Source organism: Triticum urartu, chromosome 5A, assembly GCF_056163025.1.
Source record: "Triticum urartu cultivar PI428250 chromosome 5A, HENAU_Tu73, whole genome shotgun sequence".
NCBI lineage: Eukaryota > Viridiplantae > Streptophyta > Magnoliopsida > Poales > Poaceae > Triticum > Triticum urartu.
This window is the reverse complement of record NC_141877.1, coordinates 528546811-528618671: the sequence shown is the minus strand read 5'-3', so window position 1 is coordinate 528618671 and position 71861 is coordinate 528546811. Positions and strand designations below refer to the sequence as shown.

At 47.6% G+C, this 71861-nt stretch overlaps 3 protein-coding genes and 1 pseudogene across 6 annotated transcripts; 3 read left to right on the top strand and 1 right to left on the bottom strand.

Annotated features, from left to right (window-relative positions):
- The first annotated feature begins 32620 nt into the window (after positions 1-32620).
- Positions 32621-44396, top strand: LOC125507265 (UPF0496 protein 3-like; annotated as a pseudogene).
- LOC125507264 (uncharacterized) lies at positions 39526-43882 on the top strand. 4 transcript variants are annotated; one of them, XM_087521481.1, is made up of 7 exons: positions 39526-39871; positions 39958-40168; positions 40810-41068; positions 41171-41638; positions 41960-42419; positions 42495-42779; positions 42854-43882. In XM_087521481.1, the coding sequence occupies exons 2-4, from the start codon at positions 39960-39962 to the stop codon at positions 41195-41197; spliced, it is 495 nt and encodes a 164-aa protein (XP_087377607.1). In that variant the 5' UTR covers positions 39526-39871; positions 39958-39959; the 3' UTR covers positions 41198-41638; positions 41960-42419; positions 42495-42779; positions 42854-43882. The 4 variants fall into 4 exon arrangements, with proteins under 4 accessions (XP_087377607.1, XP_087377606.1, XP_087377604.1 ...); XM_087521480.1 differs by having other exon boundaries at positions 41171-41800; XM_087521478.1 differs by having other exon boundaries at positions 41171-41834.
- A 3882-nt stretch (positions 44397-48278) lies between the features above and the next one.
- LOC147972494 (putrescine hydroxycinnamoyltransferase 3-like) lies at positions 48279-50069 on the bottom strand. The gene has a single exon (XM_087521476.1). The coding sequence runs from the start codon at positions 49860-49862 to the stop codon at positions 48558-48560; it is 1305 nt and encodes a 434-aa protein (XP_087377602.1). The 5' UTR covers positions 49863-50069; the 3' UTR covers positions 48279-48557.
- A 9835-nt stretch (positions 50070-59904) lies between these two features.
- On the top strand, positions 59905-60255 carry LOC147972493 (ethylene-responsive transcription factor 3-like). Its single transcript, XM_087524358.1, has one exon. It carries the CDS (start codon positions 59905-59907, stop codon positions 60253-60255), a length of 351 nt encoding a protein of 116 aa, XP_087380484.1.
- The last annotated feature ends 11606 nt before the right edge of the window (positions 60256-71861 follow it).

The window sequence follows — 71861 nt, the reverse complement described above, 5'->3', positions numbered from 1 at the left end:
TGAAGATGATTCGCACTCAAAACTCTTGATAGATCTACTCGTCACACTCCGATCAATCTATTGTAAGCAAGCAATAGTAACCACACATAAGCAATCACTCAAAAGATCAGAAAGAATGAAGAAGACGATTCGGAAAACATCAAAACCAAGCAAATAACTCTTATGAAAATCATTGAGCTGCATGAAGTTTATGAATTGAAATATCTCCAAATGAAATTCAAATATTTTCAACAACCCTTCTTATTTAATTTAAATGGAAGAAGTCATGTCATCTTCTCTCTAGGGTTTTGTGTTGAAAAGAATTTGAATTCATGGAGATCACGAATGAAAAAATGAAAGTTTGGGAAAGTCCTTTTATTCCCTCTCATTTAACTTTCAAAACGTTTCGAATTCACTCACTTTCATACAATCAATCAAACAATCAATCAAATCTATCTATTTATTATAAAATTCCAAAATTTAGAATTTTGGGATGTTACATCAAATGGGATTTATTGGAAAGAATTAAACGCAACTCTGAAGATTGGGACCTCGACAAAGGTAAGGAGTCAGGTATGACACCTAGTTTTTATCGTGTTAAATGTTTTATGGATACCGATGTTTTTCGTAAATTTAGCACTAAATATGGACTTGACTCTGAGATAGTAGCTTCTTTCTGTGAATCTTTTGTTACTTATGTTGATCTCCCCAAGGAGAAGTGGTTTAAATATCATCCTCCCATAGAAGTAAAAATAGCTGCACCTATTAGAGTTGAAGAAAAGATTGTCACTTATAATGATCCTATTGTTCCTATTTCTTATGTTGAGAACCCACCTTTTCCTGTTAGGATAAAGGATCATGCTAAAGCTTCAACTGTGGTTCGTAAAAGCAATATTAAAACTTATACACCTCATGAGCAAATTAAAGTTGAACCTAATATTGCTATTGTTAAAGATCTCTTGTCTGATAATATTGATGGGCATGTTATTTTTTTCTGTGATGAAACTGCTAGAATTGTTAAACCTTGTGCTAAAGATAAACCTAGACCTGTGGTAGGCATGCTTGTTATTTCTGTTAAAATAGGAGATCATTGTTATCATGGTTTATGTGATATGAGTGCTAGTGCTAGTGCTAGTGCAATACCTATTAGCCCATATAGAGAAATTATGCATGATATTGCACCTGTTGAGTTAGAAGATATTGATGTCACAATTAAACTTGCCAATAGAGATACTATTTCACCAATGAGAATTGTTAGAGATGTTGAAGTCTTGTGTGGGAAAACTAAATATCCTGCTGATTTTCTTATTCTTGGTTCCCCACAAGATAGCCTTTGTCCCATTATATTTGGTAGACCCTTCTTAAACACTGTTAATGCTACCATAGATTGCAAAAGGGATGTTGTTACTATCAGTTTAGATGATATGACTCATGAATTTAATTTCTCTAAATTTAGTAGACAACACCGTGAAGAAGAATTACCTAGTAAGGATGAAATTATTGGTCTTGCTTCAATTGTCGTACCTCCTAGTGATCCTTTAGAACAATATTTGCTAGACCATGAAAATGATATGTTTATGAATGAAAGAATGGAAATAGACGAAGTATTCTTTAAACAGGAACCTATTCTGAAAAACAATTTGCCTGTTGAAATCCTAGGGGATCCTCCTCCACCCAAGGGTGATCCCGTGTTTGAGCTTAAACTGTTACCTGATACTCTTAAATATGATTATCTTGATGAGAAAAAGATATATCCTGTTATTATTAGTGCTAACCTTTCAGAGCATGAGGAGGAGAGATTATTGAAAACTCTGAATAAGCACCGTGCTGCTATTGGGTATACTCTTGATGATCTTAAGGGCATTAGTCCCACTCTATGTCAACATAAAATTAATTTGGAAGAAGATGCTAAACCAGTTCGTGATCATCAACGACGGCTGAATCCTAAAATGAAAGAATTGGTATGAAAGGAAATACTAATGCTCCTTGAGGCAGGTATAATCTATCCCGTTGCTAATAGTCAGTGGGTAAGTCCTGTCCATTGTGTCCCTAAGAAGGGAGGTATCACTGTCGTTCCTAATGATAAAGATGAATTGATTCCTCAAAGAATTATTACAGGTTATAGGTGTTGGGGAACGTAGTAATTTCAAAAAAATTCCTACGCACACGCAAGATCATGGTGATGCAAAGCAACGAGAGGGGGGAGTGTTTTCCACGTACCCTCGTAGACCGAAAGCGGATGCATTAGCACAACGCGGTTGATGTAGTCGTACGTCTTCACGATCCGACCGATCAAGTACCGAACGTATGGCACCTCCGAGTTCAGCACACGTTCAGCCTGATGACGTCCCTCGAACTCCGATCCAGCCGAGTGTTGAGGGAGAGTTTCGTCAGCACGACAGCGTGGTGACGGTGTTGATGTTCTACCGACCCAGGGCTTCGCCTAAGCACCGCTACAGTAATATCGAGGTGGACTATGGTGGAGGGGGGCACCCCACACGGCTAAAAGATCAAACGATCAATTGTTGTGTCTATGGGGTGCCCCCCTGCCCCCGTATATAAAGGAGCAAGCGGGGGTGCGGCCGGCTAGAGGGGAGGCGCGCCAGGAGAAGTCCTACTCCCACCGGGAGTAGGACTCCCCCCTTTCCTAGTTGGATTAGGACTTGGGAGGGGGAAAGAGTGGAGGAGAAGAAGGAAGGGGGGCACCGCTCCCTCTCCTTGTCCTATTCGGACTGGGGGAGGAGGGGCGCGCGGCCCAGCCCTGGCCGCCTCTCCTCTCTTCCACCTAGGCCCACTAAGGCCCATTAAGTCCCTGTGGGGTTCCGGTAACCTCCCGGTACTCCGGTAAAATCCCGATTTCACCCGGAACACTTCCGATATCCAAACATAGGCTTCCAATATATCAATATTCATGTCTCGGCCATTTCGAGACTCCTCGTCATGTCCGAGATCACATCCGGGACTCCGAACAACCTTCGGTACATCAAAACATATAAACTCATAATATAACTGTCATCGAAACTATAAGCGTGCGGACCCTACGGGTTCGAGAACTATGTAGACATGACCGAGACATGTCTCCGGTCAATAACCAATAGCGGAACCTCAATGTTCATATTGGCTCCCACATATTCTACGAAGATCTTTATCGCTCAGACCGCATAACAACTTACGTTGTTCCCTTTGTCATCGGTATGTTACTTGCCCAAGATTCGATCGTCGGTATCTCAATACCTAGTTCAATCTCATTACCAGCAAGTCTCTTTACTCGTTTTGTAATACATCATCCCGCAACTAACTCATTAGTTGCAATGCTTGCAAGGCTTATAGTGATGTGCATTATCGAGTGAGCCCAGAGATACCTCTCCGACAATCGGAGTGACAAATCCTAATCTCGAAATACGCCAACCCAACAAGTACCTTTGGAGACACCTGTAGAGCACCTTTATAATCACCTAGTTACGTTGTGACGTTTGGTGGCACACAAAGTGTTCCTTCGGTAATCGAGAGTTGCATAATCTCATAGTCATAGGAACATGTATAAGTCATGAAGAAAGCAATAGCAACAAACTAAACGATAAAGTGCTAAGCTAACGAAATGGGTCAAGTCAATCACATCATTCTCCTAATGATGTGATCCCATTAATCAAATGACAACTCATGTCTATGGTTAGGAAACATAACCATCTTTGATCAAGGAGCTAGTCAAGTAGAGGCATACTAGTGACACTCTGTTTGTCTATGTATTCACACATGTATTATGTTTCCGGTTAATACAATTCTAGCATGAATAATAAACATTTATCATGATATAAGGAAATAAATAATAACTTTATTATTGCCTCTAGGGCATATTTCCTTCAGTCTCCCACTTGCACTAGAGTCAATAATCTAGTTCACATCGCCATGTGATTTAATATCAATAGTTCACATCACCATGTGATTAACACCCATAGTTCACATCGACATGTGACCAACACCCAAAGGGTTTACTACAGTCAATAATCTAGTTCACATCGCTATGTGATTAACACCCAAAGAGTACTAAGGTGTGATCATGTTTTGCTTGTGAGAGAAGTTTAGTCTACGGGTCTGCGACATTCAGATCCTTATGTATTTTGCAAATATCTATGTCAACAATGCTCTGCACGGAGCTACTCTAGCTAATTGCTCCCACTTTCAAAATGTATCCAGATTGAGACTTAGAGTCATCTGGATCAGTGTCAAAATGTGCATCGACATAACCCTTTACGGTGAACCTTTTGTCACCTCCATAATTGAGAAACATATCCTTATTCCACTAACGATAGTTTTGACCGCTCTCCAGTGATCTACTCCTAGATCACCATTGTACACCCTTGCCAAAAAACAGTGTAGGGTATACAATAGATCTAGTACACAGCATCGCATACTTTATAGAACCTATGGCTGAGGCATAGGGAATGACTTTCATTCTATTTCTATCTTCTGTCGTGGTCGGGCTTTGAGTCTTACTCAATTTCACACCTTGTAACACAGGCAAGAACTCTTTCTTTGACTGTTCCATTTTGAACTACTTCAAAAACTTGTCAAGGTATGTACTCATTGAAAAACTTATCAAGTGTCTTGATCTATCTCTATAGATCTTGATGCTCAATATGTAAGCAGCTTCACCGAGGTCTTTCTTTGAAAAACTCCTTTCAAACACTCCTTTATGCTTTGTAGAATAATTCTACATTATTTCGGATCAACAATATGTCATTCACATATACTTATCAGAAATGTTGTAGTACTCCCACTCACTTTCTTGTAAATACAGGCTTCACCGCAAGTCTGTATAAAACCATATGCTTTGATCAACTTATCAAAGTGTATATTCCAACTACGAGATGCTTGCACCAGTCCATAGATGGATCGCTGGAGCTTGCATATTTTGTTAGCACCATTAGGATTGACAAAACCTTATGGTTGCATCATATACAACTCTTCTTTAATAAATCCATTAAGGAATGCAGTTTTGTTTATCCATTTGCCAGATTTCATAAAATGCGGCAATTGCTAACATGATCCAGACAGACTTAAGCATAGATACGAGTGAGAAACTCTCATCGTAGTCAACACCTTGAACTTGTCGAAAACCTTTTGCGACAATTCTAGCTTTGTAGATAGTAACACTACTATCAGCATCCGTCTTCCTCTTGAAGATCCATTTATTTTCTATGGCTTGCTGATCATCGGGCAAGTCAACCAAAGTCCACACTTTGTTCTCATACATGGATCCCATCTCAGATGTCATGGCCTCAAGCCATTTCACAGAATCTGGGCTCATCACCGCTTCCTCATAGTTCGTAGGTTCGTCATGGTCATGACCTCCAGAACAGGATTACCATACCACTCTGGTGCGGATCTCACACTGGTTGACCTATGAGATTCGGTAGTAACTTGATCTAAAGTTACATGATCATCATCAATAGCTTCCTCACTAATTGGTGTAGGAGTCACAGAAACAGATTTATGCGATGAACTACTTTCCAATAAGGGAGCAGGTACAGTTACCTCATCAAGTTCTACTTTCCTCCCACTCACTTCTTTCGAGAGAAACTCCTTCTCTAGAAAGGATCCATTCTCAGCAACAAATACCTTGCCTTCGGATCTGTGATAGAAGGTGTACCCAACAATTACTTTTGGGTATCCTATGAAGATGCACTTCTCCGACTTGGGTTTGAGCTTATCAAGATGAAACTTTTTCACATAAGCATTGCAGCCCCAAACTTTCAAAAACGACAACTTTGGTTTCTTGCCAAACCAAAGTTCATAAGGCGTCGTCTCAACCGATTTCGATGGTGCCCTATTTAATGTGAATGCGGTCGTCTCTAATGCATAACCCCAAAACGATAGTGGTAAATCTGATCGCACCATATCTAGTAAAGTATGATTACGACGTTCGGATACACCATTACACTATGGTGTTCCAGGTGGCATGAGTTTGTGAAACTATTTCACATTGTTTTAATTGAAGACCAAACTCGTAACTCAAATATTCGCCTCTGCGATCAGATCGTAGAAACTTTATTTTCTTGTTACGATGATTTTCCACTTCACTCCAAAATTCTTTGAACTTTTCAAATGTTTCAGACTTATGTTTCATCAAGTAGATATACCCATATCTGCTCAAATCATCTGTGAAGGTCGGAAAATAACGATACCCTCCGCGAGCCTCAACACTCATTGGACTGCATACATTGGTATGTATTATTTCCAACCAGTTTGTTGCTTGCTCCATTGTTCCGGAGAACGGAGTCTTAGTCATCTTGCCCATGAGGCATGGTTCGCAAGCATCAACTGATTCATAATCAAGTGATTCCAAAAGCCCATCAGGATGGAGTTTTTTCATGCTCTTCATACCAACATGACCCAAACGGCAATGCCACAAATAAGTTGCACTATCATTATTAACTTTGCATCTTTTGGCTTCAATATTATGAATATGTGTATCACTACGATCGAGATCCAACAAACCAATTTCATTGGGTGTATAACCATAAAAGGTTTTATTCATGTAAACAGAACAACAATTATTCTCTAACTTACATGAATAACCGTATTGCAATAAACATGATCCAATCATATTCATGCTCAACGCAAACACTAAATAACATTTATTTTAGATTTAACACTAATCCCGAAAGTATAGGGAGTGTGCGATGATGATCATATCAATCTTGGAACCATTTCCAATACACATCGTCACTTCACCCCTAACTAGTCTCTGTTCATTCTGCAACTCCCGTTTCGAGTTACTATTCTTAGCAACTGAACTAGTATCAAATGCTGAGGGGTTGCTATAAACACTAGTAAAGTACACATCAATAACATGTATATCAAATATACCTATGTTCACTTTGCCATCCTTCTTATCCGCCAATTACTTGGGGTAGTTCCGCTTCCAGTGATCAGTCCCTTTGCAGTAGAAGCACTCAGTTTCAGGCTTAGGTCCAGACTTGGGTTTTTTCACTTGAGCAGCAACTTGCTTGCCGTTCTTCTTGAAGTTCCCCTTTCTTCCCTTTGTCCCTTTACTTGAAACTAGTGGTTTTGTTTACCATCAACACTTGATGCTTTTCTTGATTTCTACCTTCGTCGATTTCAGCATCACGAAGAGCTTGGGAATCGTTTCCGTTATCCCTTGCATATGATAGTTCATCACGAAGTTTTACTAACTTGGTGATGGTGACTAGAGAATTCTGTCAATCACTATTTTATCTGGAAGATTAACTCCCACTTGATTCAAGCGATTGTAGTACCCAGACTATCTGAGCACATGCTCACTGCTTGAGCTATTCTCCTCCATCTTTTATCTATAGAACTTGTTGGAGACTTCATATCTCTCAACTTGGGTATTTGCTTGAAATATTTAACTTCAACTCCTAGAACATCTCATATGGTCCATGACGTTCAAAACGTCTTTGAAGTCCCTATTCTAAGCCGCTTAAGCATGGTGCACTAAACTATCAAGTAGTCATCATATTGAGCTAGCCAAATGTTCATAACATGTGCATCTGCTCCTGCAATAGGTTTGTCACCTATCGGTGCATCAAGGACATAATTCTTCTGTGCAGCAATGAGGATAAACCTCATAGCACGGATCCTATCCGCATCATTGCTACTAACATCTTTCAACTTAGTTTTCTCTAGGAACATATCAAAAATAAAATAGGGGAGCTAAACGCGAGCTATTGATCTACAACATAGATATGCTAATACTAACAGGACTAAGTTCATGATAAATTAAAGTTCAATTAATCATATTACTTAAGAACTCCCACTTAGATAGACATCCCTCTAATCATCTAAGTGATCACGTGATCCATATCAACTAAACTATAACCGATCATCATGTAAAATGGAGTAGTTTCCAATGGTGAACATCATTATGTTGATCATATCTACTACATGATTCACGCTCGACCTTTCGGTCTCCAGTGTTCCGAGGCCATATCTGCATATGCTAGGCTCGTCAAGTTTAACCTGAGTATTCTGCATGTGCAAAACTGACTTGCACCCGTTGTAGATGGACGTAGAGCTTATCACACCCGATCATCACGTGGTGTCTGGGCACGACGAACTTTGGCAACAGTGCATACTCAGGGAGAACACTTTTTATCTTGAAATTTAGTGAGAGATCATCTTATAATGCTACCATCAATCAAAGCAAGATAAGATGCATAAAAGATAAACACCACATGCAATCAATATAAGTGATATGATATGGCCATCATCATCTTGTGCTTGTGATCTCCATCTCTGAAGCACCGTCATGATCACCATCGTCACTGGCACAACACCTTGATCTCCATCGTAGCATCGTTGTCGTCTCGCCAATCTTATGCTTCTATGACTATCGCTACCACTTAGTGATAAAGTAAAGCATTACAGGGCGATTGCATTGCATACAATAAAGCGACAACCATATGGCTCCTGCCAGTTGCCGATAACTCGGTTACAAAACATGATCATCTCATACAATAAAATTTAGCATCATGTCTTAACCATATCACATCACAACATGCCCTGCAAAAACAAGTTAGACGTCCTCTACTTTGTTGTTGCTAGTTTTACGTGGCTGCTACGGGCTTAGCAAGAACCGTTCTTACCTATGCATCAAAACCACAATGATAGTTTGTCAAGTTGGTGTTGTTTTAACCTTTGCAAGGACCAGGCGTAGCCACACTCGGTTCAATTAAAGTTGGAGAAACTGACACCCGCCAGCCACCTGTGTGTAAAGGACGTCGGTAGAACCAGTCTCGCGTAAGCGTACGCGTAATGTCGGTCTGGGCCGCTTCATCCAACAATACCGCCGAACCAAAGTATGACATGCTGGTAAGCGGTATGACTTATATCACCCACAACTCACTTGTGTTCTACTCGTGCATATGACATCTACGCATAAAACCTGGCTCGGATGCCACTGTTGGGGAACGTAGTAATTTCAAAAAAATTCCTACGCACACGCAAGATCATGGTGATGCAAAGCAACGAGAGGGGAGAGTGTTGTCCACGTACCCTCGTAGACCGAAAGCGGAAGCGTTAGCACAACGCGGTAGATGTAGTCGTACGTCTTCACGATCCGACCGATCAAGTACCGAACATACGGCACCTCCGAGTTCAGCACATGTTCAGCCCGATGACGTCCCTCGAACTCCGATCCAGCCGAGTGTTGAGGGAGAGTTACGTCAGCACGACGGCGTGGTGATGATGTTGATGTTCTACCAACGCAGGGCTTCGCCTAAGCACCGCTACAGTAATATCGAGGTGGACTATGGTTGAGGGGGCACCGCACACGGCTAAAAGATCAAACGATCAATTGTTGTGTCTATGGGGTGCCCCCTGCCCCCGTATATAAAGGAGCAACGGGGGTGCGGCCGGCCAGGGAGGAGGCGCGCTAGGAGGAGTCCTACTCCCACCGGGAGTAGGACTCCCCCCCCCCTTCCTAGTTGGATTAGGACTTGGGAGGGGAAAGAGTGGACGAGAAGAAGGAAGGGGGCACGGCCCCCTCTCCTTGTCCTATTCGGACTAGGGGAGGAGGGGCGCGCGGCCCAGCCCTAGCCGCCTCTCCTCTCTTCCACCTAGGCCCACTAAGGCCCATTAAGTCCCTGGGGGGTTCCGGTAACCTCCCGGTACTACGGTAAAATCCCGATTTCACGTGGAACACTTCCGATATCCAAACGTAGGCTTCCAATATATCAATCTTCATGTCTTGACCATTTCGAGACTCCTCGTCATGTCCGGGATCACATCCGAGACTCCGAACAACCTTCGGTACATCAAAACATATAAACTCATAATATAACCGTCATCGAAACTTTAAGCATGCGGATCCTACGGGTTCGAGAACTATGTAGACATGACCGAGACATGTCTCCGGTCAATAACCAATAGCGGAACCTGGATGTTCATATTGGCTCCCACATATTCTACGAAGATCTTTATCGGTCAGACCACATAACAACATACGTTGTTCCCTTTGTCATCGGTATGTTACTTGCCCAAGATTCGATCGTCGGTATCTCAATACCTAGTTCAATCTCATTACCGGCAAGTCTCTTTACTCCTTCCGTAATACATCATCCCGCAACTAACTCATTAGTTGCAATGCTTGCAAGGCTTATAGTGATGTGCATTACCGAGTGGGCCCAGAGATACCTCTCCGACAATCGGAGTGACAAATCCTAATCTCGAAATACGCCAACCCAACAAGTACCTTCAGAGACACTTGTAGAGCACCTTTATAATCACCCAGTTACGTTGTGACGTTTGGTGGCACACAAAGTGTTCCTCCGGTAAACAGGAGTTGCATAATCTCATAGTCATAGGAACATGTATAAGTCATGAAGAAAGCAATAGCAACAAACTAAACGATCAAGTGCTAAGCTAACGGAATGGGTCAAGTCAATCACATCATTCTCCTAATGATGTGATCCCTTTAATCAAATGACAACTCATGTCTATGGTTAGGAAACATAACCATCTTTGATCAAGGAGCTAGTCAAGTAGAGGCATACTAGTGACACTCTGTTTTTCTATGTATTCACACATGTATTATGTTTCCGGTTAATACAATTCTAGCATGAATAATAAACATTTATCATGATATAAGGAAATAAATAATAACTTTATTATTGCCTCTAGGGCATATTTCCTTCAATAGGATGGTAATTGATTTCCGCAAATTAAATAAGGCAACTAAAAAGGATCATTACCCCTTACCTTTTATCGATCAAATGCTAGAAAGACTATCCAAACATACACATTTTTTCTTTCTGGATGGTTATTCTGGTTTCTCTCAAATACCCGTGTCAGCCAAAGATCAATCAAAGACTACTTTTACTTGCCCTTTTGGTACTTTTGCTTATAGACGCATGCCTCTTGGTCTATGTAATGCACCTGCTACCTTTCAAAGATGCAGGATGGCTATATTCTCTGACTTTTGTGAAAATATTTGTGAGGTTTTCATGGACAATTTCTCCGTCTATGGATCTTCTTTTGATGATTGCTTGAGCAACCTTAATCAAGTTTTGCAGAGATGTGAAGAAACTAATCTAGTCTTGAATTGGGAAAAGTGCCACTTTATGGTTAATGAAGGTATTGTCTTGGGGCACAAAGTTTCTGAAAGAGGTACTAAGGTTGATAAAGCCAAGATTGATGCTATTGAGAAGATGCCATGTCCCAAGGACATCAAAGGTATAAGAAGTTTCCTTGGTCATGCCGGATTTTATAGGAGGTTCATTAAGGACTTCTCAAAAAATTCTCGGCCTCTGACTAATTTATTACAAAAAGATATACCATTTATTTTTGATGATGATTGTGTAGAAGCATTTGAAATACTTAAGAAATCATTGATCTCTGCACCTATTATTCAGCCACCTGGTAGGAATTTACCCTTTGAAATTATGTGTGATGCTAGTGATTATGATGTAGGTGCCGTTCTAGGGCAAAGAGTTGATAAGAAATTAAATGTTATTCAATATGCTAGTAAAACCCTAGACAATGCTCAAAGAAATTATGCTACTACTGAAAAAGAATTTTTAGCAGTTGTATTTGCTTGTGATAAGTTCAGACCTTATATTGTTGATTCTAAAGTAACTATTCACATTGATCATGCTACTATTAAATATCTTATGGAAAATAAAGATGCTAAACCTAGACTTATTAGATGGGTTCTCTTGCTACAAGAATTTGACTTGCATATTGTTGATAGAAAGGGAGCTGAGAACCCCGTTGCAGACAACTTGTCTAGGTCAGAAAATGTGCTTGATGACCCACTTCCTATTGATGATAGCTTTCCTGATGAGCAATTAAATGTCATAAATGCTTCTAATACTGCTCCATGGTATGCTGATTATGCTAATTACATTGTTGCTAAGTTTATACCACCTAGTTTCACATACCAGCAAAAGAAAAAGTTCTTCTATGATTTGAGGCATTACTTTTGGGATGACCCACATCTTTATAAAGAAGGAGTAGATGGTGTTATTAGACGTTGTGTACCTGAGAATGAACAGGAACAGATCCTACACAAGTGTCACTCCGAAGCTTATGGAGGACACAATGCTGGAGATAGAACTGCACATAAGGTATTGCAATCTGGTTTTTATTGGCCTACTCTCTTCAAGGATGCCCGTAACTTTGTCTTATCTTGTGATGAATGTCAAAGAATTGGTAATATTAGTAGACGTCAAGAAATGCCTATGAATTATTCACTTGTTATTGAACCATTTGATGTTTGGGGCTTTGACTATATGGGACCTTTTCCTTCCTCTAATGGATATACACATATTTTAGTTGTTGTTGATTACGTTACTAAGTGGGTAGAAGCTATTCCAACTAGTAGTGCTGATCATAACACTTCTATTAAAATGCTTAAAGAAGTTATTTTTCCAAGATTTGGAGTCCCTAGATATTTAATGACTGATGGTGGTTCATATTTTATTCATGGTGCTTTCTGTAAAATGCTTGCTAAATATGATGTTAATCATAGAATTGCGTCTCCTTTTCACCCACAGTCTAGTGGTCAAGTAGAATTGAGTAATAGAGAGCTCAAATTAATTTTGCAAAAGACTGTTAATAGATCTAGAAAGAATTGGTCCAGGAAACTTGATGATGCATTATGGGCCTATAGAACTGCATATAAAAATCCTATGGGTATGTCTCCGTATAAAATGGTTTATGGAAAAGCATGTCACTTACCTCTCGAATTAGAACACAAGGCATATTGGGCTATTAAAGAACTCAATTATGATTTTTAAACTTGCCGGTGAGAAGAGGTTATTTGATATTAGCTCACTCGATGAATGGAGAACCCAAGCCTATGAAAATGCCAAGTTGTTTAAAGAAAAGTTTAAAAGATGGCATGAAAAAAGGATACAAAAGCGTGAGTTTAATGTAGGTGATTATGTATTGCTATACAACTCTCGTTTAAGATTTTTTGCAGGAAAACTTCTCTCTAAATGGGAAGGTCCTTACGTTATCGAGGAGGTCTATCGTTCCGGTGCCATAAAAATCAACAACTTCGAAGGCACAAATCCAAAGGTGGTGAACGATCAAAGAATCAAACATTATGTCTCAGGTAATCCCATAAATGTTGAAACCAATGTTATTGAAATCGTAACCCTGGAGGAATACATAAGGGACACTTTCTGGAACGCTCTAGACTCTGAAAAGGAATAGGTATGTGGTACGGTAAGTAAACCGACTCCAAAACAGTTTTTAAGAAAATATTTCTCCGTTTTGGAATATTTAGAAAAATAGAAAAATAAGAAGCAGTCCGGGAAGGACACGAGGGATCCACGAGGGTGGAGGGCGCGCCCCCCTACCTCGTGGGCACCTCGTGCGCTTTCCGGACTCCGTTTTCTTACACAACACGTATTTTGGTCGGTAAAAATTCATTATATAATCTCCCGAAGGTTTTGACTCCCGTATCACGCAATTACCCTCTGTTTGTGTTTTGAACTGTTGCTGCTGCAGATTAGAGCAAGATCGCTTCGCAAGAGTCAGTCGGGGAGAGTCGGGTGTCTCATCCGGCACCGAGATCAATGACAAACAATAATGTTGACCTGCTTGGGCCAGCAACGGAGGAAGAGATGGAGGCTGACTTGAAGAGGATAGATGCCATGGAAGAGGACCAAGAAGTCACTTCCTGCTTCTGAGCTGGATTCACAATGGGAGAACTATAGAACTCGGCTATTCCAAACTCGGTTATCCCTTCCAATGTTAGATTTCTTTCTTATGAGAATATGAAAAAGAGCGTCACTGGTTCTCTCGCAGCTATGCAGCACCCACGGGTACAGGGAGCTTTGGCTGTTACAGGAAAACTCCAAAAGGAAATAATGGACCTCAAGCAGCAAGTCAATAAGCTCGAGGAGGAGAATCGCATCCTGAGGGGCATCATCGCCAAGAATATCACATCACCATCCCCGAAAAGAGAGACATAATCACATGGGTATGGGCACTCCCCTTGGCAACTGCCAAGCTTGGGGGAGTGCCACGGTATCGTATCACCATCACTTTTATCTTTACCGTTTTTCTTAGTTCGATCCTTTTGGTAATATCTTGATCTAGTAGAATAAAAATTCTTAGTATGATCTAGTTGTGAGTTTTGCTTTATGATTCCTCTATGTAATCGAGTCCGTGAGCTATATAATAAAGATTAGTGTTGAGTCAAGGGCTTGATTATTTTGCCATGATCCTAAGTGAATAAAAGAAAAGAGAAAGAAATAAAAAGAAACAAAGAGATCATGTGAGTCTTATGGAGAGTAATGAGCTCACATAGATAAAGTATGATGAATAAAAGTTGTTGAGAGTTGACAAACATAGTTTTGGTCATCATTGCAATTAATAGGAAGTAATAAAGAAAGAGAGGTCTTCACATATAGATATACTATCTTGGACATTTTTATGATTGTGAGCACTCATTAAAATATGACATGCTAAAGAGTTGATGTTGGACAAGGAAAACAACGTAATGGGTTATGTTTTCTTACATCTGAGATAAATTATATTGTCATGGATCATCCAACATGGTTGAGCTTGCCTTTCTCCCTCATGCTAGCCAAATTCATCGCACCAAGTAGAGATACTACCTGTGCTTCCAAATACTCTTAAAACCAGTCTTTCCATGAGAGTCCACTATACCTACCTATGGATTGAGTAAGATCCTCTAAGTAAGTTGTCATCGGTGCAAGCAATAAAAGTTGCTCTCTAAATATGTATGACTTATTAGTGTGGGAGAAAATAAACTTTATACAATCGTGTGATATGGTAAAAATAAAAGCGGCGGACTGCATAATAAAGGTCCATATCCCAAGTGGCAATATAAAGTGATGTTATTTCGCAATAAGATTTTGTGCATCAAACCATAAAAGAGCATGACAACCTCTGCTTCCCTCTGCGAAGGGCCTATCTTTTACTTTTATCTCCTACCTTGCATAAGAGTCATGGTGATCTTTACCCTCCCTTTTTACATTTTATCCTTTGGCAAGAACAGTATGTTGGAAAGATCCTGGTATATATGGCTAATTGGATGTGAGTTTTCATGAACTATTATTGTTGACATTACCCTAGAGGTAAAACGTTGGGAGGCAAAACTATAAGCCCCTATCTTTATCTATGTCCGATTAAAACTCCATACCCGTAAGTATTGCGTGAGTGTCAGCAATTGTGAAAGACTATATGATAGTTGAGTATGTGGACTTGCTGAAAAGCTCTTATATGTTGACTATTTCCTATGTTATGATAAATTGCAATTGCTCCAATGACTGAGATTATAGTTTGTTAGTTTTCAATGAAGTTTACGATTCATACTTGAAATTGTGATTGAATTATTACTCTAGCCTAAGAAATCATATGACAAGAATTATATAAGTTGTTGTTCTAAGAATGATCATGATGCCCTCATGTCCGTATTTTATTTTTTATCGACACCTCTATCTCTAAACATGTGGACATATTTTTCGATTTCGGCTTTCTCTTGAGGACGACCGAGGTCTAAGCTTGGGGGAGTTGATACGTCCATTTTGCATCATGCTTTTATATCGATATTTATTGCATTATGGGTTGTTATTACACATTATGTTACAATACTTATGACTATTCTCTCTTATTTTACAAGGTTTACATAAAGAGGGAGAATGCCGACAGCTGGGATTCTGGGCCGGAAAAGGAGCAAATATTAGAGACCTATTCTGCACAGCTACAAAAGTCCTAAAACTTCACGGAAGACGTTTTCAGAATATATAAAAAATACTCAGTGGAAGAAATTCACCAGGGGGGCCACACCCTGCCCACGAGGGTGGGGGCGCGCCCCCCTACCTCGTGGGCCCCCTGGTGGCCCTCCGGTGGCCATCTTCTCCTATATGAAGTCTTTCGATGGGAAAAAAATAAGAAGCCATCTTCTCGGACGAAACTCCGCCGCCACGAGGCGGAACCTTGGCGGAATCAACCTAGGGCTCCGGCAGAGCTGTTCTGCCGAGGAAACTTCCCTCCCGGAGGGGGAAATCATCACCATCGTCATCACCAACGCTCCTCTCATCGGGAGAGGGCAATCTCCATCAACATCTACATCAGCACCATCTCCTCTCAAAACCCTAGTTCATCTCTTGTATCCAATTCTTGTCTCCAAGTCCGGGATTGGTGCTAGTAGGTTGCTAGTAGTGTTAATTACTCCTTGTAGTTGATGCTAGTTGGTTTATTTGGTGGAAGATCATATGTTCAGATCCTATATGCATATTAATACCCCTCTGATTATGAACATGTTTATGCTTTGCGAGTAGTTACGTTTGTTCCTGAGGACATGGGAGAAGTCTTGATATTAGTAGTCATGTGAATTTGGTATTCGTTCGATATTTTGATGAGATGTATGTTGTTTCTCCTCTAGTGGTGTTATGTGAACGTCGACTACATGACACTTCACCATTATTTGGGCCTAGAGGAAGGCATTGGGAAGTAATAAGTAGATGATGGGTTGCTAGAGTGACAGAAGCTTAAACCCTAGTTTATGTGTTGCTTCGTAAGGGGCTGATTTGGATCCATATGTTTCATGCTATGGTTAGGTTTACCTTAATACATTTGTTGTAGTTGCGGATGCTTGCAATAGAGGTTAATCATAAGTGGGATGCTTGTCCAAGTAAGGACAGTACCCAAGCACCGGTCCACCCACATACCAAATTATCAAAGTACCGAACGCGAATCATATGAGCGTGATGAGAACTAGCTTGATGATATTCCCATGTGTCCTCGGAAACGCTTTTATCTATATAAGAGTTTGTCCAGGCTTGTCCTTTGCTACAAAAAGGATTGGGCCACCTTGATGCACTTTATTTACTTTTGTTACTTGTTGCTCGTTACAAATTATCCTATCACAAAACTATCTGTTACCACTTATTTCAGTACTTGCAGAGAATACCTTGCTGGAAACCGCTTATCATTTCCTTCTGCTCCTCGTTGGGTTCGACACTCTTACTTATCAAAAGGACTACGATAGATCCCCTATACTTGTGGGTCATCACATGCCTAGGCACTTTACATGATAACGTGATCATTCTAACAAAAGTTGTCTTCTGACAATGCCGAGATCATTCTAAACTTCTCAGACTCCGAATTCAACGATGCGCTGGCAGCCATGAAAGCTGACACGACATCGGGTCCAGATGGTTTCTCAGTGGCTTTCTTCAAGAGGTGTCCTCTCTTAGGCCTCTTGTGATGGATATCATCAACGGTGTAGAGCGACGTGTTAAGTGTGAGTGCATGCGGTGTGCGATTATGGTTGCACGGACTGGGGAGAATGACAAGGTGGGGGTTGCCATAAATGCGCGCAAAGTCAAGGTGTGTCGTGCCACCCGTGATGCTCCTGTGGAGAAAAGCACAAGAGGATGGGGGAAGTGTGCACCTTGCGCATATCGCATGATCGACGTGCCTAGGAACTTTAGGTGATAACGTGATTGTTCTAACAAAAGATCATTGTAAGCTTCTCAGACTCCAAATCATTGTAAGCTTCTCAGACTCCAAATCGACAATGCCCTGGCAGCCATTAAAACGAATATGGCACCTGGTCAAGATGGTTTCCTGGTGGCTTTCTTCAAATGGTGCTGGTCTTTGCCCTCTTGTGGTGGATATCATCAACAGGTTTGCGTGGGGTCAAATTGATATTAAACATATTAACTTTGTAGTCCTAGCCTTAGTCCCTAAGCTTCATGGTGCTGACAATATCACGCAATTTTGCCCTATCGTGCTAACTAACTTGTTGTTTAAACCCGTTATCAATGATATGCTCTCTGTCTAGGCCCTATTGCTACTAAAATAGTTAACAGATCCCAAACTAAAGGTGGTTTATTCTCAAAGGAGTTTTATGTCTCAACAAGAGAGTTCATGAACTTAAAAGAAAGAAACTTCAGGTGATCATTCGCAACTTGGATTTCAAGAAGGCCTGTGACAGATTTAGAAGGTCCTTCCTTTCGGAGGTCCTTCGCCGCAAGGGTTTTGAACCAGGGTTCATCCATTGGCTGATGCAGCTAGTGGAGGGCGTCCAAACTGCCATCTATGTGAATGGAAAGGTGGGAAAGTTCTCTCACAACAAATGCAGCCTCTGTCAAGGCGGCCATATCTCCCCTCTTCTCTTCGACATTTTTGCTGACTCGTTGTCTGCAGTTTTAGACAAAGCAAAAGCATTTGGTCACCATAAAGGGGTGGTGCCCCACGTCATCCCGGGAGGTGTTGCTCACCTGCAATATGCTCACGACATAGTGCTCCTCTTCCAACAGGATTTATGCAGCATTGCCACCATTAAATCATGCTAATTTGTCTTGAGGATATGTCAGGTATGAAATCAATTTGGTGAAAAGTGAGGTGATCACTATATGGTATCAGATCACGAGAGCACTAAAGTGGCTAATCTTTTGAACTATAAAAAGGGAACCTTCCCCATCTCCTATCTAGGGCTCCCCTATTCAGAAAAATGTTGACGGAATTGGATTGGTAATCCATAGTAGAGAAAGTTCTTAACCGGTGTGCTCTGTTGCAAGGAAAACTTATGTCTTCTATTGCGAGACTTCCTCTCACTAATGCTATCCTTTCTGCTATCCCTACATTTGATATGGGCCTTTTTATTTTCGGTGAAGGTGCCCATGCCAAATTTGAAGGAAGAAAATTCGTGCTCATTTTTTCTGGAAAGCGTACGCCTAAGAAACGAAAATATCACATGGTCAGATGGAGTGACCTATTTAGGCTCAAAACCAGGGAGGCTTAAGGATTTCCAACTCCAGAAAAATGAACCTCACACTAGTTACTAAATGGATTTGGAAGATCTCTCAAAATGATGTTGGGTTGTGGGCTCTTATCTTAAAAGCTAAATATTTCCCGCTGGCTCCTTCTTGTATAACATCAGGGGATTGCAAATATGAAACAGGATCCAGAAAATACAAGGATATCTTTTTACCTAGGAGCCAAATTTTCGGTCGACAAGGGAGAAGACACTAAATTATGACTGCCGACATGGATTGCTGACAAGCAGCTATACACCTTGTTCCCATCACTGTCTACTGTTGCTGCCCAGTGGAAAGCCATGGTTAGCCAGGTCTTCTCTTCTAGTCATGCTACACTAGGTTTATTTCACTCACTTTCATCAACAGAAACCCTTGCTCTTGCTAACCTAAATATGTTGATTCAATCTGTCCAACTTGACCCTAACCCTAACAGAGACATGAACAGTTGGGAGCTGGAAGCCTCGGACAAGTACTCAGTCAAACCTGATTATGCTAAGCTCGTGTGCGGTCCCAAAGTCTGGGTTACTAAACCTCTTTGTGCCACTCGTGTACCTCTAAAGGTTCATATTTTGCTTTGGCAAGCTGATTGGTCCCTTTAGTGATCCGGTAAAGGAGAAGAAAGGATTCTTGCTTTTTCCACAAAGGTGACCCTGAGTTATCGAACCCACGAGAGGACGGTACCCTTTAAGTCAAGGTGTCGGAGTAATGGGCCACGGGTAGGCTAACCCAGGCCCAGAACCTTTCAAGACATTGAGGCAGACTACGCCCCTCGAGATCCCAGGACGAAGAGCCGCCTTCTGAGGAGTCGGCGGCGAGGCGGCCGACTGCCCACTCGTGGCCGAGTCCCAGGAACGGCTTCAGGGTAAAGCCGACTCCTGACTGGTGACTTCCATAGAAGCCGGCCTTGGGGAGTCGGCCCGCGACGCCAACAACCCCCATGCACTCATAAAGAGGGACGGGACGGGGAGTGGCCATAGTATGGTCCACTCCCACCCCTTTTCCAAGGGCAGGCGTGGTTACAGTACGCCGTACCCGCGGAGATCTCCGCGCGGCGCGAGACTATTGCCATGCCGGCCCTGACGTCAGCCCCAGGGGGCGGAGCCCTGTGCCCACGACGGCCTGCTAGTAAGACCCAGGGATGATGGGACCCACCAGTCAGTGGGCGTACGAAAGACGGCGAAAGCACCACCAGTCGGCCCGAATGGGAGTCGGCCACCAGAAGTCGGTCGGCCCCTCCCACAGGCCCCACGCGCCATTAATCAGACACGACAAGTAGTGGCCACAGTGATCGCCCGCCAGACGGCGGAGCTGTCGCCACGACCTCATGACCGAGCCTGCGTCATTAGAGGCACGGCTACAGTAATCTGCAGCCGGCAAGACCCGCCCGCGGCGGACGTCGCCTGTCGGCTCTGTACTGAGCCAATCGGCGGGGCCCACCAGTCGGCGGGCCCCAGGAGTCGGCGGATAAGACGGCGGCCAGAGAGACTGACGGCTGGGCCCACACCCAGCCGGATTACCATTGTACCCCTGGGGGTAGGCCTATATAAACCCCATAGGGCATCCATGCAAAGGGTTGGAATCAATTAGCACTAGACCAGATCGTATAGGAACGAGAGAGCTAGCCTTGCCTTCTCCTACCTCCAGGAAACAGCTCAAGGAGCAACCGTGTAAACACTTTGCCATAGTGATCATGCGGAGACCCCGTAGAGCAGCAGTAGGGGTATTATCTCCCTGGAGAGCCCCGAAGCTGGGTAAGATTTGCCGGCGTGCATGCCTTCGCCTTATCCTGTTTCCAGCCACCGGCGACGTTCTACTCGCCCCCACCATGATAAGCCATCCTTTGGCATATGTCGCACCCAACCCCCGACATTTGGCACCCACCGTGGGGCCTGGTGCACCGTCGTCCAGAGACCTGCTCTGGACGGGAACCCTTTTTCTCCCTGGCGAGCGCAGCCAGCCCGGCACGCCATACGGAGTTTGCACTGACGCGCTGCACGGCGCTGAGATCGCCTGCGCAGCCAGCTGCCTCGCCGATCTTGTCGGCGAGGTTTGCCTCTCCGACGAACCTGCATCCAACGCAGGCACGGGCGGCCCCGAGAGCCTCCTCGGGGCCTCCTCGACCAACTCCACGTCGCCGGTGAGCCTTCCGTGGACTTGGAGTCTGTAGGCTCCACCGACCCAATGCTGGTCGACTCCGACACCGCGTCGCTCGACGCGTTCCCCACCAACGTGGTGGTCTACGATGAGCCTCTCCCTCGTGCGGAGAGCGACGGAAGCACCGTCACCGAGGTGCTCGTCATCGGTCATGACGAGCCTCCCGGTGGAGGAGCGCATGACCCACTTGGCGCGGCGCTGCAAGACCTGACTGCGCCCATTCCGGAAGACGCTGACGCGGAGACGTTGGAGGCGTGCCGCCTTCAGCTCGTCGAAGGCGCGAAGAAGCTGGCTAGCATGAGACGCTTGTCAGAAGCCTACCAACATGAGATGGATCGCGCTGTGGGTGGCTCGCCAGCCCCAGCTGGGCCCAGCCGCCTTGGCGCGGTCCAGTAGCGCGGCGTGGCCATCGCCAACCTGTTCGGGGCAAATCGCCCTGTGTACGCCACGCCTGCGGAGAACATTCGAGCCGCCCAGGCGGCGGCGGACGAGCTGGACAACTTCGAGGGCGAAGAGCACCGCCTGATGACGGAGCGAGTCCAACGGCTCCTCGACGCGGCTGCCGCGCAGAACGAGGCCGGCTGCCGCACGGAGGCGCCGCAGCGACAAAACGACGACCCGCCTCCACGCCGAGATCAAGGCGCGACGTCTCGGACACCGACTGGCGGCGGCCGAGGAAGGAAAGACAAGGATCCGGCTGTCAGCCATAGTCGGACTCACATTACCATAGAGCGCGACCAAGATGACTGCCCGAGAGCAGTGGAACGATGGGACGACTGTCCGCCTGCTCCTCCTCGCAAGGAAAGGCGAGTCTCCCCGCCGCCTGTTGACCATCCGACTCTCGGCGACCGCCTTGGCCGCCGAGAGGGAGTCGGAGAAAACGACGCCCGCCACCGGATCGACCGACTTTACCGATCCCTGGTGCTGGAAGAAGAAGACGAGTTGGGTCCGCCTTGTTTCGGGCCCCGCATTCGAGACGAGCCCTTTCCCAAAGGGTTCACGCTCCCGAGAGACACGCCCAAGTACACCGGCTCCGTGAAGCCAGAGGACCGGCTGGTTGACTACACCACGGCCGTCAACATAGCGAACGGCAACAAGCGTGTCGCCGTAAAATACGTTCCGCTCATGCTCCAGGGCACGGCCCGAACATGGCTGAACAGCCTGAAGCCCCGCAGCATCAACAGCTGGGTCGACTTCACCGATGCATTCGTCCGCAACTTCACCAGCACGTACAAGCGTCCTCCCAAGCCTCGTCAGCTTTCCTTGTGCATGCAAGGCCCCAACGAGTCAACTTGCGACTACCTCACACGTTGGGCCGAGCTTCGGAACTCCTGCGAGGGCGTGCACGAGGTGTAGGCTATCGAGTACTTCACCGCTGGGTGCAGAGAAGGCACCCTCCTCAAGCACAAGCTCCTCCGCAACGAGCCAGAAACCCTCGACGAGCTGTTGATCATAGCAGACAAGTATGCCACGGCCGACTCCTCCATGAAGGCGGAGATTCAAGTTAGCGCGACTGGCAAAGTGGCCCCTCAGGCTCCTAGAACTCCAGCAGGAGACGCTAGTTGACGGCAACAGCAGAACGACCACAAGCGCAAGGCCCCGCAGCCGGCTTCCGGCAGCCGGCAGGTGGCGACAGTTGAAGACCAGCAGCCGGACGGGCAGCCTCCACCCAAGCGGCAGAAAGGTGGCAAGCCCAACTGGTTGTCGGCTTTCTTATACGAGCAGACTCTGGATGGTCCTTGCAAGTTCCATAGCAGCGCGAAGCCGTCGAATCACACCACCCGGAAGTGCCACTGGCTCACCAGGATCGCCAAAGGAGACGGCCTCCTACCTCCCCCGCCTACTGGGCAGCAGCCTCCGCCTCCGCCCCAGCAGTCGGCTGTCAGGCCAGTCGGCGCAGTACAAGACGAGTACCCCGAAGAGCACAGAGCCTGCGTGATATTTACCAGCGTGGCTGATGATCGACGCAGCAGGCGGCTGCAGCGACAAGAGGTGAATGCAGTAGCATCAGAGACACCAGAGTTCATGCACTGGTCCGAGAAGCCTATCAGCTGGAGCAGAGCTGATCACCCAGAGGTGATGCCGAGTCCGGGCTCTTATGCTTTGGTCTTGGATGCCACCTTTGCCACGGATAGACGAGCTGCTCGTTTCTCACGAGTTCTGATAGACGAAGGCAGCAGCATCAACATCCTGTACAAGGACACCATGGAGAAGTTAGGAATCAAGCAAAGACAGCTTCAGAACAGCCGAACTGTGTTCCACGGCATTGTTCCTGGTCTTTCCTGCTCACCAATCGGCAAGATCCTGATGGGCGTCCTCTTTGGAGACAAAGATCACTTCCGCCGAGAGTCAGTTTGGTTTGAGGTGGTGGACCTTGAGAGCCCCTACCATGCATTACTTGGCCGACCCGCCCTGGCCAAGTTCATGGCAGTCCCCCACTACGCCTACCTCAAAATGAAGATGCCCAGTTCCAGGGGGATTCTGACCGTAGCCGGCGACTACCGGAAGTCGTCTTCCTGTGCGGCTGAGAGTAGTCGGCTGGCCGAGTCCCTGGTGATCGCGGCCGAGAAGCGGCTCCTTGACCGGGTTGTGGCGATGGCCGGCAAGCAGCTAGAGGTGTCGCCTAACCCAAAGGAGTCAGAGACTGAGGGTTCGTTCAAGCCGGCCAAAGAGACAAAGAAGATACCCTTGGATCCGGAGCACCCAGAGAGGTACGCTGTCGTAGGCGCAAACCTCGATAGCAAATAGGAAGGCGAGCTCGTCGATTTCCTCCGTGAGAATCGGGACATCTTCGCATGGTCCCCCAAAGACATGCCAGGTGTATCGACGGAATTCGCCGAGCACAAGTTACATGTCCGATCTGATGCAAAGCCGGTCAGGCAGCCCTTGCGCCACCTATCAGAAGAAAAGAGAAGAGTTGTCGGAGAAGAGATAGCCCGATCCTAGCAGCCGGCTTCATTATGGAAGTATTCTTTCCAGAGTGGCTAGCCAACCCGGTCCTGGTACTGAAGAAGAACAAGCAGTGGCAAATGTGTATTGACTACACAAGCCTCAACAAGGCTTGCCCCAAGAACCCGTTTGCTTTACCAAGAATTGATCAGGTGATAGACTCCACAGCCGGATGCGAGCTGTTGAGCTTTTTGGATGCATATTCAGGATATCACTAGATCAAGCTGAACCCGGCTGACAGACTGAAGACCGCCTTCATCACGCCATTTGGAGCCTTCTGCTACCTCACCATGACGTTCGGCTTGAGGAATGCCGGCGCCACCTTTCAACGTTGCATGCAGAAGTGCCTCCTCAAGCAACTCGGCAGAAACGCCCACGTCTACGTGGACGATGTGGTGATGAAGACGGAGAAGCGTGGAACACTGCTGGAAGACCTCAAGGAGACCTTTGAGAACCTGCACCGATTCCAGATCAAGCTCAACCCTGAGAAGTGCGTCTTCGGAGTACCAGCCGGCCAACTCCTTGGCTTCCTGGTTTCTGAACGCGGCATAGAGTGCAACCCTGTAAAGATCAAGGCCATTGAGAGGATGGAGGTACCCAGCCGACTGCTGGACATGCAAAAGTTCACCAGCTGCTTGGCGTCCATCAGCCGATTCATCAGTCGGCTGGGCGAGAAAGCTCTCCCCTTATACCAGCTCATGAAGAAGACTACTTTTTTCGAGTGGAACCACAAGGCGGATGAAGCTTTTCTCCAGTTGAAGAAGATGCTGACTACTCCAGCCGTTCTGGCGGCTCCGACTCCTAAGGAGCCTATGCTCCTGTACATCGCCGCCACCAGCCGGGTAGTCAGCACAGTCATTATAGTGGAATGCAAGGAGGAAGGCAAGGCACTACCTATCCAGAGACCGATATATTACCTGAGCGAAGTGCTGTCGGCCTCCAAGCAGAACTACCCCCACTACCAGAAGATGTGCTATGGCGTGCACTTTGCCGCCAAGAAATTGAAGCCTTACTTTCAAGAGCATCCAATCACTGTGGTCTGCACGGCCCCACTTGCCGAGATCATCGGAAGCCGAGATGCTTCTGGCCGAGTGGCCAAATGGGCCATAGAGCTGGCTCCCTACACCATCCACTACCAGCCCCGCACTGCCATCAAGTCACAAGCACTGGCCGACTTCCTCGTCGACTGGGCCGAGACCCAGTACCTACCTCCAGCGCCCGACTCCACCCATTGGCGGATGCATTTTGACGGCTCCAAGATGCGCACCGGCTTGGGAGTCGGCGTCGTCCTCACTTCCACTAAAGGCGACAAGCTCAAATACGCACTGCAAATCCACTTTGCCGCCTCCAACAACGTCGCCGAGTACGAAGCGCTCATTCACGGGCTCCGACTTGCCAAAGAACTTGGCATTCGCCGGATCCTGTGTTATGGCGACTCGGACTTCGTGGTCCAGCAGTCGTCTGGCGACTGGGACGCCAAAGATGCAAACATGGCGAGTTACCGTTTCCTCGTGCAGCAACTCAGCGGATATTTCGAGGGGTGCGAGTTCCTCCATATGCCAAGAAACGACAACGACCAAGCAGACGCCTTGGCACGAATCGGCTCTACCCGCCAAGCAATACCATCCGGCGTCGCCCTTCAACGCCTCCTCAAGCCGTCTGTCAAGCCTTCACCAGAATCAGACTCCATCTTTGTGCCGGCTCCTCCCGAAGAAGTCGGATCCGACTCCAGAGCCCCGGCAGACGGTACGGGGATTTTGGTAGATGGCTCCAAAGCCGCCACAGTCGAGGCCAGCCCAGGGACTGCAGAACACGGCCCGGGGACTGCGGCGGCCGGCCCGAAGACTCCAGAACTCGGCCCAAGGGTTGCACCAGTCGGCCCAGGGACTTCATTAATCCGGCAAGCGGTTGTTGACTCCAGCCCTTCGCCTCCCAGCCCAGCCGCCCTCGTCCAAGTCGTAGTTCTGGCAGTCGAAGAAATAGCAGCACCCTCATGGGCCCAGCCCATCCTGAAATTCCCGATGAACAAAGAGCTGCCGACTGATGAGACCTTAGCTCGGCAAGTACAACGCCGAGCGGCAGCCTACACCATAGTCAACAGAGAGCTGGTCAGGCGCAGCGTCACTGGTGTCTACCAGCGCTGCGTAGAGCCAGAGCAAGGCCAAGCAATTCTCAAAGACATCCATCAAGGCGAGTGCGGCCACCATGCGGCCACAAGAGCACTCGTCGCCAAGGCTTTCCGACACGGTTTCTTTTGGCCAACGGCCTTAGAAGAGGCCAAGGAATTGGTCCAAAAATGCAAAGGGTGCCAGAAGTTCTTCTCCAAGCCGCATCAGCCGGCTTCTGCACTCAAGACCATCCCCATTGTCTGGCCTTTCGCAGTTTGGGGTCTAGACATGGTGGGACCATTCAAGACGGCACGAGGTGGCTTAACTCACTTACTTGTCGCAGTGGACAAGTTCACCAAGTGGATAGAAGCGACGCCAATCAAGAAACTGAACGGTCCGACTGCCGTGACTTTCATCTCCGACATCACAATTCGGTACGGCATACCACACAGCATCATCACCGACAACGGCGCGAATTTTGCCAAAGGCGCCTTGGCCCGTTTCTGTGCGACACAGGGCATCCAACTGGACCTAGCATCCGTCGTCCATCCACAGTCAAACGGCCAGGTGGAGCGAGCAAACGGCCTCATCCTGTCCGGCATCAAGCCTCGACTAATCGAGCCTTTGGAGCGCTCGGCTGGCTGCTGGCTCGACGAGTTGCCAGCCGTCCTCTGGAGTCTGCGCACAACTCCAAACAAGTCAACCGGCTTCACGCCTTTCTTCCTCGTCTACGGTGCTGAAGCCGTCATCCCAACGGACATAGAATTCGATTCCCCGCGAGTCACCATGTACACCGAGGAAGAAGCAGAAGAAGCATGACAAGACGGCGTCGACCTGCTGGAAGAGGGCCGGCTGTTGGCACTCAGCCAGTCCAGCATCTACCAGCAGAGCCTGCGCAGATACTACAACAGGAAGGTCAGGCTGAGATCTTTCCAGGAGGGCGACCTCGTGCTCCGATTAATCCAGTGAACAGCCGGCCAGCACAAGCTGTCGGCACCTTGGGAAGGCCCCTTCATCATCAGCAAAGTGCTGGGCAACGACTCCTACTACCTGATCGACGCTCAGAAGCCCCGAGCACGCAAGAGGGACGACTCCGGCAAAGAGACAGAGCGGCCATGGAATGCAAATCTCCTCCGAAAATTTTACAGTTAAACGCAGTATGTATCACGCTACCTTTTGTATTAAAAGTACCAAGACTTCAGGCCCCCCGAGAAGAGCTCGGGGACTGCCCTCTTTTATCTATATGATAAGAAATATGCCTTCGAGTATATTACTCTTTGTTATGCCGCTTGGCACCGGGTTCGACTAGTCGGCCCGAGGACTTGCCGTCCTGCGCTATGAAATGCTTCCTGCAGCCGGACAAGTAGTGTGTGGCGCCTAAACCGTCTCCTTCCAGAAGCCGCAGCTCACAGAGCGACTGTCTGGTGGGCAGGAGTAAGGAAGAATGGGCGTCCACATGAAAAATGGCTAAGGAATCAAAGCACAAACATAGCTTAAGGCCGGCTTCCAGCCTTTTTTCACAAACCGACTCTTGAATAGTCGGCTTGCTGCCTTCTACCCGACTTGTTAAACAACTCTAAAAACGGCTAAGTACTTGCCTTCCCAAAGTGACCAAGAATTTGATCCAGCAGCAGTCCGTAGAGCGGCTGTCTGACTGACAAAGACAGCAACTGAGGGAAGACGGCAAAGGAAAAAGCCAAAAGAACAATGAGCAAGAAAGATAGAAGTCGAATGAATATTTACATAACAAAGGCCCTTGGCCGAATCTTCGAGCAGAATTTCAAAATATACCCCGTGGGTGGAATTATGCAAATTAACAAGTTCTTCAAAAACTATTAGAACAGATAAAACAAAGACAAGGTGGCAGCCTAGGGGCGGCAGACGGGTTTGGAGGATCGGAGGAGACAGCGGTGGTGGATGTTGGGGCGGCCGGCTGGGCGGTCTCGGCTTGATCACCTCCGGCAGCAGTCGGCTTGGGCGGGCACGGCTCGTTGCTGGAGGCGCGGTCGAGCTGAGGCTGGCCGTCCGCTCCGTCTTCCGGTGCCTCCGTCTCGCTCCCGTCCTCCGCCTCGTCTTCCTCCTCGGCGCTGGAGCCGATCACCTCTGCCGAGTCCTCGCCGTAGTCGGGGTTCAGCCCAAACCACTCCGACGGCACCTCCTCACCCTCTTTAGCCCGCTCGGGGACAAAGATGCTGGTGTCGGTGTACTCGGGGATCGCCGCCGCACGCTTGACAAGGGTGTCTTCCGCGGCTGCCAGCTCCAGCTGGGCCTCTGACCGGAGTGTGTCCAGCCGGTCTAGGTCCAGCCCCGAATACCATGCCTTGACGAATTCCAAGGCTCAGCGCGCTCCGGCCTGGGCCGAGGAACCCTTCCAGGCCTCAAGACGGCCAGCCGCGACCTCCAGCCAGTCGGCAGTCTGACTGGGGGTGCGCGGAGCCTACACGTCTAGCCACAGGGCGGCGATCTCTTGGACGTCGACACGTTGAAGCCGGCGCAACATCTGGTGGGCCGGTTGCAGGCGAGCCCTAATGCTCAGAATATGCTCGTCAAGGGTCCGAGGGGAATCAGCGGCGATCTCCGCGCCACCCGCCCTCCGCTCCTTGCGGTCGGCCTCGATAGCTTGAATGGCGGCCTGCGAGTGGCCGGGGAAGAAGTCTGCCAAGATGGAAAGAATGAAGAACAAGTCAAAAAAACCAGGAGTCAGCTCGACATATAGTCGGCGGCTCGAAGAAGGAAAGCAAAGAAGCTCACCGTCGACGAGGTCCTCGATCTCGTGGAAGCCGGAGACCAGCATTGCCTCCTTGTCGGTCCAGGAGGAGCGCTCGCTCGCGAACTCGGCCAGGAGGGTGGCCTCCGCCTCTTGCGCCTCCTTCTGCGTCTTTGTAAGCAGCTCCTTCTACTCTGCCAATTGTGCGACCAGCAGATCGCGCTCTGCGGCGAGCTTGCTGCACTCCCCCCCCCTTGGCGCGCAACGCGGAGTTGGCCTCGTTCAGCTGCTGTTGAAGAGTGGCATTGGCCTCTGAAGAGAAAGAAGAAAGAAGGCGTTAAGTCATCAACGAAGAAGGTCGCCGGGGAGATCCGGCCTGACTGCTCAGCAGTCGGCCCGAATCTCGGGGACTACAGCCCGTGGGTGCGCCAACGCGCCCCCGTAAAGAAGAAAAAGGACTCACTCTGGCTCTCCGACAAGTCAGCAGTCCGCTTGCCCAGCTCTTCAACATTGCGGTTGAAGGCGGTGACACGGAGGTTGTGATAGTCTTGCAACAAGTATTTCAGAATAAAGGTTAGTACCTGGAACTTACCAATTGGAGTTCCGGGCCGCCTGCTCAGCAGCCGGCCCAAAACTCGGGGACTACACCCAGTGGGTGCGCTGGCGCGCCCCCACAGAGAGGAACAAGAAAACAGGGACAAAGGAGAAAGCATACCTAGATGGCTGCCCGCGACGCCAGGTGCGCCTTGGTGCAGTTTTGGATGGCGTCGCTCTCAGCTCGCAGCTTCGTTTGGACATCTAGAAGCGCCTGGTTCAGCAGGCCCGTGCTGCCTCCTCGCACCCACCCAATGGGCGCGGCACTCGTCGCTTCGGTGTCTGGAATTGACGAGCTGGCGGTGCCGATCTCCAAGGGGTGTGGCGCCGAAGTCGCCTTCTCAAGACGGCGGCGCGTTGGCGAGCCGACTTGAAGGAGTAGCCTTGCCACGGCCTCATCTTCAGTCGACGGCAAGGGTGGATCCGCCGGCTGTTTGCCTTGCGCGCTTCTAGACGGCGGCGGGGGCGGTTGTGGCGGCGCGACCGCGTCCGGCATGGGGGCGTCGCCGCCGCCTCTCTCCACGATCGGGAGCTCACCGGCGGCTTCCCCTGACTGCCCCGTGAACTCCGGGGGCGGCGGCGCGGAGTTCAGAGGGGTGACGAACACCGCCGACCGCCGGGGCGCGACTTCCTTGGCCGGCCGATTTGCCGCAGCGGCGGCCTCGGCCGCCTCCAGCTTCTTCAGGGCGGAGGCCTCCGCCTTCTCGGCCTCCGCTTTCTCCCGGCGGGCGGCCTCGTCCTCCTCGCGCTTCTCCTGCGCGTTCTGCTCCATCGCCTCCCGAAGATCGGTGGCGGGGTCAATCCGCCGAGTGGTGGCAGACGTCTCCACCGACCCGATAACGGAGGCGGCGGCAACCCTCTCAAGAGTGAGGGGAGCCCTGAGGCGAGGAAAGCATATGAAAAACTCAGATAAGATCAACAAAGAAAAAATAAGGATAAGGGACGGAGGCGCTTACGTAGAGACCAGCGGCGGCTTCTTCACTTCCTTGCGGAAGCGGTTGGCTTTCGCGGTCGCCTCTTCCCGCTTGGTCGCGGCGGCCGCTCCCTTGAACTTCTTCGACCGGCCACCAAGCGTACTCGGCCCGGCCCGGTGCTTCTTCGCACCGCCTTGAGCGTCCAAGCCGGCAGAGGAACTCGGGCTTGGCTGGCCGGCTTTTGGTTGGCGACGCGGGGCGACTTCTCCCTCGGCCTCGTCGTCAGGCCAGTCGGCAAAAGTGGCCGAGGGCCTGGAGCCACCTTATTCTCCTCCTCCTCCCTCGGCGTCGGCTTCCATGGCCGCCGCCCCCAAGTCAGGATCATCGACATCTCTCTCCGCCCGATCGAGGACAAACTGACGAGCCGGCCCCGCGGTGCCGGCCGAAGGAGGGACGAGAGGGTTCTGATTCAAAACAAAAAACAGTCAGACTTGACAAGTCGGACTCGGCAACAAAAGAAACAGAAGAAGAAGGAAGATGACTTACAATAGGCGGGGGGTTGGCGCGCGAATACGGCTCCTTGCCGAACCGCCAGTCCGCCGAGAGACCGCAGTTCGCGATGTAGTTCACCGTGTTCGCCACCTCCGCGTGAGGCATGTCCTTGGAGCACATCCGACTCGGGTCCTGATGACCGCTCATCTGGCAGATCAGGTGAGGTCGGCCTTGGAGTGGGAGGACTCGGCGTGCCACGAAGGCGGCCAGCAAGTCGGCCCCGATTAGGCCCTCTGACTACGTCAGCACTCGGAGTCACGCGACGGCGGCGGCACCAGTGGGAGACGGCGTCTTGGCTCGGTGTGACCAGCTGGGGAGCCTTCCAGCCGGCGCGCCGGCTTCGTAAGCCGGCAGGTTGACCCAGTCGCCTTCTGGGGCGACGTTCTTCACATAAAAATAGGACTGCTGCCACATCTTCACCGACTTAATCAGTGTGATGGTGGGAAACGGATTGTCGGCCACTGATCTCCACATCGCGATGAATGCACCGCACTGGGCCGGCATGCCGGCGACGTGTGTGCCGAGCTTGGACTGGAAGAACTCACCCCAGAGCTCGATGGTGGGGAGAACGCCGAGGAAGCCTTCGCACAGGGCGGCGAAGTCAGCCAGCAGCACCCCAGGCCGCGCATAAGGTGCGAGCGAAATATGACCCGCTCGCCCTCCACCGGCACCGGCGATATTTCCCCTCCGGCGCGAGGCGGACCCGCACTAAGTCCCTGTCGGGCAGCCGCCGTGTCTGGCGGAGGATCTCGATGTCTTCGTCGTCAACCTCGGAGCCATCACACACTCCAGAGCGAACAGCAGGAGGCGCGGCGACGGAGGAGGAGCTCATCGTTGTGGGCGCGGCGTGGTTCGGAGCGGCAGCAGCAAGAGGAAGAAGAAGCAAGAAGGAGTGAAAGGAAGTGGGGAGAATGGGCACGCGTGCTTCGCCGCCCCCCTCCCCCCGCCTACTTGTAGGCTCGTGGGCTGAGAAGTCAAGGGGGCGGTCGTGGGATTAACTGCGCCCGGGACCCCACGACCCCCACGATTTACCACACGAAGTTACCACATGCAATAACCGTGCGGGAACCCCAACCGTCTGCGCGGCCACAACGGATCCGTTCGCATGCCGAGGCGCGGTAGTGGCGGGCCCCGCCTGTAGGCCTGTCCCGTCGCGCGCGTGGGTGAGCAGACTAGCTCCGCCATGTGGCGCCTCGCGACGGGTCAACCGCGGGCGGCAACCCGGAAGCTTATCAGGCACGCCGCCTGAACTCCGCCGCGACGTTCAAACTTTTTTAGGGGCAAGTCGGCCTTGAGCAAGTCCGACTCCAACTAGTCGGCTTGACAGAAGACGGCTAGCGAAGCCCAGATCCAACCGTCGGAGAAAAGAAACTGTCGAGGCTCCACGACGTGTCGCCCTCGGAGCCTCACCAGCTTCGGGGACTACTGTCGGAGTAATGGGCCACGGGTAGGCTAACCCAGGCCTAGAACCTTTCAAGACATTGAGGCAGACTGCGCCCCTCGAGATCCCAGGACGAAGAGCCGCCTTCTGAGGAGTCGGCGGCGAGGCGGCCGACTGCCCACTCGCGGCCGAGTCCCAGGAACGGCTTCAGGGTAAAGCCGACTCCTGACTGGCGACTTCCATAGAAGCCGGCCTTGGGGAGTCGGCCCGCGACGCCAACAACCCCCATGCCCTCATAAAGAGGGACGGGACGGGGAGTGGCCATAGTATGGTCCACTCCCACCCCTTTTCCATGAGCAGGCGTGGCTACAGTACGCCGTACCCGCAGAGATCTCCGCGCGGCGCGACACTATTGCCATGTCGGCCCTGACGTCAGCCCCGGGGGGCGGAGCCCTGTGCCCACGACGGCCTGCTGGTACGACCCAGGGATGATGGCCCACCAGTCGGCGAGCGTACGAAAGACGGTGAAAGCACCACCAGTCGGCCCGGATGTGAGTCGGCCACCAGAAGTCGGCCGGCCCCTCCCATGGGCCCCACGCGCCATTAATCAGACACGACAAGTAGTGGCCACAGTGATCGCCCGCCAGACGGCGGAGCTGTCGCCACGACCTCATGACCAAGCTTGCGTCATTAGAGGCACGGCTACAGTAATTTGCAGCCGGCAAGACCCGCCCGCGGCGGACGCGGCCTGTCGGCTCCGTACCGAGCCAGTCGGCGGGCCCCAGGAGTCGGCGGATAAGACGGCGGCCAGAGAGACTGACGGCTGGGCCCGCGCCCAGCCAGATTACCATTGTATCCTTGGGGGGTAGGCCTATATAAACCCCTCAGGGCATCCATGCAAAGGGTTGGAATCCATTAGCACTAGACCAGATCGTATAGGAAGGAGAGAGCTAGCCTTGCCCTCTCCTACCTCCAGGAAACAGCTCGAGGAGCAACCGTGTAAACACTTTGCCATAGTGATCATGCGGAGACCCCGTGGAGCAGCAGTAGGGGTATTATCTCCCCGGAGAGCCCCGAAGCTGGGTAAGATTCGCCGGCGTGCATGCCTTCGCCTTATCCCGTTTCCAGGCACCGGCGACGTTCTACTCGCCCCCACCATGATAAGCCATCCTTTGGCATATGTCGCACCAAATCCCCGACACAAGGGATTCTAACAAGATTTTGCAAGAGAATTAAATTCTAGCTTTTGACTAGATTAGAATCAAGTTGACACTAGAAACACTTATAACAAAAATAGGCATGGGTATGAGGACTTATGCTTACAACCATATATTTGTGTCGAGACCATTATGATTTTAATTTGTGCCTTCAAAGTCGTCCATCGAGATGTTCCTGCTATGTATCAAAGTGGGGATGTGCTCAAATTACGTCTTGACTGACATGTGTCATGCATCAAGAGTCAGTTATCCAACTGAATGCCCTATCCATTGTGCGGGTTGTCTCGGTAATTAACATGGAAACAAACAAAAGCAATGGGCGTTTAATAACTACGCCTCTTGTATCCCCGGAGATAGGATCCATGTTATCGTACTAAACCTTTCTGTCTTGGTGTTCAGAATAACACATCACAGTCTTCCTGCCCTTAGCCTCTCTGTGGATCGTTCTCCATGATCCTTGGTACATGTAGGGATGAAGAACACGAACGAGACAAGAGACAACTACAAAGCAATTTTATGTTATACATACGAGGCGTTAATTGAAATACTTCCATCGATCCCTCCAACAAATACATTGGTTTGTAGGGCTATACCTCAACCCATGTCCTTACCAAACTACTCACACATGAAGATCAGATCACATGAAGAAATCATTGAAGAACACATCATGAAATTCGATTGATTGATAATATGTCTTACAATAGATGTCAGAAGGGATACACGATTACAAAGTATGGCTAGGTGGCTGAGAACTATGTTCGTGATGAAGATAGTGGTCATGGAGATGTAGATGGAAAATGGCGGCAACTAGGGTTTATGGAGATGACTACTGTGAAGATGGCAATGTGTGGCGTCGTGTGTTGCTCTTCTCGCGTTGGGCCTTTTATAAAGGGTGTTCAGGGATACGTTTGGTTTCCCACAAAATCACAACCAGGTCCGTTGTATGTAGCATCTTTTTGGTGTTAGGCTGTTATGTTATATGCAAGTATTGTTGGGCCTGCATGACACATTTCTTAAAGGACCTGCCTCACTGGGAACGGCCAAATCGACAATTTCCAACGAGCCATGCTTGGGCGATGCAAGGAAGCGCAAATGGGTGGCTCGCTGGAAACGTGTTAGCAGTTAATCACCTTATCCCCCCATCCCCTTCCTTCTTCTGTTGTCACCTGCGCGACAGCCGCCACTGCCCCGACCTCTAGGAGGGTGAGTTCGTCACGGACGACGACGACGGCCGCTATCTGCTCCAGCACTGCCACGGCCTCGGCCGCCCAGAGATCAAGGTGTGTCGCCTGGAAGACATCGTCGATGGGGACGCCCTGCTGTCGTCCATGCCCTCGCGCGAGCTCGGGCCCAGACCCGCCACCTCCTCCGGCGCCGCATCCAAGTGCCTCTCCTCCTACCACATCTTCACCGAGCACCTGTTCAACCCCGCCGCCGCGGCGCTCGCGTCTGCGTGCAACCGCCCAGACGTCCACCACCTCCTCTCCGTCTACTACGATGAGACGGCCAAGCACCTGCTCAACCCCGCCGCTGTAGCGCTCGCGTACGCGCGCAACCACCCGAACGTCCATGGCCTCCTCTCCGCCTACTACAACGAGACAGCCGACGCGTCCTTCCTTTACAGCAACCTCCTTAAGGACATCGAGCAGATCCGCCTCCACTACCGCCCGCTCCAGGCCACGCGCCGCGGCAGGCTCGTCCCCGGATGGAGCCTCACCTATGTCTCCTCCGTGCTCGGGAGGCCCTTTACTATGTTGGCGGCCATGCAGGGCAGGCTCGGGGACGCGCGAATCAGCTCCACGGACCTCCTCAAGGGCCTCGACTCCGATAGGAAGGCCGCACGCCATAGGATCAGGACGCTCGCCCGGCTCAGGCAGGCGCTCGTCGTGGCCGTCCTCGGCGCGTGCGTCGGCGTGCACGTGCGGGCGACGTTTGCGATGTTCCCGATGATATCGCCAGCGTGGCTGGGGCTCTTCACTTCAGCGGCCGAGGGGCGCGTCGAGCGCTGGTGCAGCTGGAGGCCGCGGCAAAGGGCACCTACATCCTCAACCGGGACATGGACACCATCAGCCGACTGGTGGAGTGGGTGCGGGACGAGGGGAAATACATGATGGTGCTGTTGCAGCTCTGCGTAGCGGAGGAGGCCAACACCAGAGCCGGCGTCGGGAAGGGCGGAGCGCGGGCACGGGAGCCCAGGGCACGGACTTGCTGCAGTGTGCGCGTGCTTGGGTGGCGGCGACACACATCATTGTTAAGTGGTGTTGTTAACTTCTAGTCATATGCATGTATGCAATCAAACAACGGATGAAAAATGCTTCATGATGACAAGACTCATATGCAGGCAACCAAACTACTTGACAACTTTGCTTTTTGCCTTGTTTTTTTCGTAACCAGGCCCAGCATAGACTGACTCGTTTTTTGCCTCTCAGTCGGGCCATGCGCAAAAAGTAACCAAAAACGTCACAGATGGATCATATGAAACTGTTGGCAGTCCATACGACAATCCATACGAGCGGTGATCGTCGTATAAAACACCGTCTTTTGCTTTGACTCCTCCGTTGCGCCTCCCACTTATCTCCTCTATCTCCACTTTACTCATTTTCATGTATTGGCTTGATTTCGTCCATTAATAGCTCATTTTCCATGGAAACAAAATAAATGTCAGATATTTGAAAACTCTTTGCATTCATTAGTCATTAGCGGCAATATTGCAACGAATAACTTGGTTCTTATGAAATATCTCAGTTTAAACTTACGTTGAATGAGTGTAAAAATAACACTCATCAACCCCTTCAAACTTAAACTTGATCATCCTCAAGTAACATAGAGAGAAATCTGAACCGTAAGGAACTCAGGTGTTTAAACTGAATTAATGAGAAAGTAAGTCCATATTTTTCCGACCAAGACATAACAGGTATGTGTAAAAAACTTATATGAACGCTGAATACATGATCTAAAGGCTTGCACACACATACCCCGTCATTTATGTTGACGTTGCTAATTTAAAACAAAGATGACTAAGCTTAAAGATTAACGGAATCGTCATAAACGACTGGTTAATGACGTGATAATTCATTGAGCCATGTCCGCAATTATCTCAGCTGGTCCATTTAGATGACAACAGTTGTGGTAACTTGGATGATGCTCTACTTCAGTGTACTGATATGCAATTTAAATAAAATCAACTACATATGTAAGCGTAGTTCCATGATTGGGAAAATTGGCGCGTGTGAAGATCATGTCGCTTGTGTCCGCAAACATAAAATTCAACTAAAAAAGAAGTTTAATGACAAAACCCCATTTAAAACGTTGAATTAGACATGTGCATGGGTACTTGGGTGACCCAAAGGTCCGATGTACCCAACACGGAAGCGTGAAATATAAAAAATATTAATTAAACATTATAATATGAAAATCAAACAATGACTAAATCATTATTCTTAACACCAAATTTATGCAAACAAATCTATGTCTTGATTGTTAGAAGGACAGTGGTATCCCCAGCCCATCATGGTTCAGAAAAACACCAAATTTGTACATTTAGGTTTTTTTGCGAGAAAACTTCATATCTATTCATCGGCTTTCAAGGTAGTATAAAGAACACTAGAAATAAAAAGAACATTCAGATCCATAGATCACCTAGCGATGACTACAATCACTGGAGCGAGCCGAAGGCACGCCGCCGTCATTGCCCCTCCCTCGTCGGAGTCAGGCAACATTGTTGTAATAGACAGTCAGGAAATCATCATGCTAAGACCCCATAGGACCAGCGCACCAGAACAGCAACCACCGCCGATGAAGAGAAGCGTAGATCGAAGGATCCAACCTTTATACAGACGTTGATGTTGGCTAGGACTACGTCAGTATTTCCCAGAGAGGAAGGGATGATGCAGCACAGCGACCATAGGTATTTTCCTTAGTGATGAAACCAAGGTTATCGAACCAGTAGGAGAACCAACCAACACAACGTAAACACCCCCTGCACACAAAGAACAACCACTCGCAACCCGACGTGTTAAAGGGGTTGTCAATCCCTTTCGGGTAACGGTGCCAGAAATTGGCAAACGAACGTGAGAAAGTGTAATAGATTGAATAAATATATCGCAAATAAAATAAAGTGCAGCAAAGTATTTTTGTATTTTTGGTTTAATAGATCTGAAAGTAAAAGGCAAAGGAAAAGTAGATCGCAAAGGCAAATAATATGAGAAAGAGACCCGGGGGCCATAGGTTTCACTACTGGCTTCTCTCGAGAAAAATAGCAAACGGTGGGTGAACAAATTACTGTTGGACAATTGATAGAATTTCAAATAATCATGACAATATCCAGGCAATGATCTTTATATAGGCATCACATCCAAGATTAGTAGACCGACTCCTGCATGCATCTACTACTATTATTCCACACATCGACCGCTATCCAGCATGCATCTAGTGTATTAAGTTTATGAAGAAACGGAATAATGCAATAAGAACGATGACATGATGTAGACAAGATCTATCTATGTAGAGATAGACCCCATCGTTTTAACCTTAGTAGCAATGATACATACGTGTCGGTTCCCCTTCTGTCACTGGGATCAAGCACCGTAAGATCGAACCCACTACAAAGCACATCTTCCCATTGCAAGATAAATAGATCAAGTTGACCAAACAAAACCCAAATATCGGAGAAGAAATACGAGACTATAAGCAATCATGCATAAAAGAGATCAAAGAAACTCAAATATTTTCATGGATATAAAAAGAGATAGATCTGATCATAAACTCAAAGTTCATCGGATCCCAACAAACACACCGCAAAAGAGTTACATCATATGGATCTCCAAGAGACCATTCTATTGAGAATTCAACGAGAGAGAGAGAGGAAGCCATCTAGCTACTAACTACGGACCCGAAGGTCTACAAAGAACTACTCACGCATTATCGAAGAGGCACCAACGGAGGTGGTGAACCCCATCCGAGATGGTGTCTAGATTGGATCTGGTGGTTTTGGACTCTGCGGCGGCTGGATCAATATTTGATCGACTCCCTAGGGTTTGGGGAATATTGGGGTATTTATATAGCAAAGAGGCGGTCCGGGTGGCACCCAGGTAAGCACAACCCACCAGGGCGCACCTGGGCCTCCTGGCGCGCCCTGGTGGGTTGTGCTCTCCTCGGAGCACCCTCCAAGCGCAGCCAGGGCCCATTAGGTGTCTTCTGGTCTATAAAAAATCTCTGTAAAGTTTCATGGCATTTGGACTTCGTTTGGTATTGATTTTCTGCGATGTAAAAACATGCAAAAAACTAGCAACTGAAACTTGACACTATGTCAATAGGTTATTACCAAAAATGATATAAAATGACTATACAATGATTATAAAACATCCAAGATTGTTAATATAACAGCATGGAACAATCAAAAATGATAGATACGTTGGAGACGTATCAGACGTATGTAGACAAACGAAGACTGGATCCACCGAAGACAAACGCCAAACGGATCCCACGAGATCCGCCGGAGACACAACTCCACATGCCCTCCGACGATGCTAGAAGCTCCGCCGGGACAAGGGCTACATGGGGAGGGCCTTATTCCATATTCAGGAAGCCGCCACCGCACCGTCTTCTTGAGCATGGCACAAACCTAACAAAACTTAAAAAACACCTACAAACTGAGCCCTCCCGCCTATAAGGGTCGGGATCCACCATGCCTCCATGGTCCAAGAACCATAGGAGGCGAGGCGGACCGGCGGCGGAGCCAGCAAGAGGCAAGGAAACCCGAGCGCCTTGGTCACATGAGGCTAGGGCGAAGGGGTACGTGGGTATATTCACAGTGTACTTTTAGGTTCTTATTAGCACGGTTTTTTAAATCCCGTCACAGGTCTACAATGAACTATGATGTCAAATTTCAACCTCAACTACATAATTATTCATATTAAATCTTGAACAAATAATTAACATTAACCATGTACATATTATAGGTAGAGGTTAAGCAATTATGTTACAAAAAACATAAAAAGAAGTGTAGATGTAGGAAAATATGTAAATGATAAGAGATAAATAGATTCAGGTAGCGGCAAGTCATGGGGAAAGGCGGGAAGGGGTTGTTCTGCTCACGAGCACACGTGAGCACGGTATCCTGGCGGCTCGTTACTTCATCGGGATGGGACGCGTTACTTTACTGAGCCAGGCAGTCGACCATTTTTAAATCATGTGAAAAGGAAATACGGTCGACAGGCGACGACAGCTCCGGAGCGCGTGGATGCCGCCGTGACAGGAGAATGCCCGAGCCGTGGCTTGGGACCGTGATCTTCTCCTGATCCGTGGCTCAGGAATTCAGGTTTCCGGTAGGCGGCGGTAGGCCGAAGAGTAAATGACGGATGAGGACAAGTGCCGGGCTGTCTCCTACCTCTGGCTACGCTTTGCTGGATCTCCATCGACGGTTATGGCTCTCTGAGCAGCGGATATTGGCGGCGGGGCGGGCGCGGAGATTGCAGAGCAGTGGTTTGTTGGAATAATGGAGTTCCGTGTACAGCCTATTAGGAGGTAATCCCCTCCCCCCACGCATCCTTACTGCCTGCTATTCCTTCATGCCAGATTTGAAAAAAAAAGGATATGTATGATGGTCCTAGATATGGCCGATGCGAGCGACAACGAGTTTCCGATGGAGCCGCTCTGCTTCCCCGCGGTGGCGATAGGTGCAGATGAGCTGCCCCCCATGGCAGGGGGTAGCACGGACGGCCAGATCTGTGCAGCGGAGGGGGGAGTTGCGGGCAAAAGGGATGTTGAACCACATGCATCCGACCAATCGATTCATCCAAAGACTCCAGGCTGGACTAGAAGGTAATCTCTTGGATTAGGGTGATTGGATTTGGGGACTATTTGTTCTATCAAGTTGTAGTTAGAAAATGCATGAATTGACCTGCAGAATTGTTGAATATTTTTTGCAAACAGAGATTTTAGGTGCATATTTTTGGGATAGAAACAATATTAAGAGTTTAATATATTGTTTGGACCTCGTTGCTTTCACTCTAGCCAGTAGTGAACATACTAGCACCGAACAGACGACTAAACAAGGAAAATCATGGCATTTGGTTTTGCCGGGTGATCTCGAAAATTGCATAAACTGACTTGCTCACATGATTATTCTGTCTTCCAGGCAGCAGATTTCATTCATGTCTTCTTGTAGTGCAAACAAATTCCGTGGAACCTAAAATTGGTACATAGATTAGCATGCACCTGATGATTAAAAGAAGTCTGAGCAATATTGATTAGTTCACTGCATATTGGATCCTGACATGAGCAAGCATATAGCGCACCTGAGTTGATAAACTGTAATATCGGACTTTGAGTTGGACACAAACATAAAGGATCATCCCTCATAAATGGAAAATGATTTGAGAAGTGTGGAGACCAATTGATGATATAGCTGTATTTAGCATAAACACATGTTGGGAAAAGTGATTTTTTTATTTAAGAAACAGTGTGAGAATTGGAGCAGCTGCTCCAGGAAGGACGCCTAACCCTGGACGTCCCAGCGCCCTGTGGAAGGATAATCGTGGATTCGCTGAGAAACCAGGGGAGATTGTGATCGTGCCTGCAATTGGCACAAGCTTTGATACACCCGGCGAGGCCTATGACTTTCACAATATCTACTCCTGGGAGAAGGCGTTCGGGATAAGGCACGGGAAGAGCAGACTGAATGTGGAGAGGACAAAATGCATGGAAGTTTGTGTTTGTGCGGTATTCCACCATAACCATAGTTGCATAAAATTGTATTAATCTGATTGCTCTTGCAGTTCATCAAACATGACCCATGGTATTTTCTTGGAAATGGTTTTGCAGGGAAAACCCGGGGTGGAGGACACTTGATCGTGCCGATGCGAATGCCCTACACTGATAAGATTGCTCCGTTCAAAGGCCAATGGTTGGTACATAGCTGAGCATCGTGAGCAGCACAACCACTCGTTGTGTCCAACATATGGGCAGACAATACACTGGCATTTGCACAAGCACATTGATGTCTACAGCAGAGATCTGGTTGAGCAGTTGCGCCAGAACAATGTGAACCTAGCAAAAGTACACAGCATTATTGGAAGTTTTTTTGGGGCTCAATGGAGAAGCCCCCCTTTACAAAAAGAGCTCTGAAAAATTTGTGTGGCAAAATCACCAGGGTGCGGGCTGAAGATGACATGAGGAAACTATGGAGGTTTTCGCAGAACTCAGTTCAAGAGATCGCCACTTCACTTATCGTGTGCGAGCAGACAACGATGGTCCGATAACAAATTTGATGTGGGCGAATGTGAGCAGCAGGTTGCAGTACACATTCTTTGGAGACATCGTTACTTTCGATACGACTTACAGAACAAACATGTACAACATGCCATTTGGTCTATTCGTCGGTGTGAACAATCATTTTCAGAGTATCATCCTAGCTGGGGTTTTGGTTCGTGATGAATAAGAGAGAACATTTGAGTAGGTTTTCACGGAGTTCGTTAGGATGATGGGAGTGAGTGCGCCCAAAACAATTCTGACATGTTTGAACCTTTATAATACAAAAAATGTGTGGTTCATCCATTTCAGGATTGATGTTTTTGAAACATGGATTGTAATATGATTTAACTTGTTGTGCAGATCAATGCTGCGCAATGGAGTTTGCCATAAAAAATGTAATGCCTCAGACTGGTGCATCGATGGTTCAAGTGGCACGTGCTAAAAAAAGGCAAAAGAATCACTCAATTCATTGTACACCAAGAAGAGTGAGTTCAGGGCAGAGTTCCACAAGGTAGTGAATCACATGCTTACAATCGACAAATTCGAGGAAGCTTGGAAGATCTTGGTGGAGAAATACAATCTAAAGACTCACTCATACATGATGCAACTGTATGAAATACGGCACAAGTGGGAGAAGCCATATTTCAAAGGTGTTTTCTATGCAAAGATGACCAGCACACAGCGCAGTGAACGTACAAACAACATGCTGAAGAATAATGTTCCACCGGGTTGTCCAGTGAATATGTTTATCAAGAAGTACATGAGACTTCAGTTTGACAGGGAAGCAGAGGAGAACTACGAGGAGAAACAGACACAAATAGTAAGATTTATTTGATGATTGACAGTATATATGAACTGCTAGCCCAGTAACTAATTTGGTTTATCTGTGTTTCAGAGTAGGCCTCTACAATGCAAACTTAGCTATCGATCGTCATCCTGGTAAGATATACACATGAGCTATGTTCGAGCAGTTTGGGCATATACTCTATGAGTGTGGGGCATACCAAGTTGAAGAGCTTGAGAAGGGGAAACTTTATCGTGCGATTCACATGGAGGCTGCAAGGAGAGAAAAGTGTTGCAGAGTGTCGTAGGAGGTAAATGTACTGGAAGGGGGTGATGAACTTGAATGTGAGTGTGAGCCATTTGCACACATGGGTCTGCTATGCAGCTATGTTTTAAGGTATGGTCACTTTGCGGTTGGACACATTTGTGCACAGCCTATGGTGAACTAACGGAGAAAGTTAAAATGTGCAGGTGCTGGATTTCATTCATATAATAGAGATACCACAGAAACACATCGTCAAGCGGTGGACCAGAGATGCACGCGACATACTACCGCCTCACCTTACTTAATATCTGAGAGATAATGCCCACAATAACCCATTCAGCTTCAGGCATTTCAACATGTACATGCATGCCATGGAGCTGGCGCGGATGGGTGACACAAGTGTTGAGGCCTGTGAGAAATTCATGTCTCTCAGTAAGAGTTGCTTGATATAGATATGCAACACTTTGCAGAGGTGAAGGATGGGCTAGGAGGATAGCTTAAAATGGAGATGTCGTTAATCAGGCACCAGTGCAGGCGACAATTCTTGATGGAAGTGGAGGTGCATCTATCGAAGCTTTGAATGCTGAAGCTACTTCAGTGAACAAGTGGGAACATGCTGGCTGGATTGTTGGCTCCAAAGAAGCGAAAAGAGATGGGTCGCCCAACAACTACCCAGGAGAAGGCGCCATACGAGGGTCTAAGCAAATGGACGAGGTTCTGCACGATATGTCGTCAGCAGGGGCATAAGAGGACAACCTGCCCAGACCTGGCGATATCCTGAAGCCTGTTCGCAAACCGGCAAGGTGCAAAAATTGTGGCGTTGAAGGTCACAGGCGAAACAACTACAAAAGAGTAGGTGATCTATGGATGAGCGCCATCTTTTTTTTAGAAAAGGAGGATGACCCTCGGCCTCTGCATCTGGACGATGCATACGGCCACTTTATTAATTATTCTCACAAGACCTTACAAAGTCATACAACAGTAAGACTAAAGCCGCCGTCGGATGAGCGCCATCTGATCAGTCGCTTCAAGTTTTTCTATGTGCTGTTTTCGTGAAGAGTGTAATTCTGTAGAACAAAATGTATCCGGTGGTTACTCCCTTTGTAGCACTCCCAAATGGTTGCTGAGTGTGCTGGTCTGCTGTTAGTCATAACAATGCCTTGATGGCTTGTTTTACAATAAACACGAAACTCTGTCACACGATGCTGTGTTATTTTATTTGAATTTGTTGGCTATATGGTCGTGCTTTCTGAAATTTTCAAACAGTGGTGCTGACAAGTCTGAAATTTGCAGGGTCGTGGAAGCACATTCTGAATTTACAAACTGATTTTGAAGATAGTATGCATGCTGCTGGTGTATTGTTTTGTGAAATGTTTGGTATTATGGTCATGCATTCTGAATGTTTCGGCAGTATGATCACCAGGTACTAGTATATGGTATATGGTAGTTCATCCTTATTTGTTGACAGACTGAACATGCCTGTGCATTGGTTTGCTAACCTGGCTCATATAGTCTGACGACTGCGCTTACCTTTGCAACAAACATGATTCTTGTTCACCGAATTTTAAAAATAGAGGTTGGCTATGTTTGCCTAATGAGATGGGACATGCAAATTAAACAGTGGACAGGTAGCAATGTGCCTTGTTGACAAGTGCATGCGACTGCGAGGCTCCGCGCCCTGTGCTATGCCGATCCCATTCGAAGGTCAAAATGCAAGAGCGGGAAAAAAAGGGCAGGAAAAATACATAAGCAGCGGGGTAGCTACTCCTCTGCGTATGCCTGCACCAGTTAAGCCATTCCACCATTCTTCTGAAGAGGGGTCTGAACGCTACAGGGGAGTTCTTGCCATGGCTCCTACTCTGCTATCTCTCTCAGTGTCAGGCATTACAAAATTGGATCTAATGCAGAATCTGGATGCAGTTTCGGCAAAAAAAATATTCAGCGAGAAGAAAAGTGGAGGAACGAATCATGGGGAGGAAGATTGGTCTGCGGGTGCGGTGGTGTGGAAGAATAAATGAGACAACGGTCGGCATGGGCTCGCCCACGTCTGAGCCGGAGCCCAGGTGATAAACGGCGTACCAAGCCCGTTATGCCAGATATGGGCCCGTGCGACTGTTCATACACGCATATACGAGAATAATACCTGTGCCTATACACGTGGGATTGTGGATCACGAGAACGACGTGCGGGAAGGATACCGAGCGCACCTGTGCGCGAGCTCAGAATAGCACTTCCGGGAAAGGCGTTGCTACATTGACATGGTGGTTACCTCTTGCCGTGGTTCCTTGAAACTATGTGGTTAAGCGTAAAGTCTGAGAAATATTTAAAGTTGAGGTCTGATTCTTGTGAAGGATTGCCGTGGAATTTCTCGAGTCTCAAATCTTCCGTACAACAGAGAGCGCCACCAAGGACCAGGTGTTGTTGTCGAGGCTCCAGGAAGCACTGACATCCCAGATTAGCAGTACCGATGGGGGCACCGGGAGTCCAAGGTGAGTCCAAGGCAATTCTTTTTTAAAGGTCAGGCGGGGGGCAAAGCCCGAACTGAATCATTTTCGTTTTTTAGAGTCACTACTTAATAAAATCAACGACTCAATCTATTATATATTATTATCTCACATTTTCAAAGAGGAGGTAAGAGCAACCATGTTAAAATTTGCCTTCAGTGGCCAATTAATTGCATGTTCACAATCCGTAGTACCATATGTTCACGATTTTTCCATTGTTTGACAAAATAACCGAGTTCAGGATTGATGGGTGATTTCATATTCGGATGTACTCCAGAATGTGAAACAGCTTTCGTGCGGAGAGATTCCTACAAAGTAATAGGCTGAAATAAGCCATGATCAATACTTCTGTAAGGCACATAATACAATTCCATTTTTAAAAGCCAATTATTTTAAATGGTTTTAGAATATTGCGCAATTAACTCGGCGGTTTTATAGTTTAATGCTCAGGTCTGATAAACACAGTAGCTAGGATAAAGTATATCGGTGTATAATCTATATCTACTAATAAAGTGATTAGTGCTTCTCCTTGTACGTCACGAAAATTGCCTCCAAAATTGTAAAATATTACCCACCAATGCCATTTATAAGTGACAAAAAAAATCACACAGGAGAATCCCCAGCATGGGCGGGCCCACACTAGGGACCTCCTATACTGTGCTCCCGTTTGGGCCGGCCCATGTCCGGGTGGCCTGGATTTTTAATTTTGTTTTTTAATTTTATTTTTTCTTTTTCGTTTTTCTTTTTTCTACTTCAAATAATTTGTGACCAAAAAAAGTTCAAAAAATCTAATAACGAGAATTTTCAAATAAAGTATTCTATAAATCATAAAAATTTTGTGGATTAATTTTTTTTGCAGTTTCTTATTTTTCACACATTCAAAAAATATTCACAATTTTAAAAGCATATATTCAGGAAATAAAAAATGTTCATGATTTTGTAAAAGTTTGTGAATTAAAATATGCTAATGAAAGTGAACAAAACGTTCATGAAATTCAAAAGATGTTCATGAATTGGAAAATATGCTAAAAATTCAGAAACTGTTTGGGAATGACAAAATAATTTATTAATTCATAACAAGACTGTTGATTCAATAAATGGTCATGCATTTCAAAAAAATTGTATTAAATAAAAAAATGTTTGAGAATTTAAAATTTTGTTCCAGAAACTTCCAAAAAAATGTTCATCTATTCTAATTTTTTTCATTTAATAAATATGCTATTTTTGTGACATTGTTATAAAAGTGTTTACAAATCGTATAAATTGTTCATGAATTCAGTAAATGTTCATGATTTTAGAAAATGTTTGAATTGTTTTAAAATTGTTTACGAAATTGAAAAATTATCACGATTTCAAATACGTTCACGACTTAAAAAATGTTCATGATTTTGAAAACTTGTTCACAATTTCACGATATTGTCCACCTGGGCCGGCCCACATAATAACGGCTGGAAAAATACATTTGAGAATTGCCCCTCCTGGGCTGGCACATGGAGTAGCAGCCATGCACGGCCGTGAAAAAAAATCCTATAATATTTGTGAGCTACAAAGGAATAGAACTAGAGACAAATTTCTCATGGAGGCATATAGTTAAATAGTAGAGCTTGTGAGTCTTTCTGACTATATAGCCGCGCAAATTTTCAAGAAATAACTGTCGGGGTATATCAGAATATTATTTCTTTTTTTTAAACATGTCTTGAAATTCAGAATAATTCTGTTAGTTATCATTTTTTTTACACACATTAATTTTTTTCAAAAATGCGAACAATGCTTCGATTTGTGAATAATTTAAAAGAGGGAATATTTTCTTGTATTTGTGAACAATTTTTGAAAAATAGGAACATATTATTATTTCCTGAAGTTTTTTTGTAAATGAGGTCATTTTTTGAATTTGTGTACACAATTTGAAAGAGGATACATTCTTTGAAATTGTAAACAATTTTTGAAACATCCATATCTTTTTTTACACTCTCGAAAAAATTGATTTTGTGATTTTTTTAAAAGAATGTTTTTTTGAAAATTCTTATTAAAAAAGAATTTTATTGAAAATTCCAAACACTTCTATAAACAAGAATATTTTTGAAATTTTGAACAAAACTTGAAATTTCTAAAAAAAATGAAAACATGAACTTTTTAGAATTTCTGAACATTTGGTAATATTTAAGCTTTATAGGGCTTGATGTGAAAACAAGGCCAGATGAAATTTTGTAATCACGAATGGGCATTTGGTAACTTATACGGATTAAACATCAATTTCTTATTCAACTATTTTCTTAGTTTCTATGCATAAATGAACGATCCTCAAGATTTTAGGCACTCAATAATATATACTGTAACTAATGAAGGTATTGCCTCTTTACATGTGGTTAATTAACTCAAAAGGTCATTTAGATATTTAAATTAGTCAACTATTTACGATGGGAATGAATATGTCACCTTTTCTTTTGTTAGTCTATGTCTAACACCAACACAAATCCAATGCATGGAGAAGCCGTTCCATGCTTTTATGTTTGAAGTGTAACACTTCAGACATGCACATTGTCCGTAAATACATTACATGTATCTCTTATGAGGCCGCGGCGGCCGGTGGGAGATTTGGTGGCCCAGTATTTGGTTGGTGGCTTGTGGCCGCAGATATGGTGATTTTTCTTCGATTTCATCATATCGAGGGGTGTTGGAGCTGGAGCCAAGGAGATGCACGGTGTTGATCCCCTGTCGACATGCTAGAACACCTATTCATTTGCGACGGGGTTCATATTCGACTCAGAAAACCGATTCGGACGATGGTGTGCTCTCGGTTCAAGATTTGGTGGCTTTCAACATTTTGGTTGTTGTTAGTCTCAACCGCGGTGATGGTTAGCAACTGGTATTGGCTTGGTTTGCGTTAAGCCCTTTGGAACCAGATTGTATCTTCTTTTTCTTTGGGGGTATTTTTGCATTTTTGTTGGGACACCTGTAGGCTCTCGCGGTTTCTCGATGATGATACGTCCAGGCTATGTTTGTAACCGACTCTGGCCAAGGTATATACAATTATCTTCTTCTTCTTCTTCTTCTTCTTCTTTCTTCTTTGTGAAATGTATGTAGTTATTTTTAAAAAAATGAATGTCTCAATCAATAAGAAAAAGAGTGATAGTATATCTCGGTGATGCAGCAAAACGTGGTCATAGCTATTGTAGATTATTTTTATTTTCTTATATTACAAGGCACGGACCCTTTTGCTAGTGAAAAAAATTTATCTGAAAACTCGTGTTACGTACTTGTACAAGATAACATCTGTGTACACACAGTAGCACTATTCAATTCTCAAAGAGAAAAAAGAAAAGACATTATTTTTTCCTGCCACCCTCTCAATGAATGAACTAATGTATGCCTCACTGTCTCTTCGGCAAATAAACAGTTAGGCCACCTACTCCATGGAATAGCAGCATTCTTTGAACGCCTGGAGGTTCTCTTGGAATAGGGGTACGAAGGCATCGACGCTGCCGTCGCCGAAGTTTGACGGCACGAGGAAAAGCATTCCCTCCGTGGGGAAGTAGGCCGGCATGAAGTAGCTCGGGCTCCCCGTGCCGAAGTCCAGCTCGTAGAACGGGAACGTCAGCCAGCTATCCACCTCCACGTCCGGGCACTGCGCGTCCTTGCACACGGCGCTCCGAGCCAGCCCCTCCTTCTCGGCGGCGCCGGAGCTTGCGAAGTCTACGAACGACTGGAAGTATGCGCCGTCCACCTTCGCCACCTCGTCATGGATCACCTGAGCCGCGTGCTTCAGCGGCCGGTTGAGGAGGTCACCCACCGTGGAGCGCGGGAACGCCCAAAGCACCATGTTGCCGAAGTACTCCGCCGGCTGGCCGAGCCGGTGTCGCCCGTCCACGGACAGCCGGATCTTGGTGGTCTCCTCGGGGCTCAGGTCGCGCGCGCGTGTCATGGTGCGCCAGAGGTGGGCGAGGATGGTCTCAAACCGGCTGAACGGCCGGCCGCGCCCTTCTGACGCCTTGGCTCGGAGACCGGCGATGAAGTCCTTGGAGAAGTGCGCCTTATGGATGACGATGTTGTCGGCGGCATCGCCGTGGTGACCGACGACGTCGGTGGGCGACGGCAGGTAGTACTCCCTGTTGCGGTGGTCGTGCTCCACGCGAGGCGACGACCGTGGCTTGAAGAGGTCCTTGTGGTGGTGCACGGGAGGGAGGCCGATGGGGAGGCCTCTCGTGGCGCGCCCCCAGGCGATGAGGAAGTTGCTGGTGGCGTGGCCGTCGGCGACGACGTGGTTGGACGTGAACCCCACGGCGAGGGAGCCGCACCGGAACCGCGTGAGCTGCAGCAGCACAACCTCCTCGTGCTCCGCCTCCAGGTCAGGATGCAGCTTGAGCAGCTCCGGCGTGGGTTTCGCTGGCGCCATGTCGATGAGGTCGGCGTCCACGGTCGCCTCAACCAGGCGCGCGCCACGATCGTTGAGGATGAAGGACGGCGTGCCGTCGGGCGCCTCGCCGAGCTGGCCGGCGAAGGCGCGGTACTGGGCAAGGACCGTGGCGAGGCCGTTCTCGATGGCGGCCGTGGAGGGCGCGGGCGCGGCGAAGGCGTAGATGATGGCCATCTGCATGTTGAACGTCACCTTGTCGAAGATGGACAGAGGGATGTACTCGGTGGAAGGTGCCGGCGCCGCGCCGGCATTGTAGGCGGGCTTGACGAGCTTGGAGCCCAACACCGTAACCTCCATTGCTAACTGTCGAGCTAGCTAGCTGGCTTGCACCTTGCAGCTGGGTGTAGTTGCTCGGTCGACGTTGATCACGTTTGATCACCGAGAGAGAGAGAAAGAGAGAGATTGTAGCACGTTGCCAAGGTTAGCTCGAGCTTCGATGTCGAACGAGTCCTTGTTGCGTGCGTTGCTTGCGGTTTTTGTGCTGTACGATTTGTTCGGACAGTGGCGGCAACTATTTATAGGCAGCATGCAGGGCCGTTGGAACTTGGAAAGAGCGGGGGAAAGGGTTGGTGAGACTAGAAATCATGGAACTGCTTTTGTTAGTATGGTCAAATAATCTAACTTTGGTAATTACGAGCACATATTGGCGAGTTGTGAGACTTTGACACGGTCGGCCTCTCAGCCCATGCGTTAATTTGACTGCTGAACGGCTGCTACCTACAGGAATTTAATTCCCGGTGTATAGGAACCTGAACTGCAACCCCTCAAATAAAAGGAGCCTGAACTGCACTGGAGCTGATGTCACATGGTTCGAATTGTACTCCAGTGCATTCAGCTAGAGTTAGTGAGTTAGTACCATAGTTAGTAGTAGAAAAACCTAAGTACGTAAGTAATAATATACATTATTCCCTCGGTCCGTAATATAATACGTTTTTTTTTTTTTGCAACCTACACAAGTACTCCATGTCTGTGTGTCCGTCTGGTACGCGTGAATTTCAAAATGATGAGTCAATTCAGGCACGGAAACGCAACAAAATCCTAGCTAGCTAGCTAGGTCGTCGATCGGTTAATTACGTACACGTAGACAGAAAGCCTCACGCATGCACCTCTGCATGCGAAGCGAGCGACCGAGAACGACTTTGCATTTGCATTTGATTAGTCGACGACCTACTTAATCTACTTAACTAGACTAGACGTGTCCGTCATGCCTTGCGTTACCGTCACAACGCGACGTGAAAACAGCCTTCCGAAGATGAGAATACGAGATGCCAACAACCCGAACGTTGAGACATCATATCAGGACGTGTTCAATATCGAACGGGATTAGAGGACCATGGATCTTATCTGCAGCGGAGTTTCATGGAAGTTTCCAGAATTCCAGTCACTACTTTGCAACAACATATTTCTTTTTCGGGTAAAATGTTCCAGCCCATGAGTTCTTTTTAAGAGTCAGGATCTGGCGCCCGCGGGGTACGGTGCCCCACTATTATTGACCGGTGGATGGAAATCGTGCGGTGAGGGGCTCTCGTGGGCAAGTGCGTGGGATTATGATAAGCACCTGCTATGGATCAGGTACGTAAAGAGAGGGGTGTTGGGCGTTAGCCTTCTCCTAGCTCTGCATATTGTATGAGTTCAAAAAAAAAAAAGCTCTGCATATTGTATGTATATGACAAGGTTGCATGCATGCAAAACCATGCGGAAGACAATTTTTGGCCATTGGATTGCTTCACAATTTCGAAATTGGTTTGGTCTTTGCATGGCTTTACCCCTTAATTACTTTGGATGGAGTCCATGCGTGTAGCTTTTGGTAGCTTCACCCATTCCACATTCCATGTTTTTTTTCTTTAATTTTCAAATTTGAATCTGTTATATCTTTTGCACCGAAAGTCCAATTTATGTTTTTATTTGCATATTCGTGTTTCTTGTGACGAGGTCTTTATAAGATCCATTTTAAATATGTTTTGAGGAGTTTGTAGAACAGTGTTAAGTCTTAGCCATGGAAACTTTGTATGAGCGAATGATTGAATCGCAAGTTTCAGAAACAGAAACTTAAAACTTGGACTCCTAACGTGTGGAATCAAACGACTTTGCAGATCACGAGGCAAATCCGGCAGGTTTCAACTACAAAAACTTGATAGGAACGATGGTAAATAAATTTAGCAAGTTTCAAAATCTTAAAATTAAACCGTAACCCCTAAACCATAAACCCTAAGCCCAGAACCCTAAAGACCTAAAATATGAAACATGGTAAAACTAAATATGAAACATGGTAAATAAATTTAGCAAGTTTCAAAATCTTAAAATTAAACCATAACCCCTAAACCATAAACCCTAAGCCCAGAACCCTAAAGACCTAAAATATGAAACATGGTAAAACTAAATGTTACGACTATCAAGTTTCAAAATTTGAAACTTGATTTTTTTTAAAATGTATTCAATATTGTTCTTGTTTGAAAATGCTCATCGCGATGAACACAAATATGCAAACGAAATTAATTTAAACTTTTAGTTTGGAAGATATAGTAGATTGAAATTAAAATATGAAATGGAAAAAGAATGGGCGGTGGGGTGAGTGGCGATTGCAGCTCTAGCAAAAGCCACCAAAAGCATGCATGGATGGACCCCAGCATAAAGTAAGCAAATGCTTTAAACCAAACATGTTCTTGAATCTTAAAGCAATCTGAAGGTTGCATGCATGTGTGTGCATGTCCCTGGGTGCCCCTGAGAGTTTACCCAAACCATGCAGCTGGTCTGGATGTAGCACAACACCCTTCTAGAAATTGATAGAAGAAGGTGAAGAAGGAGGAGGGCATTGTATCTAATTACCCTTGTAAATTTAAATCCCCCACGAAATTATAATCCCACTTGAGAAATGTACAAACAAAAACTCCTCTTCGTGACCGCCATTGCTTATATCTAAAACTTTAGCATACAAATAATGCCCTATGAATTAAAATGGAAATCAATGATGTAGAAAAAGAAGAAGAAAAGGAACGGAGACAAGAACAAGAGGAAGGATTCACAACCAAAAACAAGAAGAAGGACAAGCTAGGCTGCCGTTGAACTCCCGCGTTTCCAGTGCGGATAAATATGTCTGCATACATGCACAACTTTCATATAGTTATTGCTCCTGCTGAGCATCAATTGCGTCCCTGCACTGCTAGGAGTGTGTTGTATGCTTGCTCATACTTGCAGCCGACTGTAAATATTTGGAGTCCTAATGGGGTGATACCACTCAACTAATGCTAACGGTTTTATGAAATAGATGGATGAATGGTGGCTTGGGGGCAGTGTGATATCACCCGTGTCAATGGATGATTATACCTTTTTAAGGCAAGAAGTCATATGCTCCCTCCGTTTCAAAAATGAGACCTTTGCTGGAAACACAACTTCCAAATGGAGAAATAGAAACATGATTCAGTCTTATTTCATTTATTTTTTTAGAAAACTTCTTAGATTTCATTATAGTTGAAGATGTTCTTTCGTTTTGGTCAATTGGAAAATCAAATCAAACAAAATTGTAACAAAACCAGATGTTTCTATTAATAGAAATTGGAGGGGAGGCATGTGTTTCACTAAAAAAATTCACCTGATATTTCTAAACTTTCGGTGTGCCAGGATTATTTCTAAATCCAGAGATTGAAATCACGAGTTAGAGCTAGGTATATGTCTTTTAGTAGAACTATTCTTAAAACTACTTTGGTAGAATTTGTGTGACCAAGCAGGCCAGCCTGTTTGGATTCACATCTTTTTGTCAAAATTAGTAATTAGGGAATATTTTATATCACAGTGGATGCTTTTCTTAACATAAAACAAAATTTCCTTTATTCCAAAACTCTAAAATGATTATCATTATTTTTAAAATCGGACAGATTTGGTCTTTCATGTGAGTGAAAGCAACTTGACAAATGATGTGGCACTGACAACAGGTGGAAGCCCAATCAATAGAAAATGAAATAATTCAATAAATAAATTTTTTTCAATTAAAATGCATACCTTTGAAAAAAGGAAAAAATTGTTATGTAAAAACAATAAGATTGGAATGTGGAAATGACACAAAAAGTGTAAGGAACATTCATGAGCAATAACTAAATATGGTATATCTCTATGATGATCATAACTTATTTGCGAGTCTATTCTACTGCCCAGATTATTATTTCCAAATACTCCGGGTTGTTTCCTTTTTGCATTGATTTTTTTATTATACCCCCTCTGTTTCACAATGTAGTGGCTATAGATATTTTGGAAATTCTAACTTCATGAACTTTAAACAAATGTGTAGCGAAACATATCAACATATAAGATATGGAATCAATATCATTACATAGATTAATATACATATTTTCATGTTATATTTATTTAGAAGTATATTGTTGTTGATATTTTTATCAATAGTTTTGGTCAAACTTTACAATGTTTATTTTTTTTAGAAAATCTATATGTATTACATTGTGGAATGGAGGGAGTATAATTTTCCATATTTTTTGTGTAACTAATACATTTTGTGTTTCCTTAATTTTCTATATTCTTCTATTTTGTTCTCAAAAAATATCAATTTTGAAATATATATATATATATATATATATATATATATATATATATATATACTCTCTCAAGATTATATTGGAAGCAGGTTTTTTACTTATATTTTTTTAAAAAAAAATTGGTTTTTTACTTGGCCGCCATGTCCCACATGTGCCAAAAAAAATGAATGTCGTTGCTTTTCTGTTTAAGATTGGTTTTGAGGATTAAGGGTCAAGCTTGTCTAGTTGGTCGTGAATTAAGGGTCAAACGTGTCTAGTTAAGTTCCAAAATTGTGCCTTTTTAATTTCTCCCAAGAAATATCAAAGAAAATGTTAACCTTCATTCCTATATATTTTTGTTCTTGTGTCATTCATTCATTATGGGCTGCCGCTACGTCAACGTCAAATGCAAGGCTAGCTCCACCATTATTGACGCTGGAGCTAACGGTCTGGCTGCTCAGGAACAATATAGTAGCTATATAGTGGGTACTTTACATTACCAAATAAAAATTTAATGGCCCTTTCTTTTGCAGCAGCGACTAATGATGAGATAGTTCGGTATACAATTTTGGCATCGCATAAGCATGGTTTATCAGAGGCGGCGAACCTCGATCCGCCAAAAAGTGCTGGAAAAACAAAGATTGATGCTAAAGAATATGTCATCCGGATATGCTGGTGCATGCATGACGAGTTAGACAAGGAAATTAAAGGTGATCATGCATGCATGCATATGCATCTGTCCACCATTACGTAAAGAACGTCCACACTGCCAACGAAGCCACCTCTGGTGACGCTATGTATAATACTGGTACATGTCAGTTGTTGAAAATTTTGGATCTATGTCTCGTGCGAAGGAAAAAAAAGATGTCAAGTGCATGCAAAATTTGGCTGGATATATATGTCGATCTAGTCACCAGCAACTTGTGTTAACATATCTAGCTTAGCTTTTCCCTCCCCTTTTGCGTCGATCTATGCTATTTAACTTCCAACGAAGCCACCTCTGAGGATGCATGCTATGTATAGTATATGTCAGTTGGCGAAAATTTTGGACCCATGTCTCGTGCAAATGGGTAAAGAACGGGCAAGTGGAAATTAGCTAGATGTGTCGAGCTAGTGAGCAGCAACTTGTTGTTAGTTCTAACATATCTAGCATAGCTTTTGTCTTCCCTTTTGCATCGATCCATGCTATTTAACTAGCTAATTAAGCTAGCTAGCTAGCTAGCTATTAGGGTCATGTTGTGGTTATAGTGACCGGGTCAGTGAACCAAGCAGGAATGCACATGCACTTTCCCTCGTTCCCGGAAAGTTCATATCAAACGGTCAAGCCCTCCTTTCGTGGAATGGTCCTGAACGTCATAGCTAAACTGTACATAGACCGTTTCTTGCTTGACAGTGCCTTAATGTTATGCAGGTTCGATGTATATGATATGTTTATTAAAAAAATTACACTGTTAATTATATTGTTGTCACATGCACCGCAACCACCACCGATTGCAATAGTTTGGACTGCAAGCTACGTACGCGGGGTGTAACCTATGGCTAAGTTAGCTGCCGATGAATTATTATTCTATCTAAATTGTGTAAGTGTTGGGCAATATGATGGATTATGATGATCTCGCGGGCTCGGTTGGTTATTTTTTATTTGCGTGCCTACTTTCTCAATGACTATACTTATCCAAACTTCAATCAATACAATTATGATGACGGACAAATGAGCTAGCTGTAGTACTCTAATGATCCCAAAATGTGGCAAACCTACATGTAGCATCACTATTAGCAACAACCATATTTAAACTATACGTAATATAATTCATATATAATACGAATTGCTAATTGGTTGTCTCTAGTTAATCACGATCTGAGAGGCCGGCGCTAAAGAAAGAAGACAAACGTTAACATGTACTCCTCCGTAAAGAAATATAAGAGTGTTTAAATCACTACTTTAGAGATCTAAACGATTTCTACCAACATGCAGCGTTGTCGACCTCCTTAATTAATCATACTGTATTATTCACTCCTAGTGTTGATTACGTTGGCCACTCCGCCTGCTATACACACTACATACGTACGTACCGAAAGCCAAGCTAGCAGACTTTACTCAACGATGGAGTCGAGTCGAGCTCGGGTGAAAAGGTGATCGGTTATTGTTTTCTTTGGTGGCTGCTGTGGTGGTAATGGAGGCAGGTGGCTGGCGTTGATGTCAAGCTCAGAGACTTTCTGATGTCTTTTTCAGTTTTATGATATGAATGAGACAAGTTTTATCATGTAAAAAATAATTAACCAGTTGATTCTCCAATGGCATCAAACCCGGTCCACTAGCTAGCTAGAGTGGTGCTCAACTGTAGTAAACTTTTTGCGCTAGACCATGGGCAGTCAGACATGTAACTAATTAACTAGTTAACATGCATGCGCATTGCGAACCAATCTGTGTTTGGATGGTTAGAGGGACAGTGATATTCGCAGCCCACCAGGGTTCAAGTCTTGGTGCTCGCATTATTCATGAATTTATTTCAGGATTTTCGGCGATGCGCTTTCAGTGAGAGGGGACGCTTGGCTCTCTCGGTGGGAGCAAGCCCACCCAGGTTCAAGTCCGGAGGTGACCCGGGTGCTTAGAGAATTTCTTTTATAAAAATATACCTCCAAGGGCTAATCCTAAATGGTCTCATTTATTTTTTGATAGAGTGTGCGTGTGTACATTCATACAGATAAGTGTATATACGTATGTATGATCGTCTGTATTTGTACTGTGTTAAAAAAATATATGCGCTTTCACTAAAAAAATTGCATGTGCCCCGGCGGCTTCGTGTCGTCTTTTTGCTACGAGTTGGCCGCTTCTCCCCTCGATCGGGTTGACGCACGCACGTGGTTGGTCTGTCTGTCACTGTCGCCAACTGTTGTCCGTATTGACGTTCAGGAATCGACACTGTCACGTACATGGCTCCAAGGACAAGGCACAGCGGATCTCGAATGGAATCTCAGGCCTCTTTTGGTTCATAGAATAAAAATTTTATAAGAATAGGAAAATCATAAGAACTGAGATGATATGCATCTCAATTTCTATAGAGAAAAAGATGTTATTTGATGTATAGAATAGGATTTTTTTTCATTGAGTCTAGGCTAATGTTTTTTGCCATCTAAAACGTGAAGGATTGATTCCTATTCTATATAGGAATAGGAATCCATTCCTACAAACCAAAGGACTTCAAAAAAAAAATTTCTTTGCAAATTCTATTCTATAGAATTCCTACAAAAATCAGGCCTCAACTGGCTGCGCGCGCATGTGCGTATATGTTGGCGATCGGTCGAGGTGAACGCATCACCCATGCATGTCATGCATGAGCCACTTTTTCTGGCTGCTTTGCTCATCCTCATCCGCGGCCTTTCGCCTAATCACAGAGGCTGTGGAATATGTAATGCTAGAGCCACGGGGATTATTTTACGGGGTTTACGGGCTAATTAGTCAGGGACCAATAGGGTTGGAGATTGGGGAAGGTTGGGCCCCACCCTGGCTGAAAATCAGGGGTGGAGAGAAAGATTAGTTGGAAGGAGTCCGTAAAACCCCGTCACGAATCCGTGTGTGTAGGATTGTCCGTGGAATATTCTATGAAGGTTAGTGAAAATTAGCTACTTCCTCCGTTCCAAATTACTCGTAGCAGCGAATGGATGTATCTAGAACTAAAATACATCTAGATACATTCATACCTGCGACAAGTAATTCGGAACGGAGGGAGTAGATATTTGTCGAGCTGCCACCTGGACCACGGCCGTGTCGGTCGTTGTTGCTTGAGTGGTGTCTCACATGAACCTGTGTCATGTGTGAACCCATGTTGCCCTGATTAACTTACCAAGAATGCATGCTATAACGGGCACTGACGCGCAACCCTTTAGATAGTCTTCTTCCCCATTCCTACCGCTAGCTATTTACCATGGAGACCCAAAGACCCGATCAAGCTGAGCGTGTGCGTGGAATGCGTCAACGAGTGCAGGGAGAAGAGCAGCAGCGTGTTTACGTGCTGCTGCTCACTCGGCCGAATATGAACGCGCGTGTTACCTTTATTTACCTGCCGCCACGTCCGGTTCGTCTCCAAGCATCTGCTCCGCCGTCGCTAGCTGCTGATCATGCACCAGTACGACGTACCTGACTGCTACGCTACAGTTTAGTTTAATTAGACAAGCGACGACGGTCTTCCCTTCTATTTTTGCTGTTCCAGTTTGCTGTTCGAGCCTGGGACAAGAGACGCAGCGTCGAATAACTCGGGCGAATCCGTCTATGTTTTAGTAGTTCGGTATATAAGTAGGTGTCCGTGTTTACGTCCTGCCGCGTACGAACGCGTCCCGTTCGGCCGAGCAATTCACCCCAGTCCAGTTGTTCCTAGTCAATTAAGGATTACATTTTGTCACAGTCAGGTAGTAATTAACATTCACACAAATACGTACAAGCGGACCACGACTACTCATCTGCCGTCGATGTTCATTGGCTTCCACTGGCATCCGGCCGGCCGGCCAAGCCGAGGTCGTCCTGCACGTGTGTTGTGACTGACTGCTGTATTTGCTCCGCCATCGCTGTTGATGCATGTAACGGTTAGACAATTTCTTTTTTCCGAGAAAAAACAGTTAGACATTTTTTCCGTTTAAAAAAAGTAGACATTTTCTTGTCGCGTTTCCGGAAGTCGGGACCGGGAAATTCAGCCCGGATAATTCACCTACCACCCAAAAATGCTACGAATAACTACGTAAAAAGGAAGCCCCCTTCCCTAATTCCACTAATCCACCCCCCCCCCCCTCCTATTTTTAGGGTGGGGCCTGGTGCAATCCAATCAAACCAGCCCGTCTCACCCTTTACATAGCTTTAGTACCAAAATTTTCGTACTTCTAGCGAAACTACACCTACGTAAATGTCTTACGAAACTTTACGTTAATCCTTTGCACGCTCATTAAACTGCCCCCCCCCCCCCTCCCCACAGCGATTTTCAGGGTGGGCCCGCGCCCCAAGTAATACCCAGTATAAAATTGCCACGTCCATTTTTACGTAAGGTACGTAAATATTTTTATGTATGTGTAGCTTTACTCTATTTCTCCTGATAATAACCAATACTTTCAGTGGTGGAGCGTGAATCAAATGTTAGGAGGGGTCAAAAGGAGTGTTTGACATAGAAAAAGCTAAGGTGATCAGACATGCCGGAGAATTAGTAGAGCGATTAGTTGAAACATAAGCCTATCGTGTAATTTTTTCTCTAACAAGATGTGGCCAAGGCCCGGTATTGTCCCCGCTACGTTCCGCCACTGAATACTCGACCTGGGATCTTCAACGGGTAGATGGCTGAACCAAGCACGGTGACCTCTCATACATGGTAGAATAGTTTTTCCTGTGTCTTTTAGGAGTATGTACTTAAAAGTTTTTTTTTCTTTTCTTGAGAGGAAGCAGTATTAGAGCAACTCCAACGGGCCGATTCAAACGGTCGGTGTTTTTTTTCCGCTTTTTGTTCATTTGGGTCGGCCGCTCTCCCGCCGTCCGCCCTCTTTTAAATTTGGGTCGGCAGTGCGCCCAACGGCCTGACCCATTTCATGACCGCGCGTGTTTTAGATCTGCCAGCGGCCATGCCGTCGCCCTGGTTTTGGCGCTCCAGCGTGCGAGAAAGGTTCACGCGCGGGGGAAAAGCGGCCTAGCGCGCGCTGGTTTTGGCGCTCCAGCGCGCGGGAATGGTTCGCACGCACGCCGCGGCCGGCGCTCGTTATAAGAAGGCGCTCCCTTCACACTCTATCCGCCGCCCACTCGTCTCGCCCCCTCTCACTAGCCTCATCGCCTCTGCGCCACCATGTCGATGTGTCGCCTGGGCGCTTCAGATTTTCGCGGAGTCCGCGAGCGCCGTTCAGGCGCCTTTTCCTCCGAGATCTGGTTTGGCGAGAAACGCCTCATCCTCGGCACATTCGACACCGCAGAGGAGGCGGCCCGCGCGCATGACCCGGCGGCGTGGTGCCTCTTGAGGCCTCGTCGGGATATGAATTTTCCCGACGTGTCAAGCCAGCGGGCGCAGGATCTCGCGTCTCTCCCGCGGCTTTTCACCGACGAGGATTGTCGTATCCACCGGAGGCAGCAGCGTCGCCTTGCCATCGCCGAGATGGACGTGGAAACTATGATGGTGGTGTGGCGCGAACGCTTCCCGTAGGACATCATCGACGAGCGTAAGTTCTACAAGCAAAGGAGGACGGAGAGGGACGCGAGGAGGACGGAGCGAGCCGCCTATTGGGAGGACAAGCGTTCGTGGAAGTAGGCCGCTCAATTGAAACTAAAGGTACGAGAAATGTCGGGTTCAGACGTCGGAGGAGGACATTACCGAGTTAGAGTTAGAAAACGACGAGTAGTTGGTCTTTTTTATCTGTATACGCTAGAACTATCTATGTATCCATTTTTTCGAAAAAAATGACCGCCGGCGTCGGCGACGAAGCAGGCGGACGAGGATGTGCTGTTTGATGTGGAGAGGCCAATGTGCCACCGACCAGCGGGCCCGATGAGGAAACAGGGCGAGCGCGCGCGTCCGTCTTGTGTTCGCGCCGACGCAAATCCGTCTAAAAAAAGGATTGGGAATGGGTCGGCAAGCGAACAAAAGCGGACATGCGTTCGTTTGGGTCGACGCGTTGGGCCGACTTTTTATCCGCGCCGACCCAAACGGACTGCGGCGGACGAAATGGATCGCTCCATTAGAGTTGCTCTTATGTGCCTAATTACCACCTTGGAGACCACGGTCGGTCGTTGTTGCTTAAGTCTCACTAGATCCCGTCATCCATGCAAGTGTGTGTGTCTGTGAATCCATGCTGCCTTGTAATTCAGAGCTCAATAACGGGTAGTGCCAACTGCAAAAGTGCCATGTGCGCTACACTACAGTTTAGACAGGTGTCAGTTTTCTTAATCTCTTTTATTTTCTCTCGTTCCAACCACTAGCTATTCGATCGAGGCGCAACAAAGACTCGATCAAGCAGCAGCGTCGGGTAACTTTTGGTGACGCGAAAGCGTCCGTCAATGTGCGCAGGGTCGGTAAGGGCATCTCCAGCCGTTGGCTTCCTAGAACGCATAAAAATCGCTTTCTGAAAATGAGTCGGCGATACACTCGGCTTTGGGATGGTTTTACGTTCAGTCGTCGTCCCCAGCTTGTCCTCAGGCGTAGAAATTGATCCACTTTGCAGCCCAATTTCGACGAATAAAAGGCCTATATGGGCGAGAATAGGCCCATATTCGGCATGGTTTCGCCGTGTCTCGGCGTTCAATTATCAACACAATTATTTCTTATCACATATTTCATCACAGAAAAATCAAATACTTCAACAAAATAATACAACAACAAATAGTTCAATACAAATTATATAGTTCAACAAATAAAAACTCGTATTTCATCACACGGCGTCCCCCTTGAGCCTCCATAGGTACTCAATCAGATCTTTCTGCAGTTGATGATGCACCTGTGGGTCTCGGATCTCCTGACGCATACTGTGATAGGCAGTCCAAGTTGCCGGTAGCTGGTGATCAACTTCGGCTAGAGGACCCTGCCTGTAGTATGGTTCAGTGTCAAACACTGGGTCTTCTTGCTCGCTCTCGATGATCATATTGTGCAAGATGACACAGCAAGTCATAATCTCTCACATTTGATCTTTGGACCAGGTCTGAGCGGGGTACCGAACAACAGCAAATCGAGATTGGAGCACACCAAATGCCCGCTCGACATCCTTCCTGCAAGCCTGCTGAAGCTTCGCAAACCAGGCGTTCTTGCCTCCTGCCACAGGGTTTGAGATCGTCTTCACAAATATCGACCATCTCGGATAGATGCCGTCAGCTAGATAGTACCCCTTATTGTATTGGTGCCCATTGATCTCGAAGTTCACCGGAGGAGAATGGCCCTCAACGAGCTTGGCAAAAACAGGAGAGCACTGCAGCACGTTGACGTCATTGTGAATTCCTGGCATACCAAAGAAGGAGTGCCAAATCCAGAGGTCCTGTGTGGCTACCGCCTCAAGCACCACACTGCAACCGCCTTTGGCGCCTTTGTACATCCCCTGCCAACCAAATGGGCAGTTCTTCCATTTCCAATGCATGCAGTCGATGCTTCCAAGCATCCCAGAAAATCCTCTTGCTGCATTCTGGGCTAGGATCCGAGCAGTGTCTTCCGCATTGGGTGTTCTCAAGTATTGTGGCCCAAACACTGCCACCACTGCCCGACAGAACTTGTAGAAACACTCTATGCTGGTGGACTCGGCCATGCGCCCATAGTCGTCGAGTGAATCACTGGGAGCTCCATATGCAAGTATCCTCATCGCTGTCGTGCACTTCTGGATGGAGGTGAATCCAAGAGCGCCAGTGCAATCCATCTTGCACTTGAAGTAGTTGTCGAACTCCTGGATGGAATTCACAATCCTGAGGAAGAGCTTTCGGCTCATTCGATAACGGCGCCGAAATGTTCTCTCACCATGAAGTGGAGCATCAGCGAAGTAGTCGGAGTAGAGCATGCAGTAGCCTTGGAGACGATGTCGGTTCTTTGCTTTCACCCGCCCCGGCGCTGAGCCACCTCGCCGCGGCTTTTCATTGCTCGCCAGCAGCTGGGCGAGGGCGGCGAGCACCATGAGATGCTCTTCTTCCTGGACGTCGGCCGCGGCTTCCTCCTCTAGCAGCGCGGCGAGCCCTTCCTCCTCATCCGAGTCCATCGCCGAGACAGGCAAAACGCCGAACACCTTGCGCTCAGTGGGCGTGTACCCGCCGTTAAACCGCGCCTCCGCGGCCGGAAACGGCGGCCGGAAACGCCCAGCTGCTGTGGGAGGGGCTGCCGCGGCGAAGCGCTGCTATTTTCCGGCGGGAATGGCTATCTACTGGAGTAGGGTGGCGGCCGTTGCCGGGATATAGCTAGTGGTGGCCGAGGGCGCGGGGGGTGCGAGGCGAGTCAGGGAAAGAAAACCTTGACTTTTCCCCTACCGGTGTGGGCCAGGCGTGCTTTTCCCTAACGCCGGAGCCCCCAACTGCTCCCCAGCGTGCCGGGTTCGGCCTGTGACCGCCGGGCGAAAAAAAAAGGTCCGTACCGGCGATTTTCGGCGTCCTGGGGACGCGACTGGGCCGTTTTTTCGGCGCCGGCGCCGAAAAAGTGGCCTGGGGAGGCCTGTTGGGGGTGCGGCTGGAGTTGCCCTAAGTGGTAGTCGTAGTGCACGTGTTTTTCCCTTTTGCGGCAAGTCGTACGCACGACGTGTTTACGCCGTGCTGCATACGAACGCGCTTCACTCGATTTATTAGGCCAACTCCACCGCACGGTCCCAAAACGGACGTCCGCTTTGTTCGGATTTTATCCGTTTGGGGTGTGGATGGGTGACAAAACGGACATCGATGTCCGCCTGTGGTTGGACGCGCCCAACGCGGCCGACTACCCCAAACCGTCCGTCTGCTGCTCGTCCTCGCCTCACGCTCTCCACCTACGTGCGCACCCGCTCTCCCGCCCGCCATCGCGCACTCCCGCCTGTCGTCGCGCCCCCACTGCCGCCCACTGCCACACGCGCCCGCAACAGCGCACGCCCACCGCCGTGCGCGCCCCGCTGCCGCCTGGCCGTGCTCGCCGCCCGACAGCCCCGTGCACGCGCCGCCCGCTGCGCGCGCCCCCCGCCCACCTCTGCCTGCCTTGTCGGCGCCGCGCTCGCGCCGTCCGGCAATGCCGCACGCAGCCCCGCGCCCGCCTCTGCACGCCTCGTCGGCACCGCGCTCGCGTCGCCCGCGCCGCCCGAGAACGCCGCGCTCGTGCCGCCCGCGCCCGGCAACACCGCGCTCGCGCCGCCCGCTGCGCGCGCGCCCGCAGCCGCGCCCCCCGCCCGCCTCTGCATGCCTCGTCAGCGCCGCGCTCGCCCGCCCAGCAACGCCGCGCACGGCCCCGCGCCCGCCTCTACACGCCTCGTTGGCGCCGTGCACGCCTCGTCGCGGCCTCGAGCCCCCGCGCACCGTGCGACCCTGTCGGCGCGGCGCCCGCCTCGCCGCGGCCCCGCCTCCCCGGCTGCGAGCCTGCGCCGCCTCGCCCACGGCACGGCCCGCCTGCTTGCTTGCGCGCGGCCACGCCCGAGCGGCCATCGAACTGCATGTCGAGCAGGAGGTACGGAGAAAAGGAGGAGAGAGAAAGGGATGGGTGGGTGGGCTCCTTTGGTTTCATTGACATGCGGGCCAGGGGTCACATGCAAGCGGACGAGGCCGGACGAGGACGCAGCCCAAAGTGTCCGCTTCGGACCCAAACCCAGCTCTAGTTTGCTCTCCGGAGGAGGCGAGACGGACAAAAAACGGACACTTTTTACAGATGGGGTCGTGCGTTGGATCGTCTTGTATGTACGTTTAACCCTAAACGGACAGACTCGGATGATTTGGGGTCGTGCGGTGGAGTTGGCCTTACCTGCCGCCCGCGACGTCCCACCGGCGCGGCGCGGCGCTCCTCCCCGGTCGTCAATTCTGTCGCTGGATTCATCCGATTGAGCCGCCGTATTCAAATACGTCACCCGACCCGGTCGGCGTATCATCTGTCGGAGCACTACATAATTTTATCTCGCTGCACCTAGTACTAATAATCATGGAACTGACCTCAAAAAAAATCATGGAACTGCAAGCTTCGTCAACGGAATCAATTCACTCGCTTTCTTGAGTTCATTACCCGACAGGGTCCACATACGTACATGCTGACGTACGGCGACCCGATCTGCCGTGGCTGCTCACTGGCCTCAACTGGCACCCGGCAAAAACCCGGGGAGTGCCAACAGTTTTTTCTCCCGGAAAACCTGGAGCCCCCCTCGGAGGCGATTAGAGTTTCCGCGTAGCAACGGCGGCGCACGTCCGATCCACACCGGCGGGGCGCGGACGAGCTGAACACGATGTCTGCATCGGGTTCGGGCAAGGCGACGGAGGATGCCCCTCTGCCTCGAGGGGATCCAGATCGTGGGAAGGCGGCACGGGCTACTCCGGGTGTGCTAGGAGCGGCTAGGGTTCATCTTGAAGAAGCCCTGGGAAAGCTTGGCATCACGGATGAGGAGGCAACTCCTTTAATCCTAGATGATCGCGTGGACGAGACTCCGATGAAGTGGCTGCTTGCGGGGAAGGTGCTGCACCGAAACCTACTTCATATCCAAACGATAGGTAATGCCCTTCGCCCGGCTTGGGGTAATCCCCGAGGTCTGCAGTTCCGATCTATGGGGGATAATATGTTTGTGGTGGAGCTGGAATCGAAGCGGGACAGAGAGAGAATCTGGGCAGGCTCACCATGGCATGTTAGCAATCACGCGGTGATCCTTGCTGACTTTGAGGATTGCATGCGTCCAGATGAAGTAAAATTTGACCGGCTACATCTTTGGGCACGGGTCACGAACCTCCCATACAATCTCAGAGATGATGCATGGGGGGTTGAGATCGCAAAGCAGATAGATAAAGGAGCTACATCAGTGCAGTTTGATCATATGGGGGGCTATCTGCGTGCGCGAGTCTCAGTTGATGTGAGCAAGCCACTAAGGAGATGGATTTTGATTGATTCAGCAAGAAGAAAGCGACAAGATCTATATGATATTCAATATGAGAATGTCCCGCATTTTTGTTTCTCGTGTGGCTGCTTAGGGCACTCTGATCTTTATTGCCCTACTCCGGGAAAGAGGGACATCCATGGAAATCTTCCTTTCGAGTCTAGCTTGCGGGCCTCGGATGAACGGAAGAAAACTTCATCAAATGACAGCTCGAGTAAACAAGGTACGGCTGCCAACCAGAGCAAGAGGGAGTCTAAAAATTCCAGCAATGTTGGTGCTAGCAAAGACACTCCCGAGGTAAATTCTCCGATCAAGAATCGCCCTATCAAGAGGAAAGATGTACCGCGGCGGGAATATAGGAGGGTTAATGGCCCGCTACTACTAATGGACTCGGGTGCTGAAACGGCGGATCTTGATACGTCCTCGCTGCACTCTGAGGAACACTTGGATGAACGACACGATGAGGATGGAAGAAAGAAGAAGAAACCTACCCCAGAAAACTCGGCAGAGGCTGCTGGACAGCCCTGCCCGTCCAAATGAATTGCATAAGCTGGAACTGCCGGGGGCTTGGGAACCCAGTGGCAGTTCGGGAGCTTCGCAGTATTGTGAAGCAAGAAGGTCCTACCCTTGTGTTTATCATGGAAACTAAAATAAGGGCGAAGAAAGTAGAGAATCTGCGAAATACTTTGGGATTTGCAGGATGTTTTGCGGTCGACAGTAATGGTCTTAGTGGCGGTGTGGGACTGTTTTGGTCGAGCGAAGTTTCGGTTGAACTGAAAAATTTTAGTGTGAGCCATATCGATGTGGTTGTCACAAAGACCGGTCTTGATTCTCCTGGTTGGAGATTCACTGGTTTCTATGGAGCTCCAAGAGTGGAAAACCGTCATCAGAGTTGGCGCTTCATGAGAACTTTATTTGGAATCGAACACCAAGCATGGATATGCGCTGGCGATTTCAATGAAACACTTTATGGTACCGAACACTTCAGCCGTGTTGCATGGCCGGAGTGGCAAATGCGAGCCTTTCGCGAGGTCGTCGAGGAGTGTGCCCTCCAGGATCTTGGCTGGGCCGGAGTGGAATATACGTGGGATAACATGCAGCAAGGCGAGGCAAACGTCAAAGCTCGCCTAGACAGGGCTCTAGTCAATTCAGCAATGCTAAATTTGTTTGAGGAGTCCAGGGTTAGACATGTTAGTTCCATAGAGTCAGATCACTGTTTTCTTGTAATTGAATTGCGCGAGCTCAATAATCATAAATATCAGAAAAAAGTGAAACAGTTTCGGTATGAGAATGTGTGGCAATCACATGCCGATTATGATGACCTTGTCTGTGAATCATGGTAGCGGCTACATCAAGGGCAAGGTCTCGCAGGTAACGCATGCACTCTTTCCAAGATGCAGGGCGAGCTGGGAGCATGGGGCGCAAGAGAGTTCGGCAATCTCTCCAAAACAGTAAAGAAACTGCAAAAAAAGCTAGAAAGCTTGCGCCGGCATGCAGTTGGCGGAGGGCCCTCGGCGGAGGAGCTAGCAACAGCTCAGAAACTTAGAGAAGCCCTCAGACAAGAAGTTTGGTTGCGGCAGCGATCAAGAGTTCGCTGGCTACGCGCAGGTGATTGCAATACAGCCCACTTTCAAGCACAGGCAAAGCAAAGGAAACGTATGAATCGTATAGCTGGTCTGAAGCGGCTAGATGGATCTGTATGTGCGGACTCTGAGGAGGATAAGGTGGAATTCCAAGGGTTCTATCAACAACTTTATACTTTGCAGGGTTTCCAGAACATGGACGGTTTGCTCCAGTTTGTGCCAGAACGGGTTACTCCGATTATGAATGATGATCTTCAGCGACCCTTTGAGGCTGCGGAAGTACGCACGACACTGTTTCAAATGGCCCCGTCCAAAGCACCTGGCATTGATGGTTTCACTGCGGGATTTTTTCAGCGACACTGTTCAGTTGTTGAGAAAGATTTAGTGCCGGTTGTGTTAGATTTTTTGAATGGTGGGGAGCTTCCTCTGGGCCTTAATGACATTTCTATCACGCTGATCCCTAAGGTACGACACCCCCAATCCATCACCCAATATCGTCCCATATCGCTTTGTCCGGTTCCCTACAAGATTGCTGCTAAAGCGATCACTAATCGCATGAAACCGTGGATGGACTCAATAGTGGGGGAGGAACAAAGTGCGTTTGTACCAGGCAGGTTGATAACTGACAACGTACTGGTAGCATTCGAGAGTATCCACTCAATGAAGAGGAGGAAAAAGGGAAATTTTTCTCATGTGCTATTAAGTTAGACATGATGAAAGCGTATGATCGCGTGGAGTGGCATTACTTGGAGGCTGTGCTTCTCAGACTGGGTTTTGGCCACGGTTTTGTTCGACTGAGTATGAAGTGTGTGATGTCAGTCAGATTCACTGTCAGAATGAACGGTGAGCTACTTCCTTTCTTCACACTCTCTCGGGGTTTGAGACAGGGATGTCCGGCATCCCCCTTTCTGTTTCTGCTATGTGCGGAAGGACTCACCTCTCTGCTGAACTATTATGGTGGCAACTTTATAGACAGAGGGATTCGGGTCTCGTACAGATCGCCATGGGTAAATCATCTCCTGTTCGCTGACGATAGCTTGATCTTTATCAGTGCAACGGAGGAAAGTGCAGATAGATTGAACCAAATTCTGCAAATTTATGCTGCTTGTTCGGGCCAAAGTGTTAATAAAGACAAGAGCTCGGTTTTCTTCACAACAAATTCCCCCACCGAAGAAATAGAATCAAACAGAGACTTGGTATTATGGGGGAGGCTTTCAGTGAGAGATATCTTGGCCTACCCACAGCTGTGGGGAGGATTACCAGCGACACTTTCGATCACATTGGTGAAAGAGCTTGTGGTAGTATGCAGGGGTGGTCAGAGCGAAATTTTGCATGCGCGGGGAGGGAGATCTTGCTCAGATCCATCGTCCAAACCATCCCTACATTCAGCATGTCATGCTTTCGACTTACTAAGAAGGTATGTAAAAAGTACACTTCCAATATGGCCAAATATTGGTGGAGTAGCTCCCTGGACAAGAGATCTTTGCATTGGATTTCTTGGAAAGCGCTGGCATCGCCAAAAGTCCAGGGGGGATGGGCTTTCGTGACATGGGGCTGTTCAACCTCGCACTCCTCGGGAAGCATGGGTGGAGGTTCATGGTTAGCCCGGATTCATTATGCGCCCGAGTGTTGAAGGGCCGATACTTTCCAGATTCAGATTTTATGCACACCACAGTGCCGAAGACAGCTTCTCCAGTTTGGCGGGCAATCGTGGCGGGGCGCGAGGCACTTCAGGCGGGTTTGATCATGCGGGTTGGTAATGGAAGATCTATATCTATCTGGGAGGATAAATGGATTCCAGGTACCATTAGCATGTCTCCTATGTCCATTATCACTCCTACTACTTTGCTTACTGTCAATGAGCTCATTGATGAAGAAAACGGACATGGAAGACGGATCTTGTTCGACAAAATTTTCTTGCTCCGGATGCAGATGCTATTCTGAACATACCATTGCGCACTGGAGGTGGGGATGATTTCTTTGCATGGGCTTTTGAAAACTCAGGTGTGTACACTGTCAAGTCGGCGTACCGTGCTCTCATGACTCAGAAAGAGCGTAAAGCTCTAGAGGAAGGGACGGCTACCGGTGCCTCAAAATCTGAACAACAGATGTGGACATCTCTGTGGAAGCTCAAAGTTGTGCCAAAGGTCAGAGTTTTTTGGTGGAGAGTTCTCCGCGGGATCCTCCCCGACGAATCAACCCTTAAGCACAAACATATCAAACCTATAAGCCTATGCAATGTATGCTTGGCTAAAGAGGAGGATCTTATGCATGCACTGGTGACTTGCTCCCATGCACGCAGGTTCTGGGATGAAGCGTAAGCATGGCTCGATGTTCGACTCCCACGTTTACATCCAACAACATGGGCGCGCGACATCTTATGTGATGACCGTTTTTCGGATCATACGAGAGGACAGATTGTGTCGGTGATGTGGGCTATCTGGCATTCACGGAATCGTTGGATTCATGAGAAGGAGCATGTGGATCCAGTGTACTCCACTCGACGCATTCGTGAGGACTTGGCCTTGCTGGATATTCCAATGAAGCAGGCCACAATGTTGCCAGGTCATGGCTGGCGCCCCCCAGAAGCAGGTTTTATTAAGATAAATGTTGATGGTGCAATCAACTATGAAGCAGGTTTAGCCGGAGCGGGTGGTGTAGCTCGCTCGTCCACGGCGCTGCTTGCTTCCTGGTGCAAACCGCATATTGGTGTCACGGATCCTCTCATTGCTGAGGCTCTGTCATTGCGAGAAGGAGCCATTTTCGCTCGTCTACGGGGCTACTTGCATGTGATATTGGAATCCGACTGCCTGGAGATCGTGAATCTCTGGAACACTCGCCACGGCTCTTGTTCGGTCGTGGCTCCTCTACTAGTTGAGATTGGAGAGCATGCTCTGTCTTTTGACACTTTTGTAATTCAGCATGTAAAAAGGTCCGCTAATTTCCCGGCCTATCTGTGTGCAAGGCATGCCAGCACACTGAAGGTGACCGAGAATTGGTTGGATTTCGCACCTTCGTTCCTGATCAGCAGCCTGATGGCGGATGATTCTAGGAGCGTTTTTGTTTGAATAAAGCTCTCATAATCCCTCGCAAAAACAAAAAAAAACTGGCACCCGGCCGGCCCATCCCAGGGTATTCTCCACGTGTGACTGCTAGCTAGTACTACCTGCATCTGTTCCACCGTCGCTGTTGATGCATACTCCGTCCGGAGTACCAGTTTGACCTTCTCGTTGTTGCTACGTACGTTTTCTGGTCGCGTTTCCCGGAGAGCTAGCAGACTGTGGAATTCATCAGCGCTCACAGTTCACCTACCACCTTTGCCTTCGTTCTGCCCAGCTACCTGGTTGATCACCAAGTAATTAGCACATGCGTACCGATCGAGACTTAATCGAACTGGCTATGTTAACGATGACTTAATTTCATTCTGTTTAATCGTCTGAATGACGCCGGAACATTTGACATGGTACTATAGCACGTAATGTATGATTCATTCCAAAATCATTTGAGTTGTACTTACTACTACAGTGTACACCCATGCATGCATGCACATGCAAATCACAAGACCAATGGAACGTTGTAAGCAATGACGTAGTACCATGCCCGTTCTTAAACAACTGCATGCGAGTGCAATGGGACGTATAGTCCATCTTCCGTACGTTTTTCTTGTTCCTTTTTGTCTCCAAAAAAAACAGCATGTTACACATTCACATTATATACTCGTTCACAAGTAAAGTAAGCCGCCCAGCTGCGTGACCCTTTTCAGGTTCGTTTTAGCCTTTCGGGCCACTCCCACAGCCACATGCATGCACGCACGCAGACGCCCGCCTATAGCCTCTTTTCAAGGGGCGGGAATCAGCGATTAAAACATGCCTTAACCAAGTGAATACTCCACCGTTTACCTTTGTCCAAAAGCAAATTCATCATGGGTAAAAAATAAATCAGGAAAGGTTCATGAGGATATTGTTGATTTCTACTTTGAGTGGCCACCAAACATCCCCCATCTAGAACGCGGCAACGTTGTTAGTGGGAAAGGACACGATCGCTCAAACGATCGAGATGCTGGGCGAAGCTAGTGGTACTCGACTGCTCCTTCTCGCCGTCGATCTCAAACGAATCCACGACCGTTGAACCTACGGCCGCGCGCGACCGCCGGCCATCATAGCGGCTGGCTGCGACTTGGCGGGGCGAGCGAGAGCGGGCGGCCGGCGTCACCAACCCCGTTCAGCGATCTGATTCCAGTCCCTACACGTAACGCTGACCCGACTGGATTCCTCTTCCATGGCCGTCGGCAAAAGGTCGTTTTCGTACTACCCAACAAGCACACGAAAAGGACCCGTACGTCCTAGGAGCTGCGATCTCATGGGCTGAACGAAACACACGCACGTTTTCTGCAAGAAAAAAGAGTCAAGGACAGATGGTCTCTGGTTGCCCCCCAACTTGGACTGACCGACATTCACCATTTAAGTTGTCCTACGTTAAAGTTATGTGCAGTTATATTTGCTTATTGGTTATTCTCTATTATTTTCGTTCAATTCGGCCTAGGACCTCTAGATGGCGACCAACAGTATTGCAAGTTCGATTAAAAAAATGTGAGTACTGGTCATTTGAGTTAGAAGCTATTTTTTTGGAATGTAGGCTCAAGAAGAGCCCGGCTTTGAATTAACAAAGCCATCAACCGG

Excerpts from the sequence above, each read along its gene's own strand:
- LOC125507264 (XM_087521481.1), top strand. The coding sequence starts at position 39,960 with ATGGCCGATGCGAGCGACAACGAGTTTCCGATGGAGCCGCTCTGCTTC. Across the intron at positions 40,169-40,809 it reads ACTCCAGGCTGGACTAGAAG|TGTGAGAATTGGAGCAGCTG; the intron begins GTAATCTCTTGG and ends TTTAAGAAACAG. Across the intron at positions 41,069-41,170 it reads TGGAAGTTTGTGTTTGTGCG|GGAAAACCCGGGGTGGAGGA; the intron begins GTATTCCACCAT and ends ATGGTTTTGCAG.
- LOC147972494 (XM_087521476.1), bottom strand. The coding sequence starts at position 49,862 with ATGGAGGTTACGGTGTTGGGCTCCAAGCTCGTCAAGCCCGCCTACAAT.
- LOC147972493 (XM_087524358.1), top strand. The coding sequence starts at position 59,905 with ATGTCGATGTGTCGCCTGGGCGCTTCAGATTTTCGCGGAGTCCGCGAG.